This window comes from Ruditapes philippinarum, unplaced genomic scaffold (genome assembly GCF_026571515.1).
Source record: "Ruditapes philippinarum isolate M1 unplaced genomic scaffold, ASM2657151v2 ctg5485_1_1_1_1, whole genome shotgun sequence".
Taxonomy (NCBI): domain Eukaryota; kingdom Metazoa; phylum Mollusca; class Bivalvia; order Venerida; family Veneridae; genus Ruditapes; species Ruditapes philippinarum.
The window spans coordinates 1-57395 of NW_026851683.1; the positions used below are offsets into that span (position 1 = coordinate 1).

At 34.7% G+C, this 57395-nt stretch overlaps 1 protein-coding gene and 3 long non-coding RNA genes across 4 annotated transcripts; 1 reads left to right on the plus strand and 3 right to left on the minus strand.

The window, feature by feature from the left end:
- Positions 1 to 1009: 1009 nt before the first annotated feature.
- On the minus strand, positions 1010 to 47750 carry LOC132736884 (uncharacterized; the record flags this gene model as incomplete). The annotated part of the gene is given in 5 exon segments (XM_060724101.1): positions 1010 to 1177; positions 12751 to 13071; positions 16160 to 16224; positions 47310 to 47369; positions 47678 to 47750. Coding segments are annotated over 3 exon segments (547 nt in total), but the record flags the coding sequence as incomplete, so codon positions are not given.
- On the minus strand, positions 6770 to 8021 carry LOC132736893 (uncharacterized). Its single transcript, XR_009626645.1, has 2 exons — positions 7274 to 8021; positions 6770 to 6969 (listed from the first exon to the last, which is right to left on the minus strand). It is a non-coding gene; the product is annotated as an uncharacterized LOC132736893 (long non-coding RNA).
- LOC132736869 (uncharacterized) lies at positions 30377 to 31742 on the plus strand. The gene is made up of 3 exons (XR_009626639.1): positions 30377 to 30590; positions 31036 to 31218; positions 31447 to 31742. It is a non-coding gene; the product is annotated as an uncharacterized LOC132736869 (long non-coding RNA).
- Positions 44296 to 44908, minus strand: LOC132736876 (uncharacterized). Its single transcript, XR_009626643.1, has 2 exons — positions 44879 to 44908; positions 44296 to 44651 (listed from the first exon to the last, which is right to left on the minus strand). It is a non-coding gene; the product is annotated as an uncharacterized LOC132736876 (long non-coding RNA).
- Positions 47751 to 57395: the final 9645 nt, after the last annotated feature.

The window sequence follows — 57395 nt, forward strand, 5'->3', positions numbered from 1 at the left end:
AAGGGCGGGAGACAATAAAACAGAAACTAGAAGGGGTTTTTGTCACAAAAATCATATGTCTTCCAAAACAAGGTATGGTACTGATCACTACTGTGAATTTTGGGCATAATCCTGCCAGCAGTTTGACCTTTGAAAGTCGGACAAGATTTTTTTATTTCTGCTCTGGCGGCCATTTTGTGCAGCGAAACATGCCGTAAATATGCACAACTAGGGATGGTACTGATCACTCTTGTAATGTTTGGTTGAAATCCAGCCAGCAGTTTGACCTGTGATCTTGACCTTTGACCTAATGAGCATATGATTGATAGGAATCATCAACTTGTCATGAGCAATATCAATACCAAGTTTAGGCAACAAATTTAGGCTAATTCCTTCTCAATAAAAAAAGTTGCAGATTAGACAAGAATTTCACACTTAGTATCAACGTGACCATAACAAATTGTTCTTATGACCTCAAAACCCACAAGGGTCATCTACAGGCCATGTGCATTGTCAGTACAAAGTTACATAACCTACATGTCCATTTTATTCCTTTTCAAGGGTTTAATCAGATAAGAGTTTTCACTAAGTAGCACTGTGACCTTACCCTTTGGCCTAATTATTCAGAATTTACAGAGGTCATCAACTGACCATAACAGTCCTTTCTTCTGAGCATATCTATAAAGACAACACACCTAATATTTATCATGTTATTTATGGGACATCAACTGACTAAGGGACGGACAAATCTTGATTTCTAATGTGACTTTTCTTTTGTTCTCCTTATTGTTCTTTTCAATCTCACAAGATCAAAACAGTCAAACAAGTCAAAGCATAATGAATATGATTAAAGCAAATGTTAATGTTATCTAGTGTCCTCCTTGTCACACAAGTATCTCTGTACTTCTAAGGACAGACAGATAGATAAGAGACATACCCTTATACGACTGAAGTTACCCTCAGGCCTGAAAAAAAATGTAATAGATGAAAATAAAATGTATAACAGACACATGGTAAGTAAATATATTACCCAAATAGTATAGCAGTTGTATGGCATATTGTGAGGCATCATCTTCACTAAATAAAGCCTGTTGAAATGACCTCATACAATTTTGTACATCCTTATGATACTTAGATTCACCATGTCGCTGTTTTAACATTCCTCTTAATCTTTGTAGGTCCACAACTACACCTGGTTCTGCAATACAAGATTCTGAAAAATTATAGCAAAACATGCACATACAGTTCTATGTGGAATATTCTACATCGCCCTCATTTTTTGCTATTGAAAATAGCAGAAAAGAAAGTGTGTGCAAATATGCAATAAAAATACTGTTGACCATCTATATTTAGAAATGTCACGTTATTATTTACAGGAGCCAAGGCCGGACGGGGGCAAAGCCCCAACTTTTTTTATTTTTTCTAAAAACAAGTAAATAAAAGGTTTAAACAAATCTTTAAAAAGAAAATTAAAGGAAAAACAATAGTTTTTTTCTTGTTTTTTTTTTAAATTTCAATTGGTAGGTCTAGTAACACTTGTTGTTTTGTTTACCATTACATTGTTTTACCATTATGTTCAATGATTCATCCTACATTTGAAACTGTGCACATGGTCCAAATTTCATAGCTGTACATAAAAGGACAAGAAAGTAGGTTACTTCATCTAATTATATAGGTCTGCTCATATCAAAGTTCAATTTTACATCTACAATTGTGCACTTTGTCTAAATTTCATAGCTGTACATCTAAGGACAATAAAGTAGGTCACTTCATAAAAATTATCTAGGTCAGCTGATATCAAAGTTTAAAAGTAGGACACTTCATCAAAATCCAGGTCAGCTGTTATCAAAGATCAATCTTACATCTAAAACTGTGCACATGGTTCAAATCTCAAAGCTTTAGGAAGAAATAAGAAAATTTCATTAATCTGACCTTTCAATTAAAGGTAAAGGGACGGACAGATCTTCAGTTCTAATGTGACTTTTCTTTTGTTCTCCTAATTGTTCTTTTCAATCTCACAAGATCAAAACAGTCAAACAAGTCAAGACATAATGAATATGATTAAAGCAAATGTAATGTTATCTAATATATTCAATATGTTTGTTTGGCTACAAGTCTGGTTTTGACTAAGTATAAATCTAATCCGTACATTAATAACAAAATCAAGTCAAAGTAACAAAAATGCAATAATTTTACCTTGTCAGTCAAGGTCATTTAAAGCTCAAGATCAAGGTTAGTTCAAACTTTTAGAAGTTGTTGTCTACAAGGTTGTTTTGTCCAAGTATGAAAATTACCCATTGATTAATTACCAAGTTACCGTCAATTATAGCAAAAATCAGTGAAAATTCAATCATTCAACCTTCAAGGTCAAGGTCATGAATGAGTCAAGGTCAATTTGAGTTTGTCATACATGAAGGTCTTATCCCAAAGAATAGTGTGTCTAAATATGAATATATAACTCATTCCTTAACAACAAAGTTATAGTCAGTTACAGCAAAAGAAAATCAATAATTTGACCTTCAAGGTTCAGGTGATTTATGAGTGAAGGTCAAGGTGTGTCTGGTTAACATAAGGACTATCCTAAACGATGTTGTTTTCAAGTTTGAAGACGATCCATTCAAAAACTAGAACTATCGCTGAATGCTATCCATACCCCCACCAATGTCCTTGACAGAAGATGACTTGGAAAGGTGGTTAATGGGCACAAATACTTATACATAAAAAGAAATTATCTCTGGTGAAAAAAGACAAATTGTACAGGTTAAAGTATAAATATATATTGTCAAATCATGTCCGATACAATTACAAATAACCTTTTATTTCCCCAATGTACTAAAACAAACAAAAGCAGTGAAGTTAAGAAAATAGCATAATTATGTCAAAATGTAATTAAGAGTGGAAAAACTTTGCATACTGAGCTTACTTGTGACCCTTCATTTAAGTGAATATCTGTTCTAGTTTCAGAAACATTTAAGTATTAATGGTTATATCAGAACATTTTCTAAGCCTAAAAGGGGCATAACTTGTGTCATAATTCAATGGAATTGTAGAATTTTCGTCATCTGAGCTTGCTTGTAACCATTCATATAAATTTTAAGTTTCAAGTAAATATCTGTTCTGGTTTAAGAAATATTATAGTAAATAAATTTAAAGACATAAAAATGGACTTAACTTTGTCAAAATACAATACAAAGTTATCCCCCCCCCCCCACACGCACACACACTTTTTTTTAGTTATGAAACTTGACCTGCATATCTGACTTGCCACATTTTGTATTTATTTGAAGTTTCAAATGACTATCTGTTCTAGTTTTAGAAATATTCAAGTACATGTTAAAATTTCAGAACATTTTCTAAGTCAATTTTTGACCTTCAAGTGTGGCCTTGACCTTAAGCCGGCAAAAGGGTAACATGGGTTCTGCACATGACCTTGTTGAGGTGAACATTTGAGCCAAGATTGAAGAAAATCTTTCAATAAGTGTAGGACTTACAGAGCGGAAAAGGCATACTGTCATATGTTTGTTTCATATTTGACCTTCAATTGTGACCTTAACCTTGAGCTGACACATGGACAACATTGGTTCTGCACATTCCCCTTGTTGAGGTGAACATTTGAGCCAAGTTTGAAGAAAATCCTTCAATTGGTATAGGATTTATAGAGCTGACACGATAATTGATACGGACGGACGGACGCGACAAAGCCCATTCATTATAGCCCACATTTTGGGGGTATAATAAAGTTATAGCCACTAATAGCTAGAAACAAGCAAAATTTGGACATTTGACCATGAAGGTCAAGGTCATTTATGGATGAAAGTCAAGGTTAGTCTGTTCTTCTGAAAAGTCTTGTCCTATGAGTTGTTGTAGCCAAGTATGAAGACAATACACCAACAACTTAAAAAGTAATGATCAAGGTACAAGTTTGCAGAAAGCCAACAGGACATCATCTATTGTACTGATCTAGAAAAGAAAGATGGTGTTATAATTTTTTTAGATCAAACTAAGGCTTTTGATAGGGTAGAATGGAGATATTTGCTTAAAAGGTATGGTTTAGGAGACAAATTCAGGAAATGGGTTCAAATGTGTTCAGTCAGCTTGGAAATAGCTATACAAACAAACAGGTTTATTTCTGAATATTTTCAAATTTCCTGCCCTATTAAACAGGGTTGTCCAATAGTGCCATTTCTTTATATTGTAATAGGAGGTCATATAGATGTACAAAGGGCAATAACGTTAACCTATCGAGTACAACACACTCATAACCTTAAACCACTTTCTATGATGACGCTTTTGATTTTCTTTGGCTCAAACCCGGAAATCCAAAACAATTAAACTTTTATATGAAAATAATCGGTGATTACCAAATCGTCCGAGTCAGTAATAGAGGAAATAATATTTACATGTAGCAAAACGATAAAATATAATTATGCAGATATCATATCATTGCATGTAAATGCAGACCAAATTATTATAACTCTGTAAACGTTCGAGCCAGACAAACTTTTTTCCTGTGCGGCTCACGAAAATGGCTACAACATGAAAGTTACAATTTGGAATGACAATTGTCTGAAACCAAGGTTACACAACACTAATTCATCATGACTTAGGGGCTCTTATCAAGTTGTCGATGAAATATGATTTTTTATCGCCAACATGTGGGTCTATTTTCTTTGGAGAACAACAACATGTTTCCCTGTGTGCCTTGGCTACCAGGCTCTTGTAACGGTACATGCGATTGGCCAAAGCCAAAGAATAACAAAAGTACATGCAACAGAGACCCAGCAGCCTTTCTCTTTTGGACACTCGAAAACTAACATCAGAAATTCCTTTTAATTTCTTTAGACATTTTGGCATTGATAACTAAGTAAATTAATAAACTTTTAAACACATATAATATATAGATACTTCATAAGAAGACAATGGAAAGCAACAAGGAATTGTAATTATATACGTACTTTATTTAATAATAGAAGAACAAAAGTTTTGAACTTATAAACATTTCAAGAAGTCAACAAACTTTTACTTTACGTAACTTCTAGTGATTCGTAAATACTGTAAAATCCCGATTTAACGCAGTTATCATCAAAAAAAACTTACAAGTTTGTAATTATTTTCAGTGTGAAAAAGCAAATATGCTCAGTTAGATTTTGGGAAAAAAGTCACTGTCGAACCATCAAACGGAAACGTGCAGACATGTATACAATATTCCACTAACAAAATGGTTGTCAAGTAGATGGATTTTATTTTTCAAAAACAAAATAAATTAGCATTTTTTTCCTGTAGGACTTTAAATGTTTTGAGGAGGAATTTTTACCTCTGTTAGGAGAAAAAAACATACTATTTTGATGGGGGACTGCGGCCGATCATCGGTCGTAGATTTGGTTGATCGAGGGCCCTGTCCTGTGACTTAGTTTTTCATCTGAGAAGACCCATGTTCAAAATCTTTGGAGCAATTGCCTAGACAAGTTTCCTTACCAAGTTTGATGACAATAGAGTCAAAAATGTGACCACTAGACTGTTAACAAGGATTTTCACTATTTGGGCAGTGGGACCTAGTTTTTTACCCCAGTTGACCCTTATTCGAACTTGACCTGGAAATCATCAAAACAAGCATTCAGACCAATTACCAGGATATCTGGATCAAAACAGTAGCCACTAGTGTTAACAAGATTTTTCTATTTGTAGCTTCTGTAACCTAGTTTTTCTTCCGAGATGACCCATGTTCCAACTCATTCAAGCAATTACCTAGAAAGCATCCTGACCAAGTTTGATGATGATTGAGGCAAAAATGTGACCACTAGAGTGTTAACCAACAAATGTGAACGGACAACAGAAGTCAGATGACGGACATTCACTGATCCTAATAGCGCTCAGGTGAGCTTAAAAAAGAGATAAATCCTACTTGCCAGAATAGGTTAACCATACAAGGCCCTATTTTCAAGGTGATAAAAAGGGAAATAACTTAGAAAACTGGATGGCACATATTTAACTTGGCAATATTATGTACATTGTATTGATAAGTAAGTGTGGTAATTATAAAGCTATTTCTATAGATTGAACTTAAGATATATCCAACTTGCTGATTTAGGTTATCCAATTATTCATTTTGTAAGTGCTGAAAGGGCTATAACTTAGTAAAAATGGAAGCCATAGATATGTCTTTTGCCTAGATTATGTACTTTGTGTTAATTAGTAAGTATGTAAATTATGAAGCTCTTTGTATAGGTAAAACTTAAGAAAAATCCAACTTGCAGTTTGAGGTTAACTTCGTATGGACAGACCCTTACGGAATTCACTTATAAGTCACTTATAGGCTATTTTATATGTAGATTATACTTCACTTAGTCAATTCACCTATAAGTCAAGTATATGTATTTTAAATGCAAATTAGATGTAAGTGCAGTATAAATGCCTGGCATTTTGACATACAAGTGAAGTATAAGTTATATATAAGTCACAAATATGTGACATGTAAGTCAAAGATATGCTCAACTTATAAGTAACATATAAGTGACTTATATGTTACATATAAGTGACTTATATGTTACATATAAGTGACTTAATATAAGTCACTTATAAGTAACATATAAGTCACATGTAAGTCGCATATATGTTGCTTGATGTCAAAAAAGCTTGAAAAAAAAGTTTAGTAATTTAATTTCAAAAATGTTTATTAATTTATATTCATAGTCATATAAATGAGCAAAATACAAAATTCAACATACATATCCTTCAGTTCAATCATCTTACATTCACTATAACAAAAACAATATTCATTTCTAGCAGCAAGTTTTTGTTTTTTACTGGTTTTCTTGGAATCAAACACTTTATTTATACAATTATTTTGCTGGAAGTCTGTCGGTGAGGAACTGTTCAAATCATAAATTTGATCAAATGTTTCTGATTATTCAAACTACTATTTCTTTTATTGATGTCTGTTTCAGTGCTCTGCTTCTATTTCCTCGGAGAACTTCATGTGGCTGTGTTCACCTTTAAAGATAAAATTCATAATTAATTAAAAAAGATGTGGAATAAATTCCGACCATTGTATGTTCAGTTATATTTCATATTTTTATATCATCAAACTAAATTAGCTATTTATTTTATGCTTATGCATATACAAATATACTAAGTTACACAGTATCTCATTTTAATGCACAAGTCAACAGTGTTGTTTAAGAATTGCTAAAAGTCTCTATAAGAATTGATTAACTGCACTATCTGCAAAAACATTTATTATGCTCTTTTCTGTGAAAGATTTAGAGCAGTAAGTATAGAGATTAAAAAAATATACCTTTTCAGGCTCAATACTGCATATCATTATTCACCTGGCATCTCAAAGTAAGAACTAGTCCTACTAGCCTGCAATGTATGTAAAATGTAATATCAGATTTCTCCATTGAAAACAACAATAAAATGATAAATGATTATGATAACCCTGTCTTATTCAGCTGCATAAAACTACTGATTGTACTATTTAGTTCTAAAAATTCAATTAATTTAACTATTAAATCTAGATTTAAATCAATTACAAGTATTAGTAAATCTAATGTATGAAGCTTAGAAATAAAAACAGCCTTGATCTCTCAAGTTACAAATTTTAGTTTGCTGCCATTTTACTTTGATTGTTTAATACAAATGTATATAACCTGTATCAATTCTGCATAAATGTAACTCAAAGGTATTTACCTGATTTTGTTGTATATCTTCTTGTCCAAGGTGATTCTTCTTGTCATTCTTATTTACCATAACTATACTTAAACATCTTAAACAAAACAATATCTCTAAAATACCTAAAACATCAAGTAGATTCTCTGTGATTTCCACCAGCTTGCTAACCTAAATGTTTCAGACTTACAACTGTGTACCTGGGCAGGTCCAATGTTATGTAAAACAGGGTAAATCCAAAAATCAAAGCACTCATCAGTTCTATCTTACAATCATTGAATGTGAAAAAAAATCAAATAAGTAATAGATATGTAAAGTTTAAAAATCATTATACATTTTTGAAAAAGAAAATGCAATGTCCTTTTTTACAAATTCAGGATTATAAGAAATGTTATATTTCCCCAAAATAATCACATGGAACAGTCTGATTTGTAGGAATGACCAGTCAAAAAATTAGTCATGCACATATGGTGGCAAAGGCAGGTGGCCAGTTTTATCAGACCTCTGATCTATGTGGTGTATCAGTGGATGTAGAAAATATAAGCAATCTTCAGGCATATTGGTTCCTTGATTTTATATAGATTAAAAGGGCAATATAAACTGTTTATTTCAAGCACTGTTTTTTTTATTGTTTAAATATCTAAAATACACTAGGCCTAAGTGTCTTAAAAAAAACACTTGTATATTAAAAAAAAATACACCTCCTTTTCTTGTTAGAATATCTTACTTCCCCAAAATTAGGTCTGTAAGAAGTACAGTTGGTAAAATCATATAGATTTCAATGTCTGTTTCAAGTTAGAAAAAAAAACAAGAGTAGAATTATGCCTTGGGTGACTTTTATGTGAAATATTTTCCTTGTGAGAAGAAATGACATGGAATTTCATTTCTGTCCATGGTAGCCTAGAAATCACTGATTGAATGCCATTTCTGTCCCAATTCCGCACAGAATATGTACCAAAATTTTTTACAGGTAATATACTTAATTGATAATCATTTTTCCTATTATCTTATTTAAAAACCCCCAGCTGTGTTCAAAAATTAATAAGCAACATTTAAAAAAAATCTTAATTGTTTGTGATTAAGGTCTAAGATTATAGTATTTTAAATTCTGAGTATTTTGATACCCATTGTGTTAAAGCAAAGAATTACAAATCAACTTCAATAAATTTTATCAATTTTTCTCATGTTTTTGTATTTAGTAATTTTTTCAGCTTTGCTCAGTAATAAAAAGTCTCGCAAAAGTTCTAAGTTTTCACTTATATCTAACATAGAAACTGGTTACTTCAAACTTCACCAGTATAAGGCACTTATAGGTGACTTGTATGTGACTTATGTTCATTGTTGGGGAAAAAATGGCCAAAAGTGACTTATATGTAGCATATACCTATAACTGACTTAGACAGGTTTTTAGGTGATTTATAAGTGACTTATATGTAACTTATAGTTCTCTTATAGGTCAAGTATAAGTTGCATATAAGAAACATATAAGTCACCTAAAGTCATTTTGGTAAGGGGAGGTAATAAATTACCAATAATAAATATTCATAAATTACTCTACTTCTGTAGTTTATTTAAAATGCCACTGACATTAATTTTTATATCGCCGAATTAAGGTTACATGGGGATACAGTTATAATTAATTACTATTGTAAGTAACGGTGATAACGAATCATATAGAACAACAAACCGGCAATTTTATAAGGAGATTATGTAAATCAAACACATTAATATACATTTGATGAAAATTAATTGTCAATCTTGTCTTAGTTATCATCCGCCACATTCGTATCAATCAGGGTCTGTCACAGCTTTGACACTTGATAATTTACTACACATAAACAAAGCGTCATTTTAGCTATGTTGGTTACAAAGTGTCGCTACGGCCCCACTTCAGCATGTGTGCTCAAATTTCATCAGATTTTGAGGCGACTTGAATTTCGCTTTTCCAATCAAAAAGGGCAAAGTGGAAATATTTTCCGTGAAGTATTGCCTGACTTCACACTAAACGCAAACCCTGGTTCTTTGGCACTGATTTCCACCTCAATACCCTCTACCACTGTGTGCAGTTTTTACAAATTAGGCCATTCTTAAAAAAATGTTTGTTTGAAGTAACCCGACCCAGAATTTTCAAGGTGGGTAGGTAGATCGATTTTTTTTTTTTTTATTGAACTGTACTCCCAAATAAACATGGAATTTCAAAATGCTGGACAATATATGCTTTGATAATCTGGTAACAATTAATAAATTGATAAATGAATTCTAATACAATAAGACCTACATTTTATTTCTTCTATTAACCTTTAAAAGAACGAAAACAAAGCACAAGGCATAATTTTCTGATTCAAAAAAAATTTTTTTATCCAGACCATGAAAAAAAAATTTGAGTAGGGGCAAATTTTGTGAGTCGGTCGCGTTACTGCAAACAAACATTTTTTTAAGGATGGCCTTATGTCCAAGTGTTTTCAAGTAATGCTCAGGAAAAAAACAGACAGACAGATGGACAAGGCTGCGACAATATGCTCACCCTTCAGGGAGCATACAAATAGGGGTCATCTATTGGCTAAGACAATGGCACCTGTGAAGTTTCAGCACTGACAGCCCATAGACTGTTGAGTTATTGGCTGGAAACCTTGTTATACAAGGTCAAAGTAACTCTGACCTTTGGTTATGTGCCAATGTGCTCTCAAGTTATGTGGGAAGGACCAACAGATCAAACAACAGACTGACAGACATCATGCTGCAAAACAATGTTCCCCCTTTTCTTTGAAAAGACGCATAAAATTCATCCATGTCACCTTTCTCTTTCTTTTCCTTGCTAGCTGCAATCTGGTATTTTCTTTTTACAAGTCTTCTTAATATTCAATAAAATAAAGCCTAGTAATTTTAAGTCATCCATGCAAGACAAAATTGATGACCAGACAGTCATGACCTGTATGTATTCATGAAATTAACCTTTCATGCCTTGGTGTGACCTTGAGATAATAAAACAAGAGGGCCATGATGGCCCTAGATTGCTCACCTGAATTATCAAACTCATCCAAACAACTACCTAGACAAGCATTCTGACCAAGTCTCATGACAGGTGAGTCAAAAATGTGACCACTACAGTGTTAACAAGGATTATCCATATTTGAGCAGTGCGACCTAGTTTTTTCCCCAGGTGACACATATTCAAACTTGACCTAGAAATCATCAAAACAAACTACCAGACCAATTTCCATGATATGTGGATCAAAACAGTAGCCACGAGAGTGTTTACAAGATGTTTCTAATTTTAGCTCCTGTGACCTATTTTTTCATCCGATATGACCCATGTTCGAACTCATCCAAGCAATTACCTAGACAAGCATCCTGACTAAGTTTGATGACAATTGTGTCAAAAATTGTGACAACCAAAGTGTTAACAAGGTTTTTCCATATTTGGGCGGTGTGACCTAGTTTTTCATCCAAGATGACCCATGTTCAATCTTGACTTAGAAATCGTCAAAACAAACTTTCAATCCAATTAACAGAATATTTGGATCACAACAGTAGCCACTAGAGTGTTAACAAGATTTTTCTATTTTTAGCTCCTGTGACCTAGTTTTTCATCCGAGATGTCCCTTGTTCGATTTATTCCAAGCAATGACCTAGACAAGTTTCCTGACCAAGTTTGATGAAAATTTAGTCAAAAATGTGACCACTAGAGTGTTAAGACGGTTTTTATAGTTTTAGTTTCTGTGACCTAGTTTTTCATCCGAGTTGACCAATGTTCAAACTCATCCGAGCTATAACCTAGACAAGCATCATGTCAAAGTTTGATGATGATTAAGGCAAAATGTGACCACTTGAGTGTTAACAAGGTTTTTCTGATTTTAGCTCCTGTGACCTAGTTTTTCATCGGAGATGACCCATGTTCGAACTCATCCGAGCTATAACCTAGAGAAACATCTTGACCAAGTTTGATGATGACTGATGCAAAATTTGACTGCTAGAGTGTTAACAAGGTTTTTCTATTTTTAACTCCGGTGACCTACTTTTTCATCCGAGATGACCCATGTTCGAACTCATCCGAGCTATCACCTAGACAAGCATCTTGACCAAGTTTGATGATGATTGATGCAAAAATGTGACCGCTAGAGTGTTAACAAGGTTTTTCTATTTTTAGCTCCGGTGACCTACTTTTTCATTCGAGATGACCCATGTTCAATCTCATCCAAGCTATCAACTAGATAAGCATCCTGACCAAGTTTGATGATGATTGATGCAAAAATGTGACCGCTAGAGTGTTAACAAGGTTTTTCTATTTTTAGCTCCGGTGACCTACTTTTTCATCCGAGATGACCCATGTTCAATCTCATCCAAGCTATCAACTAGATAAGCATCCTGACCAAGTTTGATGATGATTGATGCAAAAATGTGACCGCTAGAGTGTTAACAAGGTTTTTCTATTTATAGCTCCGGTGACCTAATTTTCATCCGAGATGACCCATATTCGAACACATTCGAGCTATTATCTAAACAAGCATCCTGACAAAGATTGATGATGATTGGGTCAAAAATGTGACCACTAGAGTGTTCACAAGGTTTTTCTATTTTTAGCTCCTGTGACCTAGTTTTTCATTAGAGATGACCCATGTTCGAACTCATCCAAGCAATTGACTAGACAAGCATTCTGACCAAGTTTGATGATGATTGGTTCAAAAATGTGACCACTAGAGTGTTCACAAGGTTTTTCTATTTATAGCTCCTGTGACCTACTTTTTCATCCGAGATGACCTACGTTCGAACTCATCCGAGCTATCACCTAGACAAACATCCTGACCAAGTTTGATGATGATTGGTCAAAAATGTGACCTCTAGAGTGTTCACAAGGTTTTTCTATTTTTAGCTCTTGTGACCTTAAGTTTTTCATCCGAGATGAGCCATGATAGAACTCATCCGAGCTTTCATCTAGATAAGCATCCTGACCAAGTTTGATGATGATTGAGGCAAAAATGCGACGGCTAGAGTGTTCACAAGCAATTGTGGACGTACGACAGGCAATCACCGATCCTAAAAGCTCACCCTGAGCAAGCTCAGGTGAGCTAAAAACATTAAGTGTACCATATAAATTTCACTTACCAACTAACTCCTCATTGTAACTCTGCAAGGGTCGGAGATGTCCCCCTGAAGGTATATTCATAGAAACACCTGAACATCCTGATGCAGACTGAACAGGAAATATGGATGGCAAACTGTGATCCCTTGTATTTTCTGACAGTGCTGGTTGTTGAAAGGATGGTGTAGCCTGAATTCCAGCAAAGTTATTGTCATACAACAACGACCCTGCATCACTCTCCGTATCATCATTAATCCTAGCTTGACCACCTTGAAAACCTTCCTGTATTGGAAACGTAAGTCCTACAGGGCGTCGTTGTGGTTGAGTTTGGTTATTGATGTTTACTGAAATGTAACAAATTTACTCTTAAATCTATAATGTCCTTAAACAGGTAAAGGGCACTTTTGAGATTATAATTACACAATTAAAATTAATAGTTAACATTAATGTTAATTGAATTTAATATTATAATTGATTTTAACCCTATTTTCAATAGTAGTACTACATGTATATATATCTATACCCCCAGTCAAGGAAAGAAATATATCATTAAACATGTATTGTTATAATACAAGGCCAGGCCTTTTCCCATTATCACCAGTGGTCAGATCCCAATGGTAAATTTGCTTATTTTTCCCAATCTTTAAAATATTTCTAATTGAAACTAGACACAATTAAATCCACAATATCCAAACTGACAAAATTTGCTGGCGTTCTTTCTGGTATTGTAACAAACAGTTGTTTGAACCTCACATTTTATAGTCACATTTAATTGTATTTGTTACCTCGCTTCTGTTGACATTTGTGTATGTTATAATGTTGCAAAATTTAAAATACTATGCAAAAAGAGTGTACAAAGGAGGTTTCAAAGGTGCCAAAAAATTTAAATTTAAATTAAGCAATTTAACAATGCAACATTTCCAAACTGGGCTAGGTTCCCTTTTCCAAAATGGCTAGGAAAAAGGGCCAAAAGGTGGATTAAAATAAACTAAAGCTGTCAATAAACATGATTAATACTCCCGCAAGACTGCTTCCGAAATGAAACAAGAGGGCCATGATGGCCCTGAGGTCGCTCACCTGTATATAGGCCCCCCCCCGACCCCCGGGCCAATTTTTACCCAAGGGTTTATATTTGTTTACTTGAACAGACTTGGTAGACACCCATAAGAAAACATCTAAGTTCTAGCTCATTGGGTTTTTTAAAAGAAGATTTTTAAAGTTTTTACTATACACATATAGTAAAAAACAATGACACCCCTGGGGCAGGGCCAGTTTTGACCCCCGGGCTTTTATTTGAACAAACTTAATATCTAAACTCTAGCTATTTGGGTTTTTTCAAAGAAGATTTTTAAGTTTTTGCTTTACACTTATAAGGAAAATCAATGACCCCCCCCCGGGCGGGGCCAGTTTTGACCCCAGGGCTTTTATTTGAACATACTTGGTAGACACCCATTAGAACATGTTTCACGCTAAATATCTTAGCTCTAGCTCTTTGAGTTCTTTAAAATAAGATTTTTTAAGTTTTTACTCAATATGCATATAGGGAAAATCAATGACCCCCTGGGGCGGGGCCAATTTTGACCCCAGGCCTTTTATTTGAACAAACTTGGTAGACACTCATTAGAAGATGTTTCATGCTAAATATCTTAGCTCTAGCTCTTTGGGTTCTTTAAAAGAAGATTTTTTAAGTTTTTACTATATGCATATAGGGAAAATCTATGACCCCCTGGGGCGGGTTCAATTTTGACCCCAGGGCTTTAATTTGAACAAACATGGTAGACATTCACTAGAAGATGTTTCATGCCAAATATCTAAGCTCTAGCTCTTATGGTTCTTTAAAAGAAGATTTTTTAAGTTTTTACTATATGCATATAGGGAAAATCAATGACCCCCTGGGGCGGGGCCAATTTTGACCCCAGGGCTTTTATTTGAACAAACTTGGTAGACATTCACTAGAAGATGTTTCATGACAAATATCTAAGCTCTAGCTCTTACGGTTCTTTAAAAGAAGATTTTTTAAGGTTTTACTATATGCATATAGGGAAAATCAATGACCCCCTGGGGCGGGGCCAATTTTGACCCCAGGGCTTTTATTTGAACAAACTTGGTAGACATTCACTAGAAGATGTTTCATGCCAAATATCTAAGCTCTAGCTCTTAGGGTTGTTTAAAAGAAGATATTTAAAGATTTTTCTTTCGGTTGCCATGGCAACCAGAGTTCTGCATGGAATTAAATTCTTTGAACAATTTTAAAGGTGACCACCAAAGGAACATTCCTGTGAAGTTTGGATGAAATTGGCTCAGTGGTTTATGAGGAGATGTCATTTAAAGCAAAAGTTTATGGACGGACGACGGACGGACGGACGGACGGACGCCGGACGGACGCCGGACGAAAAGCGATCACAAAAGCTCACCCTGTCACTTTGTGACAGGTGAGCTAAAAAGTCACTAGTAAAAGAATACTTTGTAAAAGAATTGAAATAGAGATATGGTTGTGGGCAATTAAAGATAGTTGTGGTTCTTGTATGTTGCATTTCCTTTCACTGTGGTTGACAATTGATGAACTTTTATTGAACTACTCTGTAATAAGTCCAGATACAGTTACATTTCTTGAGCACTGAACTTCCTCTCATTGCGCTTGATAATAGTATGAAGCTGTATTGAATTCCAACCATTAATTTTAAGTAATGCACTGGTCAAAAAAATGTAACAAAGGGCAATAACTATGTAATAAGTCCAAATAGAGTTATGGTTCTTTAGCATTGCACTTCATCTCATTGTGCTTGACCATTGTATGAGGTTGCATTGTATTCCAAACATTAGTTTTCAAGTAATGCACTGGACAAAAAAGTAACAAAGGACAATAACTATGTAATCAATCCAAATAGAGTTGTGGTACTTGTGCACTGCACTTCATTTAACTGCGCTTGACCATTGTATGAAGTTGCATTGAATTCCTCCATTATTTTTCAAGTTATGGTTCCTGTGCTCAATATACTTGACCATTGTACGAACTTGTATTGAATTCCAACCAGTAAATTTCATGTTATGCTCTGTGACAAGGAAAAGTAACACAAGGCCAACACTCTATAATTACTCTGGATAGAGTAATGGTTCTTGTGCACTGCACTTCCTATTATTGTGCTTGACCATTGTATGAAGTTGCATTGAATTCCAAGTTATGCACTGGAAAAAAAAATAGTAAGAAAGAGCAATAACTCTGTGATTAGTCAAGATAGAGTTATGGTTCTTGTGCACTGCACTTCCTCTCAATGTGCTTGACCATTGTATGAAGTTGTATTGAATTCCAACCATTAGTCTTAAAGTTATGCTCCAGACAAGGAAAATGCAAAAAATTTCTGGACCGACCGACCACCGGGTGACTCCTATATACCCCCAAACTTCGTTTCTAGGGTAAAATAATAGACTTACTATTCATGTTGGGTCCCTGGTTTTGTTGACCCTGTCTTCCAATGGAACTTTGCTGCATCTTTCAACTGAAAAGATTTATATTATAATTTAAGATTATAAGTCAGTCATCAAATAATGCCAATTCATTCATTTGTGGCTTAGAAACAGAAATGTTAAAATGACCGAACCATCCAATGAATAGTTCTAGAATTTGGTTCATGAATAATTCATGATAGAGGCGCTTATTGTTAAAAAATTCTCCAGATATGGCCGTAAGAATAATTGGAAATAAACAAAGTGATATTTTCATACTATACTATAGTGGGGGCACAAAAAGCCTACTAGAACTTGAATCAGAAATCTTGACAAGGCCGCCAACGCTTTATGAGTAGGACAGTAACGTAACAACATGCTTGTATTATAAGTAGTATCTCCATTTTCATGAAAATTGAGTATGATATACCACTGGACTCAGAATTCAAAGTTCTATCTCCAGGTGGTTGCCATTTATGTATGACGTTACACTGCTTCATATAATAGCATGTATTTTGTTTACCATTTTCGATAATAATAGTTGAAATATTTATTATGTAGTCCTATGTCCACGAGCCAATCAATGCTTGTGTGAGTGTGTGAGGTCATGTGACAGATTTTGCTTTGTCAAAGAGCATGGACAACTTTCAGAAGTAAGTTAGCTTTTTAGTATCAGATTTCATGAAATATTAGGAAACATTACCAGTAAGTCAAAGCAAAACTTTAAAATTTCTAAAAAGAGATAATGCCATTATATACATGTATAGTTGCCACCTTTCAAATATAAATTTGGTTATAAACTCTACTTTTGGAGATAGGGTATTGTAATCCTAAAGAGAAAATTTGTATTTTGTTTTAATATTATCAAATAGTCATGACAATAAGGTTAATGTACTTATTCTGAAACATTTTTTTAATCATGTATTTTAATTGTCAGAAAATATTTAATAAGCTATCATGAAAAAAGTCGTTATGAATTATATAAAATAGAACTTTGAAACTCTAGATACATTCGGATGATTGAATTTCTGAGATATTTGCAATTGTTTGTTTGAGTGTACTGTTTACTACATAACCGTTGTTTTACTGTAAAGTCTCGCTTTGAGACCGCCCCTAAATTGTGGGCAAATCGTTATTACAACTGTTTTCTTCTGGTCCCAATTTTTTCCCTATATAATTCAATGGTTGTAAGACCCGAAATTACGACCAACCTGCAACTATGAATTAGGACAACTTTTAAAGGTCCGAATTCCCACTAACAGTACAAAAGGGGCCCAATAGAATGACCACTACCGTAAAATTCCTATTAAACGCCCCCAGGGACTAAACATTTTCCAAAAGGTGGGCTATTATTACAATACAGTTTTTCTAAATCAAAAAATCACTGTAAATACATTTAGTGTTAGCAAGATTAAAAAGTGTTAAGGTTTTAAAGATCATATTATAAATATTTGTGTTTACTATAAAATACTATGGATTCTGAATGATTTGAATAAAATTATGGCTTTAATAATGAGCTCAGCACTGATAAGTAGATTGTTTTCCTTATCAAAAGGCCTGGGGGGCCTTTATTAGGGGAGGGGCATTTATTAGGAATTTTACGGTAATTAACCCTGTTCTTTAAATTGTACATTTCACACATTATCTCAAATAAAGTTTATAAACAAACAATTTACAACACTTAAAGATCCTGTAACACATTTTTTTCATGGTTTTATTTCATAAATATGATGCTCAAATTAAGATTAGTCAATATTGTAAGTTCCAATAAGCATTATTTATAAAGATTATCATTACCCAATTTAACATTTCATGTAAATAAAGGGAGGTAATTAGAAATTTATTTTCTATAAATTCTAAGTCAAATTTTCCAATAATAAATGAATGCATGTAATTTATTGATTAAATATAATGTGCACAAATATTTGCAGTACACATTTCACATATTCTTCGATGTTTGAAAATTGTTTTATTTGCATAATTATACACATGATATATTCTTTTGCAAGTGGTACGGGTATACACACAGTAACAATATCAATCACAAAACATACAGGATCTTTAACTTAACAACTCACATGAAGGTGTGAACGATTTGCTGTACACAGAAGAGAAGTAAATCGTTCACAGAAGAGAAGTTAATATATATCAATTAACAGTTTGAAATTAATCAATGGGATAAAATGTGTCAATGTTTCTTTGGATTGATACAAATCAAAGAGAGACCACTGACAGTGATGTGTTAATAATTAACACACACTTTGGATAGGTAGGTTATTATGTCTACATTAAATAAAAAAAATATTTTAGTTTTACAATTAAACCGGTTAAACAGGTAGGGGACTAATTAGAGCAAAAGGGTATTATAATCTATTTTATTACCTGATACCTTATATAAATGTAATTGATATGTCATAATTTACTGTTTTCTGAAATTCTAAAAAACGTCAACGTTCGCGAACTGTTGACCGGTCAATAGTTTCGACTGTTTCCCTCTCGTTCTCTGACGTCATTGACGTCATAGAGGATTTCCACTTGAAGCGTCCATCGATCTTGATCATGAACCAGACGTGACGTTACATAGCTAAAATATTAAGTTTAATTATTAACATATGTGCAAAACTATTTTCTTGTTCCTTTTTTCTTCTGCAAATACTGTTAAAACAGTAGTTGATCAGGTAATAAAACAGTTATTTCATGCGTGTTTTGGGAACAGTCAAACAGTTGTCCCTTGGTGTCGGGGATAGTGCTTTGAGCTACGGCCTTGGGCAACAGTTCAAAACACTACCTCCTCCACCTCGGGCCAACAGTTTGACTGTTCCCAAATCACATATGAAATAACTGTATATTAAGCACAACTTCCTTGACCCCAGTAACCTAAAGGATGACAATACAAAGTATCAGCCAAACAAAATGTACATTGCATAAATCATAATATCAGTAATTTAGTGATTACGTTTACAATCATAGATTGCATAATTGTTTCAGATGTTAACTGCAGTGTTATCTACTGTATATTGTTTGTCAAATGATTATTCACCTAATCTTTTTGTACAGTGTGAGACGCTTATCTTAATGTGCATGCATACATGTATTTAAAAATGTTCCTTTTAAAAACACTAATCAGACATTTATTATATAACTATACAACATTGTAATTGAATAATAACATAGGATAACATTACATATATGACAAAATCACTCAGTAGTATAAGACACATTTGTTAATTAGTATATTAATTAGTTATTAATTAGTAAATCTAAATAAATTGTAACAAATTCATTTAAATTTCTGAGTATATCTCAATCTGATTAAAATCAGCTCTTAATGCTACACATAAGGATCTGACGATCAGCAAAAGCTTGTCACCTTCTCGTGATTTTTCAAACAGCCAAATTCAACAGTCAGCTTGCAAAACTTTGAAAGCGATATGGTTTCTAACTTTAAACGCTGCAAAACCAATACTGAGTAGGTTATTTTCACTATTTCAAGAACATACATGGGTAATGTCTATATAGCATGCAGGTAAACTTGTAACTTTTTTTTTATGTAGCCAATAAAAAAAATAAGTCTATTATTTTCAGTTTACTTGTAAACAATTATTTTTTTCCAACAAAAATCAACGATTTATTTTACTTCTACAGACCTCAGAATGTCAGAAAGGTGAAGGTTGTGACTTGTGAGATTATAAACCAATTTGTTTTTGTATAGGCACAGCAATGCTGTTTCCAGTGTTGTCTGTAAGACTAATTGCAACAGGCCTCTCGCTTCCTAAAGGAGCGTGTAACCCCTTGACCACGGGGAAGTTATAAGAAAACAGCCTGAAGCAAACCACATGATTCTAGATTAGGGTTGTAATCCTTATTAACTTGGAGATAATTTGTTCACGGTAAACCTGTTGTTTAACACTAATGTAAATAATTTAGCAAACTCCTCTCGCCCAAATAGTCCCACATGTATATAATATTTCACTACTCTTTGTGTAATTTGCGCTGAAGTGTGGCTAAAATAGCGCTTTGTTTACGTGGATAAAATTATCGGGTAGACCGTTACATATGGTAGAAATTGGTTATCGATTGTCGACTGCCTAAATTTGTCCCTTAACTAGAGTCTAAATATCCTTACTTTATTTTTCAAAATGTCTAAATAACAAATGTTCATTTAGACGATCACAATAATCTGAAGCTTTACTGAAATAGCCAAGCAATTTTCATTGAATAAAATGATATTCATCTGCGTAACAAAATTATCTGAATACATAACCTGTAATTTGCGGAAATGTTAAAGAATTACACAATATTAGAAATCTTCGACCAATCTGGAACTATCTTTTCTTCCCTGAAAAGGTTTGAAAATTAATGCGCCTGTCATTTGACAATCTTTACGCAGTGATCTCCCCTTACTTTTTCGGCGTTACTGTACATATAAAGGGAAGTAACCGCTTCGAGAAGTTCTTGCGGATTTTGAAATTAAACAAGAATTTGTAACAAAGTTACCAACATCCCCCGCCTCGGGGAAGTTTTATATGAAGCATAAAATCAATGCTAGATCTGCAAATGCAACAATAAATTTATTAGAAATTTATAAGAAATAAAATGAAACACTGAATTTAAAAATCTATCATGTTAAGCTTTGACCTCTTAAGTGTGACCTTGACCTTGGAGGTAGGGACACTGGTGTTACGCATGACATATCATCTTATCATTGTGACTATTTGTGCCAAGTATTTTCAAAATCCCTTGATCTATGAAGAAGTTATAGACAGGACACAAAATATACCATATAACAGACTCTGTTATTTTGACCTCTAAGTGTCACCTTGACCTTGGAGGTAGGGGTGCAGGTGTTGTACTTGATATATCGTCTTATTATTGTGACTATTTGTGCCAAGTTATTTTAAAATCCTTTGATATAAGAAAATGCTATGGACCGGACACAAAATATACCCTTTAAAAGACTATGTTAACTTTTGACCTCAAAATGTGACCGTGACCTTGGAGGTAGGGATGCTGGTGTTGCGCATGACATATCGTCTTATTATTGTGACTATTTGTGCCAAGTTATTTTAAAATCCTTTGATATAAGAAAATGCTATGGACCGGACACAAAATATACCCTATAACAGACTATGTTAATCTTTTGACCTCAAAATGTGACCTTGACATCATCTCATTAATGTGAACAATTGTGGCAAGTATTTACAAAATCCCTTCAAAGATAAGAAAGTTATAGACCGGACACGAGATATACCCTCAAATGGACAATGTTGACCTTGAATGAGCAAGTGCGACCTTGACCCTGGAGGTAGGGGTCTGGTTGTTGCGCATGACACATCATCTTATTATAACAAACATTTGTGCCAAGTTATTTCAGATTCCTTCAATAAATGACAAAGTTATGGACCGGACACGAAATATACCCTGTAACAGACTATGTTAATCTTTGACCTCCAAGTGTGACCTTGACCTTGGAGGTAGGTGACCTGTTGTTTCGCATGACACATCTTCTCATTATTGTGAACAATTGTGGCAAGTATTTACAAAATCCCTTCAAAGATAAAAAAGTTATGGACCGGACACGACATATACCCTCAAATAGACAATGTTGATCTTGAATGAGCAAGTGCGACCTTGACCCTGGAGGTAGGGGTCTGGTTGTTGCGCATGACACATCGTCTTATTATAACAAACATTTGTGCCAAGTTATTTCAGATTCCTTCAATAAATGACAAAGTTATGGACCGGACACGAAAGTGTGACGGACGGACGGACGGACGGACGGACAGACGGAGCCTATTTCTATATCCCCCTTTTTTCTTCGAAAAGGCGGGGGACAATTATCAGGGTCTGAAATTTTGCTACCATTATTTGTTTGGTCTGACGACCCAAACAAATAAAAATAGCTTTCTCGAGAAATCCGAATCATGATGAATGTGAAAAATCAGATCTACATGTAAGAAACAAGTAGATCTGAACAAACCTACATGTGTATCACAGACACTAAGTGGTCAGATTCAGCCACTCAATTCATCCATGTCAACTGTAAATAATTTTTTAAATATTTTAATACAGGTATGGTATTCTTCTTAAGAATAGAACTTCTTCATGACTAAGACAGATGTTCCCCCTTCCCGTCCCTAGATTTGCCACTACTTGCCAGCTATTTCCACTGAAAAGGGTGGCATTAAGTGTAAAAAAGGTGGCATTAACTGGAAAATGACAAAATTCCACTCTTTTTCCACTGTAGTGGCAAAATTGCCACCAAATGCCACTATCCTTTGGTGGCATTTAGGTGGCATTGAGTGGAAATTTGAACATAGACTTTTTTTATGGTGGCGAAAGGGTGGAAATTGGTGAAAAATGAAACTTAGTTTATTTTGAAGGTGGAAAATGAGTGGCTTTTAGTGGAAAAGTGAAACTCTAACTATTTTCTGGGTGGCAAAATAGTGGAAAAAAACTTAGAAAATTTTGTGAATAACTTTTTAGTCGAAAAGGGAAACTCTTAACTATTTCTGGGTTGTATAAAAATTGGTGGAAAAAACTGAGAAATCTAATAATTGTGCATTGCAGGGTTTAAGATTTATTTAAGTCAAAGCTCCAAACTGAAATAAGTCTGTTTATAGTTTGTACTCTACCCAAAGCATCAAGTGAACTTTTATCAAAAATATAATTTATTGAAGTTGAACAGTTAGAAAATTTTATCAGAAAACTCATATTTCTTAAACATACTAGAATGCCATGAACAAAACAATTCTGATACAAAGTCACTGCCTCACAGTAACGGTATGATAATTCCAGCTGTAAAGTAGCAGGAAAAGACACAGAAATTGGACGTAAAATCACTTTTCCAGGCATTAAACTCATATAATTATGATCAGGAAAAAAATTAGAAAAGTATGGGGTTACTTAACTTCCCATTTTTTATGGCAGTACTTTTCTTTAGGGATGTAAAATTTGACATCAAGTCAAAATGTTTATGTTCCATTCTATGCTTGTAAAATAAAATTACGGCTTTTAAAGTGTACTTTGTTCTTTAGTTATAATCTGTACATTAATTAAATAGTTGAAATGTTCTTCTATGCCCAGAAAATGCATATCTCTGCATAAAGTTTGTTGCTTCTTCTATGATATTTAATGTCAATCTTGAATAAAGTTTGACTTTGTTTTTCTTCTAACTGACATAATAAATTGTCTCTTCAATATTACTTTAAACTGATATCTGGTGAGTACTAACACTTTTCATGTAATGCTAACAATAATTAAAGTGAAAAATGCAAAGGGCAATAACTCCAAAAGTATGCAAAGAGTTATGGTTCTTAAACACAGCACATTACTCAAAAAGATCTATATCTGTGAAGTTTCAAATTAATATCTCCAGTACTTTTAAGCTTAATGATCAAGACAAAAAATTAAGCATAGAGAAGTAAAAAATGGCAATAAACCCCAATCATGCAATAAAAAGTTATGGTTTCCTTGGCATTGTAACTTCTCATAAATGAGATTTAGTTATATGTGGAGTTTAAAATTATTGTCTCTAACATCTTTTGTGCTATGCTTTCAGAGGCTTTAAATCTATTGTAAAAATTAATGTGTGAAAAGTAAATAAGTCATAATGTCTGATAAATTTCTTACACCAGGATAAGTAAATACTAGCTAGTAAATACTGCATCCTCTAAGATTTAACAACACAGCATACATCTCAGATCTGATAAAACTACTGCCCTCTTATCTAGTAATCTATGAATGGGGGTTAATAGTTTACTCATGCTGACCAGAATGTTCCATTTGATTATTTTGGGAGAGGCAACATTATACATGTTTTTATGTAGAATTTGTCTTAAAATAGCATGCTAAATTATCTTTCAAAAGCTTATTTCTACTCAATCTATTTAGGTATTAGATATAGTTATACATTTCAAATGAATGTAAAAAATAAAATGATGGGTGCTATGGTTTTTTGGAAAATCCCTCACAATTTAAAATTATAATGGACTGTCCATGCAGTTACACCGTTGTAAAGTTTGAATTCAAAGGAATTGAGGTCAGTTAAAGCTTGCAAACACAAAGGAAATTATTGATATTGTAGCAATTCTGGAGATATTTTTGTTTTTAAAATGTAAGGGTGCATATTTTTGATTTCTCAAAGAAAAACATTTTAAAGTCTTATTAGTGTGGTGAATAGAAATGAGAAGTTTTTTAACTGAAGTGGTGAATGTGTAGACAAGAGATAAACAGCAGAATCATTCCCAGTCAAAGTTCAGGTAAAACAACTTTTTACATATCAATAATTTTTGTCATTTATTGCAGAAACTGTTTAGTTTTTTTGACAGTAAAAATATAAGTGGTATTGTAGAAAATTGTGTTTTATATTTGTTTTTGTTTGTAACTTGACTAAAAAGAAAGCTGCATGTACAATTACAATATAAAGAATGTAAGGAATATAAAGAAATGTTAGGAAGATCTCATCATTTCTTAAATACAATATGTTAGAAATTTTTTAAGTTTGAGAAAAAAAATTATAGAAATTAATCAGTAAGTACAATATCATTATGTACAATATTACATTCATTCAAACTATATATACGAATATATACAGTGCCACGTACATGAGGTCAGGACATTCACATGGTAGAGTTACTTACCCCTGATTGGGGAAAAATCGCCATTTGTAACATATTTTTACAAGACACAACATCACAAGTGAAGTGGCACAATTAAACTTTAATTGATAGTAATTATCCAAACCAAAATGTATAAGATTATTTTTACTCCTTCATGTCTTGCACTTTATCCACGGTTCATGCTATATGTATTTCATGTCAATTGTAATCATTCCCTTGGTTATGACATTTTGGAAGTCGTAATTGTCAATCTTGTGATGTATATCTAGTCACATTTAAAGGTTTTCTGTATTGTTTATTTTCAGACTGTGTTCATTGTGAATAACTAAAAAACACAAATAGAACAAGTTCTTATTGATGAACACAGTCCAATCAAGATGCCTGTTACGTTGAATGCCATTTCCTGATGCCGATTACAAAACCGCCTGAGCTGGACGCTGTGATAGTTGCTGCCTTTAATCAAAACACACCACTCGATGACACAACACGCCCGCAGTGCACGGCACAGCTAAAGTGTGGAAAACGTCCAACTATCAAAGCAGCTGGCACAAAACGGAAGAGTTGTACTTCGAAAAAAAAACGATGAACGATTAACAAAAAAGCCCAAGTTAAAACTGACTTAATACACAGCACTAGAATTGTTGTGAAAAACCTTGGGAAAGACCTCACAAGGGGGCTACTGGTGGAAACCTGACTGGCAAACCTAAAAATAAAAGTGTTATTGCTATTGGGAAACTGCATCAGGGAAGAAAATTGCATGGTCGTAGACAAAAGTTACATCAATGAAACAAGATGTGAGGAACAATACGCAATTTTTGGAGCTCGTGTGAAGGGAAAAAAGGGCCAAAAAAAACCCCTTTTTTGCTGTTATTTTTTTAAATGCCCTAACTGCATCCCAATGGATTTTTCCCGTGGGGTTATCCGGATATTGTGACAAGGGCATCGCAGCCCCCCGAGTTTCATTTGGGGAGTTGCTTGGTGATAAAAACCAGAAAATGACACTTGGGGAGATATTCCCAAATTTTGTGAGGTAAGGGGAAGCCGGTAAAAGGTCACTTCCTCCTTACTTGGACCACCCGGGTATCAGCTCCAGTTCCTACAAAAAAAAAATCAAAAAAAAAGAAAAAAAAAGAAACAAAGATCCTTGGGGCACTGGGGAACAAAAGTATGGTAAAAGCACCTGAAAGGATAAGGGAAAATTTTGCCGGGAAAAGGGGTTAAGGGATGGGGAAAGTTTTTAAACAAAATCCTTTCCTCGGGTCTGCAGGGTGCTAACCCTAGATGCCAAAAAAAAACATTTTTTTTGAGACAGCTGCTACTTACCGTTGTTATATACGATCTTGTTCGATAATGAAGGAGGGCTTTTGAAAGACCCCTACCTAGAACATCATCCCTAGAAAAAACATCACCATGGATAAAACGTAAATAAAAAACCTCAACCTCCCATGAATGTTTGTCCCTTAGTGAAAAAAGATTTTAACTCCCCTGGGTTTCAAAACTAAATAAAACCGCCCTTTCCAGCAATCCTTCCTCCCTTGGGACACACTGCAGGGCTTAGCGGGCACAAATGTGATAAAAACCTTGGACTTGGGGAGTGGGGCCCCTTTATTCATTTTACAAGAAAAATCAACCCAACCAATATGGTTTTAAAATCATAGGCGCCAGTGCCCGTTTTATCTACAGAGGGGGAAGGGGCTTGAGAGTAGAAAATGACGTTTTCATGTCACCCCTTTTTTTCGTGAGGCCGCACTGAGTTAGGGATCCTTCCCCGCTTTTCCCTTTCAGGGCCCCCTACCCCCCCCAGAGCTCCCTCCACAGAAAACAGCTCTTTCCCCTAAACCCAATTACCCCCACCACCCCAGACAAAATCCCTTTTTCCAGCCCAAAGTAATTCCCTTAAGGAAACCTTCTCAACCCTATAGGTCTAGCACCTTTACCCCTCCCCTCCCCAAAACCTTTACCATGATTAATGGCCCACCAATGAATGATGACGCCCACAAGCAGAGCCGTGGCCCCCTCCCCACCCCGTAAATTCATTGGCGTAAAAGCGTTAAAACTGGTTAGGGCCCAAATTTAAGCCTAGGATTTACGAAACCCCTCCCGGGGACCGGTAACTGGTTTTCCACAGAATGGGTTTTAGCGCCAAAAAAAATGGCGACCCCGCCCACTGTTGACCACAACCCCCAAATGCACATGCAAAGAAGGGAAACCCCCCATACCCCTTCCCCTTTCCTCAAGCCGTTTCCCTCCCCATGGTAAAATAAAACCCGACTGGACGCCTGGAAAGGGTACCCAAGTGTACCCATCCGGGGGGAGGATGCACTTTTCCCCTTCTCAACCTTTGGGGGTACAGGTACAACGCCCCTAGGGCACAAGCCTCGGGTTATGGTACACTAAAGGTACATGAACTTGAGCTCACAATACCCCAAAAAAATAAATGCATTATAGCCCCTTTTATGGTCAACAAAATAGAAACAGTTTTTTAAAAAAACCGGCATTTGGGTTAATCTAGCGGGAAAAAAAAGGCATAACCGAACCGGAAATTTACCTTTGCAAAGAACAGTGAATTGGGAGGGGTTTTAAATTGGTCCCAATTCTGTCAACCTTGCCAGAATACCTACAAGCCATTCTATTTTCCAAACCTAAAAATATCACTGATTTTAGATCTTTTTTGGGCCTTGTCAACCAGGTTGCATATGCTTTTTGCATGACAGGGAAATGGCCCATTCGCCCTCCTCCAACCTAAAAACCCCATTTCTCTGACCAAAGAAAAGACACTTTGTTTAAGAACCAAACAGGTCATCCCCGGAAACGAAAAAGGTTAAGATTTTTTACCCCCCTAGACCCCCAAAGTCTTACCCCAGATTGGGCCCCAAAGGGTGGCTTGGCTTTTGGCTCCTAAAACATTGCAGTTGTTAAAAAGACCCTTTTTTTTTACAAAGGCTGGAGGTCACATTTGTAGGGAGCCGTTTACTATGCAAGAACAGCTATCCCAGTAGAAGAGAGGCCCCAGCGGTACTACGCACTGGGCGGGCAGGTATTTTTTCCTGGGGTTCTCAACCTTATCATTGTGTCACCAAAACACTCCCTTTAACCTTGCGACCCATCTTGGGGAAAAATTAATCTGGCTAGGAAAATAAAGGAAAAAACCTCAGGTAAAGTTTTTATGGTTTTCATCCCCGTTAAAAATAGGGCCCCAAAAAGCCTTCCAACCCACTGGGGGCCCAGAACGGCTTTTTCCACAAGATATTTCTAGTATACACCTAACCATTCAAACATTTTACCTTTTACCATTGAGAGAAACCCCGGTATTTTAAAATCGATTTCCTCCATTTGGGGCACTGTATTTTTAGCCATTAAAACTAGACTCCTTGATTTAAAATCATGATGGGAAAAGGGTCAAACGCCACAGCCAGTGATAATAAACTGCATACCCCTTTTACAACAATTTAAACTGGGCCTCCCGGGGTTCCCAGCAGGATTCCCCGTGGCGCAGGAATTATAGTTCAAGACAACCTTAAAAATTGATGGTGTTATCTTAATAAGGGGGGCATCATCATCCCCCCCGTCCCCCAGACCCGGGAAATCCTCAATTTACTCCACCAGCTCACCCAAGGATAACTGAATGCTGCACGCGCGAGTTCAGTTTTTTGGCCTGGAATAACACCAGACATACCCCCCTTGGAGCATCTTGCCCCAACATTGTAAGGCACGCACCCTTAAAAAACCTCGGGCGGGGCCCCCCTTTTCGCCCCCCCGACCTACCCGAATACCCATTCCGTGCTTATGCGCTTTTCTTTTTATTCAAGGGGGACACTATTAGAAAATCCCTTTCTGGTGGCCAAATGTGAAAAGGGATCATCATTTTCCCCAAGGTTGGTTAACCTACGGGGTACATTTATTTCCTTTTGGGGTCCCCAAAGCTTTTCGATGGCCGTCCCGAATTTACAGGCATGTCCCCCGTAATTTCTTACAGCAGTGGGGGGGGCATCACCGTATCTCCTCGGTAGCATTCCCATAAAGCAATTGTCAAAATGAATTTGGCGGAAAGTAAAGCGTTTTCTTTGGGAAAACTAATCCGACGGGAATCTAGATACGGACCGTTTTAGCGTTTTGCAATGCTACAGCTATCGCAATACACCGACACAGGGACAACAAAGTTTTCACCGGCAATGTGCGTGTTCGGGAGACCGCTTTCGCGACCCATGTTTATCCTCCCCCACACTACCGCGATTTACGTGAGGCCGGCCTTAGATATGTTGTCATAGGAAAGAATTTGCCTTTACATACTAAGAGGACTCCCCGCCACTCCGCATTGGGGACCATGTCCCGCATCCAGAATCAAGGATTGGGCCCCATCCTCTTAAGTGGGATAAGACAGGTAACGATAATTGAGGTGAAGCAATTCGATCAATATGTCATTAGAGTAGACGGGTCAGGTCGCGTCACATTGAGGAACGACAATTCCTTAGAAAGTTTATTCCTATTTTTACCCCAGAGTTCACGCCACTTACTCCCAGACAAGGGCATTCCCATTGCAGACATTCATTCATCCGGGCCCATATTCATGGGATGCCCTCTACCACAGCCACCCAACTTACCCCCAAGCCTCACCTGGTGTCACTGAGCCTACACAAAAACACCAACTACCCATCAGGTCCCTACCTCGGGCATGTCCGAAAAGTCCAACCACCCAACGGACCCCCACCCACAGGAAGACCCAAGTTCCCCACCACTACCAAGTAGTGTTCAGACCGAACCTCCCCCTTCACCTACTACACCCCGACGCTCAGAGCGAATAACAAGGAAACCTAAAAATGGCACAATGATTACGACATGCCATAAGCGTAATCATACCCACAGTCAGTGTTCATACGTCATCACCCACTAAATTAACCTTAATGATGTTCCAATCCACAGGGTGTGTTCATAATAGTGAATTATTTTTACTACGTCAGAAACATGTAAACTGTTAATTATTGTGTAGTGACATGACATGGTGTTATTTTGTACCGTGACTGATTATTTAGTGATATATATGTGTGTTTCAGTCTTTTTTTCTTTTAACAAATTATGTGTCAAAAGACTTGGGGGGAGATATACGAATATATACAGTGCACGGTACATGAGGTCAGGACTTCACATGGTAGAGTTACTTCCCCTGATGGGAAAATCGCCCATTTGTAACATATTTTTACAAGACACAACATCACAAGTGAAGTGGCACAATAAACTTTAATTGATAGGTAATTACAAACCCAAAAATGTATAAGATTATTTTACTCCTTCATGTATTGCACTTTATCACGGTTCATGCTATATGTATTTCATTGTCAATTTAATCATTCCCTTGGTTATGACATGGAAGTCGTATTGTCAAGTCTTGTGATGTATATCTAGTCACATTTAAAGGTTTTCTGTATTGTTTATTTTCAGACTGTGTTCATTGTGAATAATAAAAAACACAAATAGAACAAGTTCTTATTGACTATAGATAACCTGAGGTACCTATTACTACAACTTTCATGCTAAAAACAATTTTCCTTGTGTGTCACATGTGGAGCAGATTAACAGTAATTGATTTATTAGTAACTTTTATTCCTTCATTGTTGTAATTCAGCTTTCATGGTGCAGTAGATAATTATATAACCATAACTAGACAGTCTAGAGTAACATGCTATTAGGAGAATGACAGTTCATTACAGAAACAGCATTAAATAAGAATTATTATTTTGCAGACACAAAGCAATGAGGAGCAGCCTGGAGCAACACATTTGATCTTCAGTGGCTTTACAAAGGTATCTTGTTAATTCAAAGTTATTTTAGAATTAATAGGAAAGAAGTGTCACAGTACCCAATAAGACACTTTTCAGTTCTTGATAAATATAGCTATTAGTCACTATTTACAAACCTACTTTAATTCAAACTCTTTATGACACTTTAATTTGCATTTACATTTTGTTTTACAAATTTTAGAGATTTTGTACATTTTAGCTTGAAAATTTTATCAAATATTTATCCTGATGAAGGTTCGTTAAGAACTGAAACTGGAAGATTATTAATTACTCAACCTGCACTGGTGTTGATGTGTTGTATTTCTTTATTTCTTTCTTATTTTAAAATTTTAGAGTTGTATACATATACCAAGGTCTTACAAAAGTGTTTCACTTTCTGTCTTTACATATTAGATATTGATAATCATTTTCTGTCTTTACTTATTTGATATTGTTAATCATATTTTAGGACCAAGTGATGGCAGAACTGAAGCCATAACCTCAAAAGAGAAAGGTACAGCAAAGCTCTTCAGAATGCTATTCAATATAGAAGAGATTAGGGGCCGCTCATTGTTTGGTATGAGGAAAGGGAACAGAGAGTCTGACGCCAGACCTTCTTGTGCAGACAAGGCAAAACTTAAGTTCTTGGAAGGTAACTAATGAACTGAATGAAAATATCATTTTTGATTCTGCGTATATTTTCTGCCTTGGAGTAAATAAGAAAAGTCTGATTCTTCCACGTCTGCAGTGCTGTTTTTTAAAGTGTTTTAATCATATCTATGCACTCAAATTGAATATAGAAATATCCAATAGTCATATAAAAATGTAAGCTTATGTTTTTAATTATTGTATTAATCATTCATAATTTTTTTTGTTTTAGATTGTGCGCTCGAAAAGTTGCCGACAACCTAAAGGATTGAACTCAAACCGTCCAGGAATAGAAAGACAAACTGAAGATAATAAATGGACTAATGTTTTGCTATTTTTTGAGACAATATATAATTTCATATGGAAACATTAAAAAGGATTATTTTTAAAATTTGTTTGTTTCCAATTTAGGGTACAGGGTGACTTTCAAGCAGTTTCCAGCTATTGCCACCCACAAGGTGGAAAATTTCTGAAAGGGTGAAAATAGGTGGCATTTAGTGGAAACTGAATATGCCACTATCTGGTGGCAAAATGGTGGAAAAGTGTCTAAATACTCCACCAATTTTCCACCCTTATGGTGGCAAAAGGTGGAAATAAGTGGCATCTAGTGGAAAATGAGTTTGCCACCATAAGGTGGCATAATGGTGGCATTATGGTGAAAGTTTGTCTAAATACTCCACCAATTTTCCACTCATTGGTGGCATTTAGTGTAAAAAAGGTGGAATTAACTGGAAAATTATATAACATCAGTCCTGCTCAAATTTTTCACCATTTTCATGATTTGGGTGGCGTTTTGGTGGCGTTTTGGTGGCATTATTGGTGGAAAATTGTCTAAATACTCCACCATTGAAAAGGGTGGCATTTTAGTGGCAAATCTAGGGACGGGTGGTCACCCCACATGTCCTGTCTGCATGACTGCCAGATTTTACATACTGATGAAGGGCAACCATTGCATATATTGTAAACAATGGGTTTCACGCAAAAGTGATGATAGCCTAATTAATTCGGCGTGAACGGTTTGACCCATTTTACAGACTTTTTTTTTCTTACTGTCAAACCGTTACGCCTAATTTTAACTGTCATTTTTACGCACGGAAAATCTACCGGCAACACTATCGATAGTTAGGACTGATTTTTACTGCTTAAACATGAAAGTAACTTCAATTTCCTCTAAAAATCAATAGAATATAAATTCTTTTACTAACTTCTCCTAGAAAAAATATTAGATTGTACCTGTCTTAACGCATACATGTGATTTATTTCAAATTTGTACTGTCAACATTATCTTTGGCGGACATGTTATGACGTCATCGTAAAAAATCGATTTCGTGAAAGCTGGTAGTACCTACCACTGTGTCTAGCAGGTAAGTTTGGGTAACGCAGGAAGATTAACTTGCAAAAAAAAAATAAAGGGGAAATAAATCTATTCATTATATGTAATAAATTTGTTCATTATTAAATACTAATGAAAAAATACCAATGTGTTTAACATAAAATGCAAAGGTAGCAAATACAGGCTCCGAACAAGTACTGTTGTTTAATATTTTTAAATGTTTTAATACATGTGCTCAACATTTATCAATAGGTGGTTTATCAATGCCTTCTTGTTTACTGCTAATGACTGCCAATGTCACTCTCGCATTAAATACTGACTTCATTTATACATTTATATGACAATTAAGAACGTAAAAGAAATATTTATGGGAACTATTTGAATGCACATCAAATTATTCAGTATTTGTACAAATAATATTTCAAGAGTTCTTTTTCACCGATTGCCGATAAATAATACCATATTAAACCTACTGATGAAGATTAATGTCTTCTTGACATACTTTATTAATTTACTAAAAAGGAACTTTATTGTGATCCAGCCATATGCTGTGTAACTATAAGGGAAGGGTCACATATTTTAATTGAAATAGATTTTAAATAGAGGATATTAAAAAAAGGTCATTGAGAAGATAAGAATTTTCAAATGAACAGATTAAGAGACTTGTACATGTTTAAGGTGTATGTCTTGTTGTTTTATACTGTTTTGGTGACACTTTTGTTTGTGTCCCTTGTTTTCTCGTCTATGGTAAGTGTCTTCCCTTTGCCCCTAGTTTTATTTCTTTATTTCGCCCCCTCCCCCTTCCTTGAATTTCCTATCCCCTTCCCATGTGCTCGTTTACTTAGAGGCCCTATTAATCATTCATTTGTTTATTTTCTTTGATTTTGATTTCCTTGTCCTTTAGTAAAAAACCTGACCGTGCTCTCCCTTGCGCCCTGTCTTGTTTTTGTTTAGGATCCTCCTGGGCTCCTTGCCAATGGTTTTTGTTCGTGGGTCGTGTTGGGGTTGCGTTCATTGAACGTCACATTTCCTTGTTTATCTTGTTTAACATATTTTATACATGTAAACCAAACCGTAACAAACACATAATGATTATTAATACAAGGTTCGGCAAGCAAGCAAAGAAATGTAAAGAAAATAGAAAAAACTTATCCACCCATCTCCCCGTCTTAAAACCCCCACAAAAAAACGCCTAAAACTGCAAAACCGAAATATAATTACACATAAGTGCCAAAGACGGCTCTGGTAGGTGCAAGTGCTCCATTGCGCCGGTTTAAACATCACTTCAACATAATAATGTTGAAATTTTGAATCAGCACCCACAGATGACTGTACAAAATACGGAGGTAATCATGGAACTTTCAATGTAACACATTCGAGGTGCCGTTCAATGAAAAGCGGGCACTAGATAACATGGAATTTTACGACAGTCGTTCTAACAGATGTGACTACAGTAATTTAAACAGACTATCTGTCTTACATTGTTATGTTATTCTACGTCTAAATTACGGTTACTTAATTCCCACTTGCTGCGTTTTTATCATAAACCCCGTCATATCTGTGCGACAATTGCATTTTACTGAGAGCTGTAATTTCTTAAAATAACAAGAATAAAGATCAACAAGGCAAAGGCAACGTCACAGGACGCCGCCCCCGGACACACCCAAGCAGGACACCCAGCAGGCACCAAACAAGTATCTGGAGTGAACACAAGGGCGAAAGGAGCGGGACATGTAATGTGAAATAATATAAACAACAAGCAATTATCATAGTATTGCAAGCAATCCATAAGTCCCCTACCGGTTAGAACCCCATCAACATTCTGAAGGGCCATTGGCCATTCACTAATGTTTCAATTTTTCTCTATTTTAAAAAAAAATTGTTGGAAAAGTTCTTTAAAAGTGATCACAGGATACAGTTTTTATGAACAGACAGACAGACGGACTGAAAGACACTCTAAAGTTAATATTTGAAACATCCCTGTTACCAAAATATACCATTTTAAAAGCAAAATTCTTAAAGAGGAGATAACTCTTGAATTAAAGATGCAATTTCATAAAAATGTTCAGCTCTTTTTGACTAATCACAAATATTGTTATATTTGCCATGTTTTAAGCCTATTTGTTGCCAAGGCAACTGATATTTTTTCAAAATAGGAAGAACAGATAAGGCATGCATAATCTCAAGACTGCTATCTACCCATATGTCAAGTTTCATAAAAATATTTCCAGTACTTTTTGAGTTATCACTGGATTCAGTTTATGTGTAAAATTTGCCATATTTTCAGTCTATGTGTTGCCATAGCAACCAGAATTTTCAACATAGGAAGAAAAGAAAAATACGTGCATAATTTCAAGACTGCCATCTACCCATATGTCAAGTTTCATAAAAATATTTCCAGTACTTTTTGCGTTATCACTGGATCCAGTTTATGTGTAAAATTTGCCATATTTTCAGCCTATTTGTAGCCATAGCAACCAGAATTTTCAACATACGAAAAAAAGAAAAAGACGTGCATAATATCAAGACTGCCATCTACCCATATGTAAAGTTTCATAAAAATATTTCCAGTACTTTTTGCGTTATCACTGGATCCAGTTTATGTGTAAAATTTGCCATATTTTCAGCCTATTTGTTGCCATAGCAACCAGAATTTTCAACATAGGAAGAAAAGAAAAAGACGTGCATAATCTCCATACTGCCATCTATCCATATACCAAGTTTCATAAAAATATTTTCAGTACTTTTCAAGTTATCGCAGGATCCAGTTTTGCGGACGGACGGACTGACGGACGGACAGACGGACGGACAACCTAAAGTCCCCTCCGGTAAACCGGTAGGGGACTAAAAACAGGCCCACAAGGGAATTAAAGGGAAAAGGGCTGTACGGGTGAAAAGGTGGGGGGTTAAAAATGGAAGGTGGGGGGGGGGGAGAGAGAAAATACCTACCGTCAACGACAATCCAACAAGACAGACATCACAAAACATGTAAACATCCAAAAACAAGTAACAATACAGACAAGAAAAACACGTGAAGGAACACAAAGGGGTACCGCCTTGGAACGGTCAGTGGTAGTTAAACCACTGGGGCGTTTAAACCGGTTTTAGGCACGCCAAACCTCACTCTTAGCTCAAATATGTTCCTGAATGACACGAAAATGTATATAAAATTAATCCCCGCCAAGTGAAATTCTAACATTATGGCCATGGTTACATTAGACGAAACTAGAACTGCCACTATCATGGCTTGAATACCCCCGCATACCACTTTGTCAGAATCAACAGTGGCCATTTAGAGCTCAAGGACAACCTCCCGGCCAAATCTGAGGTTACTAAGCAAGTGCATTGCTAAGTTATGTATTCTACATGCTTCAAATGTGAAAATGTCAAAATCAATACATTGCGGACAGGACATTCTTTAGCAATTGAGAAGAAAAGCTTTTTTTTGTCAAGGTCCCTGTGACCTTGACCTTTGACCCAGTGACCTCAAAATCAATAGGGGTCACCTTATAGTCATGATCAACATCCATACCAAATATGAAGACTGTGGGTCAAAGGAATCTTAAGTTAATGGGTAGACAAACTTTTTGAAGTCAAAGTCCCTATGACCTTGACCTTTGATCCAGTGACCTCAAAATCAAAAGGGGTCATCTACTAATCATGATCAACATCCATGCCAAATATGAAGACTGTGGGTCAAAGGAATCTAAAGTTATTGGGCAGACAAATTTTTTGAAGTCAAAGTCCCTGTGACCTTGACCTTTGACCTGGTGACCTCAAAATCAATGGGGGTCATCTACTAATCATGACTAACCTCCATGCCAAATATGATGACTTTAGGTCAAAGGAATCTTAAGTTATTGGGCGGACAAGCTTTTTGAAGTCAAGGCCCCTGTGACCTTGACCTTTGACCTGGTGACATCAAAATCAATAGGGGTCATCTACTAATCATGACTAACCTCCATGCCAAATATGAAGACTAAGGGTAAAAGGAATCTTAAGTTATTGGGCAGACAAGCTTTTTGAAGTCAAGGCCCCTGTGACCTTGACCTTTGACCTAGTGACCTCAAAATCAATAGGGGTCATCTACTAATCATGACTAACCTCCATGCCAAATATGAAGACTAAGGGTCAAAGGAATCTTAAGTTATTGGGCGGACAAGCTTTTTGAAGTCAAGGCCCCTGTGACCTTGACCTTTGACCTAGTCACCTCAAAATCAATAGGGGTCATCTACTAATCATGACTTATCTCCATGCCAAATATGAAGACTAAGGGTCAAAGAGTTCTTAAGTTATTGGGCGGACAAGCTTTTTGAAGTCAAGGCTCCTGTGACCTTGACCTTTGACCTAGTGACCTCAAAATCAATAGGGGTCATCTACTAATCATGACTAACCTCCATGCCAAATATGAAGACTAAGGGTGAAAGGAATCTTAAGTTATTGGGCGGACAAGAAAAAACCGACGGACGGACGGCCGGACGGACGGACAAGCTGATTCCAGTATACCCCCCTTACAACTTTGTTGTGCGGGGGTATAATAAATAAAACACATACAAAATTATGTAAATATGTAGAAAAAGTTACTGCCTAATGACCATTACCAAAGTACTCGATACCTTAAAGGAAGGCAGAGCAACAAGAAAATCACCTACAAGGGCCCGACGAAGCAAGGCAGAAGACGAACATTAAGACAATTCAGTCCCAACAGGGCTTTAAGAACTGTCCATCATAGAGTCTCCCACTTGGTCCGTCAGATGTAATCAAAAGAGGAAAGCGTAGCATCCAACTGTAAAAGGGTTGAACACCAAGCATGCGGTATGCCTTAAAATAACTTGAGAAAAGGCCAGTCTGAAATTTCATTTGATAGTGTGAAATTTTAAGGTTTTTTTCAAAAATTTTAAGTTATTTTTGGTTGCTTTGAACTTCTTCTCCTACGCAACTGTCCTCAATATTGTTTTTAAGACAATAAACTAGAAATTGATATGGAGTGTAATACAAATTGAAATTCTTCTTTGCTTCATCATGTATAGACTATGTATAACATAATTCATTAAGATGTACCTACAATTAAATTGTATTTTCGTATGTGGGGAATCAAAGGCAGTTCAGAAATTTCACATAATGATCACAGATGTTAAAAACCCCAACTGTATAATTTCTAATTTGACAATTTTATTTAAACAGACTTAAATGCAGTATGATCTTATTTAATTTCTAAGTAAGGTTATCAGAATTTCCTTTTTACATTTTATTTTTAGTGCTGAAATATTCGTGTGTGAATATAAGAGTTATTCCTGCAATAATTCACACCAATAACATAAACAAATTGTATTATAAGGCTTGCGTATACAATCGATTGCCACCGATACCTGTGTTACACCATGAAATGTCACAATTTTACCATGACACCGCTTCCAATATGGCCGCTTTCAATAATTTTCAACGATTTAAAAAAATAAAGTGGAATATTTAGACTTCTGTTTGACTTTGAAGTATGATAATTTGGAACCTTACATAAAAAACGGTCCTCTTTCAGGTAATGTAGGCTGTTTCTTTAAAACTTTTCTAGTTTTCGCTCCCAACAACTTCTAATTGGGAAGCGTCCGTGCATAAAAATGCAGTTCGTGGTTGGACTTGGAAAAAAGACAGCGCCCGTCCAAAATTATCTCGGTGTCTCTTTGACAAGTCTAATTAGTTGGACTAAAGTGATGAATGCCCACCAAATAGGTTTTGTAAGTAATGCAGAAATTAAGGTATTATGAAAGGAAAGAGAACACAAGTAGCTCAATATTGTTCTTGTGGAATGAAGTGCTATTCAGAGCAAACTTACCACATTGGCCTTGGAGGTAGGCATCTGGGTCTTGGACAAGATATGTCATCTTGATGTGGTAGACATTATGCCAAGTTACATGTATTTTAAAATCCTTCAACTTTATTATTGCATGACAAAACTACATTCTGTGACTACCTTTAAACTCTAATTTTAAGAATGTGAACCTTCAAACTGTAAGTCAAGTGTGACTGACTTTTGAGGTTACGAGGGACATTAAATAATTGTCCATAGACGCAACACATCATCATGATGTGGTCAACATTTGTGCCATGTTATTTTAAAATCCTTCAATACATGACAATGTTACAGTCTGGACATGATTGTTGTGTAAGTAGGGACACACAGACAGAAAGGCGTCGAACGCTGTGATTGTAATATTACGCCCTTAGAGCACATATGATAAGCCGCAAACAGGAAATTTTAGCCCTAAACCAAATTGGCTCCAGTGCAAAAATTCAGCCCTAAGACGTTTCCTCCCTTTCCGCAAGATATTTCAGTCCTTTTATGACATTTTAAAAGGAATACTTAAATTGTTTAAAAACAGTATCGTAGCCGGGCATACGCCAGTACGCCGTAGGCGTACTAAACGAAAATTTATTTAAAAAAATCTAAAAGTCTTAAAAGTTGAAAACAGTTGTCTAAATCAGTACCCTAACCTGTGTTAGGCATCGCCGTGAGTTTTGACGGAGAAAATAGGATTTGCTGACAAAAAAATATTTTGTTATAAAGCGATTTAAATAGTGTATCGGTATTTTTTGTTGCATGTGTAGAATAGCTAGTACTATTTTAGGTAAGACAGTGTCATGCATATTGACATTTTGGTATCCGAATGTTGTTTACATAAGAAGTTATACTAGCGGAAAAAATCAAATGGCGTCCAAATGTAAAACGTCCGAAGAAAATGAGCCTCCTTCAACGATGAACAGAAAGTCACTTTATCAAAGTCAGATTGGCCCGATGTCCATAAATATGCATTTAAATCGAGGTAAGTTTATGCAGATCAAGAAATTTAAATTAGGTAAAATAATGCAATTTGTCATTAGATCATATTCAAATGTATTTTTTTTCTATCAAATTACATCAGATATTATTCTATTTTATTTTTAACTAGATCTATAATAAAACTGAAATGAAGAGTCATTTTTAAACGTTGTCTAGGGCGTACGGACGAAGCTACCTTTACCACGGAAGTGATAAAGTGGGTTATATGGTGGACAGATGGGGCACTTGCGTTGGACCGTCCACAAGCTCCTGAGACACTTCTAGGAACATTACCACTGGCTAATGAGCAGTACGACGAGTACTATCCCAATGTCCATCGTTGTTTGTTAGTACTGCTCACTATGCCAGTGTCTCAGTGTCTACAGCTACAGCTGAACGATCATTCAGCACAATGAAGAGATTGAAACATACTTAAGATCTACCATGACTACAGAACGGCTGTCTGGGCTTGGCCTAATGAATATTCACAGAGACATGAAAATTAACTCCGAGTACATAATTGATAAATTTGCTGCAAGAAAACAACGCCGCCTTGCATTTGTCTTCAGAAAATAACTATCTCGGCATAGATATCATCATGAAATTTATCACATACCCGTGCCGAGTTTGCGACTCCATAAAATGGTATTGCACTGGCATATAATTTGACAAGACATCATTTGCGTTACATAAACTCTAAGACGCACTAAATGTTAGACATGGCGGTTTGCCTATCACGTCATGAAAAATGGAATTTTGATGGTACCCCAATTGAAGTTGTTAGTTTGAAGTTGAAGTTTTTCTTATGTAGGAACAACATTCACCTCTAACCTTTCTTTTTCAAAGATGGCAAGTGAACAAGCAACGAAAGGCAAACGTGTACTCATTCACACATTATCGAAACTATATAACTATGGTCAGTTCAACCTAGACGTGTTTTCTTAACATTTTGACACTAAAATATGCCCGATTTTATTGTATGGTTCAGAAATTTGGGGCGTTCACCGCCAAACCTCAATAGAACTGATACATAACTATGCATGTAAACGATGCATGTGTGTAAACAAAAACACTATAATTGCAGCTGTCCTTGGTGACTGCGGGAGACATCCTTTATATATTACAGCTGCAAAGCGAGCTATTCGATACTGTTGCAAAATTGTGAAACTACCTGACAGTAGATTAGTAAAGAAATGTTATAATATGTTATTGTATCTATCAAATAATGGAAAGAAAAACTGGGTTACAGAATGATGTTAAAACATTATTATATTAAAATGGTATGGGGTATGTTTGGGACAATCAATATGTGCAAAATGAGCAGCTATTCTTAAATCGGTTTGTAACTAGATTAAGAGATGAATATTTACAAAATTGGCATTCTCTTATAAACGATTCTCATAAACTTGTTCTTTATGCCATGTACAAACAAGACTTTTCCCATGAACAGTATCTTGATGTATAAGATATACGTAAATTCCGTAGCGTAATGTCACGATTTCGTACGTCTGCACTTGACCTTGAAATTGAACGTGGTCGATACAATGGAGTAGAGAAGCATTTAAGAATATGTAAATTATGTCAAGTTGAGGTAGAAGATGAGTACCATTTCTTATTAAAATGTTCTAGACTTTCAAACATTCGAACACAATTTATTCCTAGAAAGTTTTATGACAAACAATGTATTCAATCATTTGTTATTTTGATGAGTAGCAGAAACCACTCATTAATTAAAAATGTTGCTATTATATTTATTATGCTCAATTAAAAAGAAAACGTATACTTGAACAACTTTAGATATATTCTCTGCATAAGAAAGTATTGCTATCACTATATATATGCTCTTGTATCATAGAAAGCATTGTATTATATGTATTTATGTCATTTCTTGATCTTGGGCCGCTGGCCATATGTCAATAAACTTTTTGTCATTGTCATTGTTAGAGTTATACTATAGGCGCTTCAATGAAAAATGTTTCTTTATCACTTCAAATGGTCTTTGTTTTTGGTATGTGATAAATAGAATATTAAATGCGTGTAAGTTCATTACTAAATTTATTGAACGATTTGAATAAAATAATATTATGCTCGCCAGCTAGAGGCTCACATAATATATCATTTTATTCAGCACATTAAATAAATTTAGTATTAAACTTACACTCTTTCAGTATCCTCTATTTTTTAGATAAGAAGGGAATTAAATATGTTGTCAAATGTCTCCAGATTGCGTTATTTTTCATCTATAAATCCAAATTTTACATACGGAGGGCTCACCTCCTCCCTTAACCCACAAGAGGCTCACATAATATATCATTTTATCACATAAAACGTGGCGCAGGAGTGTAATAAAGCCATTTCATAAAAACGATATTACACTAGACGATATTACACTAGTGTAATAACTCTTTGACGTCACGTCAGTTGCGCTATAACGTTTTAGCGTTACCACTATAGGCGCGTGAAATAAAAGTGACTCTTGTTAACAGTTTACCGTTCTTATTTTATATATGTGATAAATAGAATATTATATTCGTGAAGATTCAATACTAAATTTATTGAACTTGTTGAATAAAACAATATTATGCTCGCCAGAGGCTCGCATAATATGATTTTATTCAACTCGTTCAATAAATTTAGTATTAAACCTACACTCATTCAATATCCTCTATTTATTCAACTCATTAAATAAATTTAGTATTAAACTTACACTCTTTCAATATCCACTATTTATTAGATAAGAAGTGAATAAATATGTTCTCAAATGTCTCAAGATTACGTTATTTTGCATCTGTATATCCAAATTTCCTCGGGGGAAGTCCCCCCAACCTCCTTCCATTTACATAGGTAGGGCTCACCCTCTCCCTAAACCCGCCAGAGGCTCATATTATATATCATTTTATTCAACTCATTAAATATTTTTAGTATTAAACTTACACTCTTTCAATATCCACTATTTATTAGATAAGAAGGGAATAAATATGTTGTCAAATGTCTCAAGATTGCGTTATTTTGCATCTATAAATCAAATTTTTCTCGGGGGAAGACCCCCGAACCCCCTGCCATTTACAAAGGGAGGCGGCCACCCCAAGCGTATAATTAATTTTGGCTGCGCTACGCCACTGAAAAATACTAAATATTACTAGTATATAATTTTTTTGATGACACAAACATTTAAGACACTTTTTTCCCTAATTAATAATTCTTTATCTATTTATTTAAATTTATCCTTAATTACTAATTCATTATCTATTGATTTCTAAATTAAACTACTTAGATAATTATACATTTTTTTCAAGGTGTAATATTTTTAACAATTGAGAGACTTGAAACTTTAATTTACATTGTAACATGATATTTCTATTTTTCTATCATTACTTTACCTTTTAAGGTAGAAAACATTGATGACCACTGTTTGAAAATTATCAATGTTCCTTTAACATCTATCACAAATTTTACAAACAATAAATTGTTATATTAATGAAAATCTATCAAACAAAAACAATTGTATGGGATCTGCTATATAATATTTTTAATATTGTGATTTTCTGCGTAACTTGTCTATTTACATTAATTTTTTCATGGAATTATTCATACAATTATATTTTAATGATTTTCTTTCATTGAAATAATTGTTTTATTTAACTTTAATCTCAAGAAGGCCAAAAAACATACTGATGGTTTAACGGTTACTTAATGTAACGCGCCATTTAGATGAATTCCCCAGAGCTATGTATACAGAAAGTGCAGTAAAATGGTGTTAAGTTAGCAAGGTTTCAAAATTTGTGTATTCTACTGTTAACATATAAACAACATCACATCTAAAGCAAATAACTCCCTCAGATTCATTAGAAGAAATGTTAAAACTCCAAATAAAAAGATAAAAGAAACTGCATATAATTATAAGACCTATGTTAGACCTCAGGTTGAATATTGGCCTCCATAGTTTGGCATTAGGGCTGGGACGAGTATCCGAGTACTCGGATAATCACGAATCAAAGTGAAAAATCAAGTTTGAATATTCGTAAGCCCAGAGATCGTGGATTGCGATTTAATTTTTTTATATAAATTCACTGTTTCTCACACTCTTCAAATCGAGAAAAATATGATTCGAGTATAAATTATATGAAATTCTGGAAACAAAAAACAAAAAGTTTACCTAAATACAATTTGCCGGTTAAAGACCATGTACCATGATGCTGAGCTAGGAAGTAATTGGTTTCAAAAAAACAAAACGAAAATACTCATCCAAGGAATAAATACATAAACAAAGTTTATATTTTATATGTTAAATCTATAGTATTGTTACTGTATTTTTAAATGAACATTTTTTTACACATTTTGTACATGTTTTTATGGGAGTCTTGATAACAAAAGATTTGTGGTTCGATTTGTGAATCGTAAGTGCTGAATCATGCTTCGGATCGGATCGTCACTTATCCGACGATCCACACCCCTATTTGGCATCCTTGGCAGAAATACTTAATTTATAAGATAGAGCAAGTACAAAGATCAGCTGCTAGATACATTTTTAATGATTATGACTATACAAGTAGTGTCTCAAAAATGATAAATGATCTTAATTGGCAAACCCTTGAACAGCGTCGAAACATCAGTGCTGTAACCTACTTGTATGAAATCCAAAACAACATTGTTTTTGTTGACCACCAACACCTTACTCAAACAAGAAATCTGAACTACCTGATACACCGACCTGATACCCTACTCGAGGACACAATATCATCAAAATTCTTTCTTTCCTAGGAGCATACGTCTTTGGAATACAGGGAATTCCCCAGGATTTTTTTTAAGCGCTACATTTTTTGAATTAGACGGGGGTGGGTGCGGGAGGGGGTCTTGACCCCCATACCGCGTGTCGAAAATTTTTGCCATTTTAGGTGTCAAGATACTGCTGTGGGCTGTTTTAAAACAAATAATGAAAGCTTTTCACTTGATAAACATTTTCTTAATTTTTATTATTTACTTTTTCCATTTCCAACAATTCAAATAAATAAACAATTATATATAAACACAAGTTCACAACATGTGATCAACATTTATATGTATGTGTGTGTCCCATTTAAATGAGTATATTTCAGTTTTTTTTCTAATTAACATCATTAAAAGTGGGTCTGTCTTCTAGGTTTGTTGTCCTTCCATGCCTTGACTGCCTTCTTAAAGTTGAAAGATTCTAATGGGGGTCCTTGAAGGGTGACGGCAAGAAGATAGTTTAGAACTTTAACAGAGAGACAATTCCTGTTTTCAGTCTTAACTCTCTTCAGGCACTCACAATCTGAAATTAATAAATGAAAGAAATCATTTATGTTAACCTCATGTCTTTTATTTATATTGTTTGTCTGCTAAAATTTTTTGAAAATTTAAAACTTCCAGTTGTTTAAACTTAACTAACTAAAAAAAATTATATTTGAAATGTTGAAAAACTAGCAAAGTGTTACACATCTGCAACTGTCATTGGAATTTCATTAATGTTCAAGAATGAATGAATTTAATAATAATTACCTGCAGTAGAGGCTGGGAGGAGGAGACCCATTCTGTAAAGAGCTGGATGACTGGTAGAAAGGTAGTCCAATATATTAGACGTTACAGGCTTGTTATAGTTTTTGTCGGTCAAGCCTGACGTCTAATAGTTATTGCTCAAAAACGCATAGCATCATAAAAAATTCCAAAAATGTCTATTGTCCTGCCTTTCAAGCTTTATTCAAAAGCTTATCATATTTTCTTTCAATTTCATGCTCAATCATACACAAAAACTGTCAAACGATGTACTTATCAATTAAAATCAAATATAAACATCAATCTATTTTTGTCTATCAGCCATACTGGTTAAGCAAGGTGCTTTACAGATTGATTCCAAATTTTTGAACGGAAAAATATATTCGAACACACTGACGGTGCATGGGCAATTATTTCGTTAAAAAAATATTGTTAGATTGTTCTGACTCAGTTAAACGCTTGCATTTGAATTAGCCAATCAGATTTCGCGCACTTTACGGCCGCCATTTGTTTATTGGCTGTAAAAGGAATTGAAATACATGAGAGGATTTAATCATGATTTTTCGGATGTGACAGTTTAATTATTTTGACAAAAGGTATTTATTTTTTAGTTTTGTTCATACATAGGTCAAAAAATATGTAAATACACGCTGTCCTCATTGTTTTTCGTTCCGCCCGATTTTCTGGCGGAACATGCTATGGGTTTTGAGCAATTTCGATATGACGTTGCTTTGCCCAGAAGCAAAAATATCTCAAAGCGACGTCATATTTATAGGACTAGTAGAAAGGTTGCCAGTAATCCAGGTCATGGTCTGGTCGGCTGACTTATCAGTCCCCTCTAGACTGGCACGTACCTGGTGCCAGTGGCTGCGGCACTGCTCCATAACTACACCAAAGTGCCTTGCCAGCTCCTGTATGCCCTGACAAACCAATGCTAAAGGGTAGGACAGTAGATTGCACTTCACAAAGCTGTCCATGAACAGGCTCGATTAAAGAGGGCCTGCAAAATTAATATTTGTTTTCATTTTGGGGATTCAGTGAACAGAAACAGATTACAAGATATTTTTAATTAAAAAAGAAAATGACCAATTGGCTGTCACTAAGTGGGATTGTTGATGTAAAGTTTATTTCTGAATAGCTATGCAGTTTAATCCAAGTAAAATACGATTATCATGTATATATTAAAAAGCAAAATGATACGACATTGCTCATAAAAAAACTCTTAATTGATAGTGAAGTAGGCTTCCCTTATTCATGTTAGACATATTATTTTTTGAAATCTACAGTACTGCTTAGACGTAACGATTATAAGAAAGTGAAAGATGAAATTGAACATTACACTTATATCAAGACAATTAACCCATTCATCCCTAAATATCAAACTGTTAGATCGAAAGTCAATTAATGCCAATTATATTATCAAAACAATAAAAGTTATAACACCTACCTGAAACATGTAAATATCACACATGCCGCGGTTAAATTGAACCCATCTCAATACACGGTAATTGACAACACTTGAAAGTGCACCAACAGTCGTCTGCAGACATCGATGACAGGTGTCTGTGACGTCACACAGTCTAAAGGCAATCAGTGTATCGGGTTGTGTATACGCCTCGGGGTAATTATCTACACAGGACATGTATATTGGCTCGTTTATTTGGCTAATTGGGGTTAACTTATAGACACAATAGAAAAGGAATATCGGTCATTTTTTAAAGCGCTATGATAATTTTAAGCGCATCGGGATTTCTTGTTCTGAAATTTTAGCGCATCGGTGCCGATGCGCTAAAAGCGCCTAGGGAATTCCCTGGGAATAGCCTTCCCCTAACTGTTCAGTCCAGCCCCAGTTTAAACATCTTTACTGAGAGGCTTGACCCATTCTATAAATTCTAAACTGCACACTATGTTTTTAAATTAATAGTCTTGTAGAACTTTTATTCTTTTAACTTTTTAATTTGCATATAAATAAATTCTTTTATTAACAGTTCCCTGACAACGAGCCTGCTAGTCATAATCAGAATTGATTGTTAAGCAGTATGATGTAGATGTAGATGTAATGCTAACATGTTTCAAATATTCTTCCAATTCAAATTGGACAATTCAATCATTTATTTATTCATTAATTTATTGTAATGCTTTTAAAACACAATTTAAAGGTATATGACCTACAACTTAATATGAACTAAAAATGAGTCTGATTTGGTAAAGGGCTGAAACATCCAGGACCGAAACGCTTTGTGAAATTTGGGGCCGAAACATCTTGGGGTTGAAATGACTAGAAATATAAAAAGCCCTAGTCAGAATTAACAAGCCAATTTGCCTATGTCCTGCTTGTTCCTGATAATTTAGACACGTAAATATTTAACAGTTTTAAAAATACTGTACACGTACAGTATACAAGTAAATGTAAAATACTAAAATGTATTATACTTGCCCTCAATGCGTGGTCAAATCCTGACAGTTTCTTCTTCTTTAAAATAACAATGACCAAAACCTGAAAAAAATAAAACAATTTTTTTTCTGAAAATCTAAAAATAGACACCAGCGCACTCACTAACTGGAATTCCATTTGTAGTTAGCGTCTATTTATATTCGTCTATTTATATAACGCGGAATTTCGGCATTTGTTACTAAGTTTAGATTTTTCTTAAATAAAATGTATACAACAAGTGAACATAACATCAGTTATCATAGTTAAAAACATAAAATTTTCTTTCAATATAAAAATAAAAGGCACGTTCTACAAATACTGGTCTAGCATAAAATCTGTTTTGTTTTACGTTTTTAAAGAAACGCAGTTACCTGTGGAATGAGGCCACTTCCGACTATTTTGCTGGTTCCCCACCTTGTCTGGTTCCCGGCCCTTGTGATGATCTACCGAAATCATCTTTTCATTACCAAATTCACTTATCAGATTAAAAATAATTAATTTTTTATTATCGGATGTACGTAATGTACACAAAACTCCAGCCAATTCAATGTCCCATGCATATAATATCATTTTAAAGCAAACAAAACAACTCCAATGAAACAAAATTACACATATAAATTAAAGTTAAAACCAAGTAGGCCTATATGTAATATTGTTTTGTAATCAAAACATTTCAAAATAATTATTTCAACATTCACAAATTGGATAGTCACATGGAACCCAAAACAAAAATGCTACTGTCTTAAACCAATATCAATATTATTTGTGGATTTTTTCTTTGCATATTTAGCTTAGATAACGTTTTATAGGCCATTTTTGTACACATTTTTGTATTTTCTGATCTCAGATCAGGAAATTCAATATATCAGCCAATCCTGACCCCAGAATTTTCAGGGAAAAAACCTAACAACAAGAAATTTCCCTAAAAACCCATGTAGTTTTAAAAACTTGGGGACTTAAAAGGAAAAAAAATATTTTTTTTTTGGGGTTTAACAAGACCCAACAAATTAAAAACGCTTTTAAAATTTTTAAAAAGGTAGCGTGCGGCTATAAGAATGCCCAATTTAAATCCCAAAAATCAAAAATTTAAACCCCAAATTGAATATCATTTTATTAAAAATTTTAAAATGAATGCTATTTTTTGCGTTTGTCGAATCCAAATTTACGGGCAAAAGCGTATTTACACAAAAAATTTCTGAAAAATCTAAAAAATTTTTTATAAACAGATATAACGGGTACAAATTTAAAAATTGGGAAAAATTTCAAAAAATACCACAAAAGCTTGCGGGCCCTTTGATTTTATTTCTTTTATTTCTCTGCGATCGCTACAGGTTATGTCTTTACCGGACAACATCCACTTCTGAATAAAAACCGCCATAGAAACTAGTTCTTCATTCTGCAGTATTGTTACATTCCGATTACATATCATTAAAATATTGTTTGCAAAGTTGTTTTAATGTTTTGAAAGTTCAAAATAGTTCATTTTCATGAAATAATAGACTCTACATTCCTTTAAAGAAAACAAAAAATAACAGTTCATTGATAAAATCGTAGTTTATACCTACGCGTTAAACTTCGCATATACGCATGCGCTTGCTACCATGAATGAATACATCGTAAATATAGTAAAGTCGTCAGAATTATATAAATGGGACGAAACATCTTAGATAGATATTTAATCAAATAAAATTCCTGATTTACATTTATGTAATAAAATTTGCCTAAAATGTTTTACAAAATGAGTATGGAGCTCCGTAACAAAATTTACTTGCGTATACCGGAAAATGTTTTTTTTTGTTTTCTTTTTTAAAAACCTGGCAATTATAGTAGCTTCGAAAAATAGAAATTTCCTAAGCTATTCTTTTAAATACCTTTTTAATTCAGCAATATAAACAATTTTTGATGGTTATTTGATGAAATGGGTTCAATAATATCAGTTTAAAATCGATAATATATCATAAAATACGCTGATGAAAGTGTTCGCTGAGCCTGCGTCGCACATAGAAAAGCCGAAAAACACATGCCACAGGCAATAAAAAATGCTAATTTCCATTTTAATCACTAGAGTAATTGTTTTTCACACTTCCGATCAATAAATTTATCAATTGTCAGCATTATATCGAAAAGAACACACTATAAAAATGTTTTTGGAAACTCAACGGGTAAGCTTAAAAAACATGGATAAGCCGAAAAACACTTTTTACGGCGATATAATTCCAACAAAATTAGTTTTCTATCCTTTAAATAATTAAAATTTACTTTCTTTTTGCAAACAGTGTAAATTAGAGAATGATTCTATTCTGTATTTAATGCGATATGAAAGTGTTTTTCGGCATAGTAACAATCTAGCTAGCGTCAAAAACATGGAAAAGCCGAAAAACACAGTCGTAGTGAAAACAAGAGCCGCTATTAATTTTTTTTCAAACTTTTAAATGAATAACTATTACATTTTTTTTGTTACCAATGGAAAATGTCAGTGATATTATTTTTATAAATACAGTATGAAAGTGTTTTTCGGCTACGTAACAGTCTAGCGTCAAAAACATGAAAAGCCAAAAAACACATTTTACGGGCGATGAAATGGACATATTCAAAATAAGAACTATTAAATAAATTTTTCAATCGTCAAAATGAATGATTATAACATTATATTTGTTAGCAATGTAAAATATCAGTAATATTTTGTAATAAACATTGTATGAAAGTGTTTTTCGGCTTTGTAACAGTCAGCGTTAAAAAACATGGGAAAGCCGAAACCACATTGGACGCGCGATAAGAAAGGTATATGAATAAAAATACCCATAAAATTTGACTTTTCAATCGTTTAAATAATTAACTTTTACTTTTTATTTGTTAGTAAAAAAATAATCTAGCAGTCGTTTTATATTTGTATGCTATATGAACTTGCGTATTTTCAATAGAGTAAGGAACATATAAAGAAAAGCAATAATTCATTGCTGATACAATGGCTACACATCATCTAAATCATTACGCAGTATTCATTTTTATTATCTTATTATTTATTTCAATGGTGAAACTTATAGGTTGGCACAGGGTGAGCTTTTAGAATTGTTGAATGTCGGTCATCCATCTTATGTCAACTGTGGTCTGTCCACATTTTCCATCGTCTGATACCCACGGCCGAACTATTTACATTTTTTAATGCGTTTATTTAAGGTCGCCGCCGGAAAGCCCAAGTACCTTCAAGTCGGGCCATCCTAGAGCGCCCGCCGAGATTTTTTCGTCGATTTCTTTCTAGCTTTAATTGGTGGAGGAAGACCCTAGGTGCCCCTCCGGGCATTATTTCAGGCTCGAGTGGGCACCTAGGTAGAACCACCGACCTTCCGTAAGCCAGCTGGATGGCTTACTCACATGAAAGATTTCGACCCGAATGAGGATCGAACCTACAGCGGTGAGGTACTTGTGATCTCAAGTCAGCGACCTTAACCACTCGGCCACGGAGGCCCCCTGCATTTACATTCATCAGTTATGTCATGTTAAATGTTAAGCAACCATGTGTATCCGACAATGACATTTAGTTGTTAACACTCTACTGGTACGTCATTTAGTTTGTTAACACTCTACTGGTCACACTTTTGCCCCAATTGTCACCCAACATCATAAGAATATGTGTGACAGGTTTTGCTCGAGTTTGAACATAGATCACCTTGGTTGAAAATCAGAAGTAGGTCACAGTAGCCAAAAATAGAAAAAATGTTTTAGCTCAATATAGTGAGTGGTTCATCTAAAGTTAAGAAAACTTGTTAACTTGCTGTCCAATATAAATGAATTTCTTGGAAAGGTTGTATATGAAGACTATATGTAATGAATAATGAAACTATTACAGTACATTTGAATTGTTTTGATAATAGATTTCATTTTTATTAATAAACGATAAAGTAATGCATTTGAAAATTAATGTGTAGAGATGAATACAACACACCAGAATATATGTATTAATGCATCAAAGTACAGTACATAGATCTGTAACATGGCAAGCTATACAAAAGTATGTACTATAATTTGGTAATTAGGTCTTGTAGGATGATTCAATTTATTGAATTTGTATAGAGTTCAAGCCAGGTCATGTCTTTTATTAGATAGCATCACTGAAGACTCAATATTACTGTTTCAATATTCTATACTGTAGTCCATTTAACGGGTGTTTAAAAAAATGATTTCTTTATTGCTCATCTATCAGCTTGCCTAGCAATACACAGATGGAACATCACATCTTCCTTGTCTCATAAATAACTTTGGAAGAAAAAAGCCTTGGTGTGAGTCACTTGTTAGGGACATTGACCTTGGTCAGAAGATGACCCCTATTGTTTTTGAGGTCAGTAGGTTAAAATCAACATGGCCTTGATGACAAAAATGGATTACATGTATATTACCCAGCAATGTATACTTCAGTACTTTCAGTGCTTTGATTTTACATTGTAAGCGCTAATTGAAGTATAATGAATACGTAAAAGATTACGTTCAACTTTTGAAATTGTAATTTTGCATTTTAAAGTTTGTCCCACGTATGCTGTATTTTACGTGACATCATAGGAAAATGCAAATTAAAAGGGAAAAAATGATGAAAACAAATCAACTTTATAAGCTTAATATTACCCTTTCATTCAATCTATGTTAGTCAGAATGGATCCTTTTGGCCATCACTTATGTTAGCAAAAATATTTTCGCTCAGATGAGATAACTGCGGTATGGAGTTTTGTTGTTGTATTCATACGTGACGCTCACTGACGAAAACAATAGTCTCTTTCGCTTTCCTAGACTACCCTGTAGTGTACATATTTACGTACTTGAACCACGATAAATGTTATATGGTATTGTCGATAAAATATATGAAAACATTTAATGCAACATAATGAAAATATGTTTACGTGACTGTAGCTTTACGTGACACTTATTCTTCTTTTGTGCTAAAATACGATCCGACAACGATAATATGCTTCGTGTTGGTATTTGAATGACGTCACTGCATGTTTGGGTCCGCCATTTATTCAAAATTACAGCTCTCTTCATGGCAAAAAATTTTAACCTCAGGTAAGAACATATTAAAATTTATGTATTCTTTAGTTCTGTAGAACAACATAGACGTTATTTCTTTTTAGGCACTACTGAATGATTTTAAACACTGAATAGAATAATAAATATATCTGTAAACAAGTATTATTTGGAAATGTCAATAAAGTACATATCAATGAAGTCACATTCCATTTACAGTCTGTGTCACGTAAAATACTGTTGGTGTCACGTAAAATTCAAACATATGCATTGTGTGTTTAAGACATTATTCTAAGCATTACTGTCTTCATTTTTAATATGAAAAAAGGAAAGCCTCAAAGCGAGCTCGATTTTCTTTTACCATAAAATAGTTTAAAATAATCGTTCATTTTTATTTTACATTTTCCGTTTTAAAATTGTCATCCGGTATTTTATACACTGCTTCCGTTTATTCTGGTTCCCCCTTTCTATTATTGTTCCTATATAAGTGCACAGGACACCAGTCTACGCTTCCGTTTTCAATCAGAGTACATCGGCTTTTATCGTTATCTTGTAATTCGAAAAGTTGCGATGTGTCAATTCAGTACTTCGGACGAAAGTTTTCAAAACCATCACTTAGCAGGTACTCGCGTTACCGTAAAGCTCGTTTTGTGAGCAGGCCGGCAAGCTCGTCGAGCTCGCTATTAAAACGATGTTTTTTTAGTAGAAACTCTCTGTATATAGATGGAAATAAATTAGAAAAAAACCACATAGGCACATTACAAAATTATACTTTAATTGCTCTCTTATTCTTCAATTGCAATGTGCACTTTAAATGAGTTAAACATATCATGTACACATACATCGGTATTCTATGGAATGAAGTTTATTTTATTTGGATATACTTTTTACCAAAGACAGAAGACAAGGCTTTGAATTGTAGACATTGTCAGTTACAAAATTAATGAGTAGATATAGAAAAATGTTATCGTCAAATACATAAATTATGTCATTTTCAACTTTCATTACAGACGTTCCATAAGCATGGCAAAAACACATGCCCAGCGCCAAAAAGAGTACAGAGAAAGAAGGAAGGAATCATTAGGCAAGACATGGTTAGCTTCCGAAAGTAATACTATTATTAGAACAAAGAAGTACTACAAAAAGGTGTCAACTCTTAGTACCAGTGAAGCAAAAAAGAGGAGAAAACAGATTCGTGAAAAGCAGGCGTCGTATCGTGCGAGAAAGTATTTGGAAAGAGGTGTTAACAATTAAGCCCAACTTGGTACAACATTAAGCACTACTCATAATGACATCCAAACTAATGAAGTCTCAAGTACTAGTACTGATACAAGACTTATTGTAAAACTAGCATATCATAAGAAACCAAAAGAAATTTCAAAAAAGGGAAAAAAATTAAAAAACCCCCCAAAAAAAGTGAGTTTTAAGTTTATTTAAAAGAAAGAATGAGAAATTCTAAGAATAAAAGTTAGTAGAAGAAAAATAAAAAAAAAAAAAAAGGGGAAATTTTAAACTAAAAAATCAAGAAACACCAAAAAACAAGAAACTGAGGAGTGAAATGAAGGAAAACTGAATAAAACCCGATTAAAAAATTCCCCAAAAACCGGGGGAAAAACTCAATTGTTTTGGGGAAAAAGAGAGAAAAAAGTTAAGTCAAAAAAAGAAAGCTTGGGGTAACACTGTATTTAAAAAGGTAATAAACTGGAAATAATTTTTTGAGAAAGTACCCCTTTTACCCCAAAAAATTTCCGCAAAAAAACTCATTAGTTTTAAAGTAATAAAAAAAAAAACCGCGGTTTGAGAGAAAAAAAAACCCAGGGGGTAAAAAAAGATATTTTTAAAGTTTTCCCCAATTCCCTTGGGGGCGGAAAGAGGATATTTTCGACAAAATGCCAGGAAAGGGCGGATTCTGTTTAAAAAAAGGGAAGAAAGAACACAAAAAAAATTTTTGTTGAAATGATTAATAAAAAAATATCTGTTTTAAAAAATAAAAGAGCGGGAAAAAAATAAAAGAAAAGAACACATTAGGTTTTTCAACTTTTTTACGGGGCAGACCAAAACACATTTCCCTAGTAAACCTTTTTTCTTTCTAAAAGGGTTTCATGCCTTTGCCCAAAAAATTTAGAATTCGCTTAGAAATTACAATGCCTGAAGAAGTATGGGCTGACGAAAAACACAAGTCCTGATAGTTTTTCCGATACCACTGAAACTGATGACATGCATAAAAAAAACTTCAATCTGTACAACAAGATAATATCCATTATAAGGAATGGCGGAGAGTTAAATGTGATGATGGTAAGCAGAGAATGAAACATTTTGACATCGAAAAAGATACAAAGAAGTTTACGGATGATTTTATGGTCGAATTTCAGGCCTTTAATGAGCATGCACAAAGAGTAAAGGGTCAATACCAGGCATTCAAACATATGAAAGAAAGTGTTTTAGAAAACAAGGACCATGTTTGTATACAAATGGACCTAACTGAAAACTACAATATCAAAGAGATGGAGGAAATACAAAGTGCGTATTGGAATCAGGAATCTGTAACCCTTCTCCCTGAACTTCAAATTTCTATTTCTAATAATAATACACAAGGTATACACATGGTCCTTACACAGCCGCTTATTGACAAATAGCTCGATCTTGATCTTCTAAATGTTTCTAAAGTCTATTATTTAACACAACTGAATATAATCTGCTAATCGCCAAGAGTTATTTTACCTCTGTAATTCAAGGCCATACACTTATCTTTTACATGAGTAATATCTTTTGGTATAGGGCATTCACTCATCTTTTGGTAAAGGCTTTCATTGCTTTCCACCATATATTTGATATTATACCCTATCAAAACACTAACTAAAAGGTAAATGGATTACATCTATGGTAATTGAAAACTTTACATGGAATTTTATCAAGTCCCGTCCTTTTACAATTTCTTGCGGCTTTTACAACAATTTCTTTCTTATTACGATTCAAGGGCAAATTGAGAACAGGATTTTATTAAGCATCTGTTTTCCCATGAAATGTTTTCTCTGAGAATTTGCTCATAAAACTGGATATCAAACTGATCGTAAATTTAATTAACATTATGGAGATTTTTAAAATCACCATACCATTTTAACACAAAATTGCTATCATTAATGATAAATTCCGATATCATCATTTACTTTCAGGGTTGTCGAATATTTCCTTTCTGACCAATATTTTTTATATAATACTAGAATACTCTAGGGTCATTTGTGCAAGTACTCTCAATGTCGCTCGAAAGGTTTATCTTGTAGGCTCGTTCCGTACTTCGTAACTGTTTATTGAACAAACGTCTTGTCTCTGTTATGAAAAAACACTTTGCAATCGCGTGCGTCGATCACCGTGGAGATTCTGCTCAGAGATGCGTTCGGCCTTCCACAGTTGTTCAATATCGTTGTCACAGTAAAATGTAAACGATTTATTGTGTTTACGGGTTTTCTTCGAACTTTCAAATGACGTTATATGTTAACTCTTTTCTTTTACATTGTATTTAAGTATTACAAATTTGGTCGTAATGTTAATCAATTAATATTGTCTTGATTTCACTTTATTAGAATCTCAAGAGAATGCTTATCACGAATCGATGCAATCGAAATAACGTCAAAGTTATCACAAACGTTATAACAGACATGTGGGACATACACATAGTCAACTATAGATTTTCCACGAACTGACCGTAAAAGTGCTCCTATTTTTATTTAAAAAAAGAGAAACAAAAAGGTTTTTTGTCACAAAAACATGTGTCTCCCAAAACTAGGTATGGAACTTTCACTCTTATGAATCTTTTGACAAACTCCCGCCAACAGTTTGACTCGAGAAAGCCTGACAGGATTGTTCTATTTAAAGCCCTGAAGGCATTTCGTGAAGCAAAGCGGAACATGCCGGCGATATGAACAACAAGGAATGATCACTCCTTTGAAATTTCATTGCAATCCAAACAGCAGTTTGACCTCTGAAAGCCGGACTAGATATTCATAGCTCTGGCGGCAACTTTGTGCAGCAAGGCTAAAATAGCCGGCGATATGCACAACTAAGAATGGTATTGATCTGACACTCCTGTGAAGTTTGATATAAATCCCACCAGCAGTTAGACCTGTGAAAAAAGTCGAACAAAAATACAATATTTAAAGCTCTGACAGCCATCTTGTGCAGCGAAGTGGAACATGCCGGCAATATGCACATCCAGGGATAGTACTGATCACTCCTGTGATGCTTCGACTAAATCTCGCCAGGAGTTTTGCTTGTGAAAAGTGGACATGAATTTTGTATTCATAGCTGTGGCAGGCATTTTGTGCAGTGAAGTATAACTTGCCCGCGATATGCACAACTAGGTATGGTATTGATCACTCTTGTAAATGTCGGAATCCCGCCTGCAGTTGACATGTGAAAGCTGGACAAGAGATTTTTTAATTATAGCTATGGCGTCATTTTAATGCAGCGAAGCGGAACATGCTAGCAGTATGCACACCGAGGTAACGTATTGACCTCTTCTGTGAAGTTTCATTTATATCACGCTAGAAATTTGATCTGTGAAAGCCAGACGAGATGTTTCTATTTCTGGCTCTGATGACCATTTTTATTCAGCGAAGCAGAACATGACGGTGATATGCACAACTAAGGATGGTACTGATCACTCCTGTGAAGTTTTACATACCGCATGCTTAGTGTTCAACACTTTTACAGTTGGACGCTACGCTTTCCTCTTTTGATTACATCTGACGGACCAAGTGGGAGACTCTATAATAGACAGTTCTTAAAGCCCTTTGGGACTGAATTGTCATAATGTTCGTCTTCTACCTTGCTTTGTCGGGCACTTCTAGGTGATTATCTTGTTGCTCTGTCTTCCTTTAAGACATTGTGTACTTTTTATGGTCATTGGGTTTTCTTTTTATATGTTTCTACATGATCATTTCGGTGTTTTACTTATTTCACCTTTCGTAACCATAACAACTGTTAGAATATCACTTGGCGGGATTCATTTTATTTATTCTGTCTCGTTTAAAAGAACATGGTTGGGCAAAGAGTGAGGTTTGGTGCACCATTCTTAAC